The sequence below is a fragment of the Mus caroli genome, unplaced genomic scaffold (assembly GCF_978045245.1).
Source record: "Mus caroli unplaced genomic scaffold, Mus_caroli_1 scaffold_1, whole genome shotgun sequence".
Taxonomy (NCBI): domain Eukaryota; kingdom Metazoa; phylum Chordata; class Mammalia; order Rodentia; family Muridae; genus Mus; species Mus caroli.
In genome coordinates, this window is record NW_028227256.1 from 106,554,266 (window position 1) to 106,626,354 (window position 72,089).

The 72,089-nt window shown below is 36.4% G+C and overlaps 1 pseudogene; it reads left to right on the plus strand.

Annotated features, from left to right (window-relative positions):
• The first annotated feature begins 24,913 nt into the window (after positions 1-24,913).
• LOC110295858 (heat shock cognate 71 kDa protein pseudogene) lies at positions 24,914-35,431 on the plus strand (annotated as a pseudogene).
• Positions 35,432-72,089: the final 36,658 nt, after the last annotated feature.

Here is a 72,089-nt window from a genome sequence, read left to right on the forward strand (position 1 = left end):
ACTGTTTTGTCCTATTGACAATGTCTTTTGCATTAAAGAAGCTTTGCAATTTATGAAGTCCCATTTGTTTATTCTTGATCTTAGAGCATAAGCCACTGGTGTTCTGTTCAGGAAAAATTTCCCTTCTGCCCATGTAAACAAGGCTCTTCCCCAATTTCTCCTCTATATGTTTCAGTGTATCTGGCTTTATGTGGAGGTCCTTGATCCACTTGTACTTGAGCTTTGTAAAAAGAGATAAGAATTGATCAATTTCCATTTTTCTACATGCTGACCTGCAGTTGAACCAGCACTATTTGTTGAAATTACTGCCTTTTTTTCAACAAGATGGTTTTTGCTTCTTTGTCAAATATCAAGTGATAGGTATGTGGGTTCATTTCTGGGTCTTCAATTTTATTCTGTTGATCTGCCTGCCTGTCTCTGTACCAATACCATGCAATTTTTATCACTATTGCTCTATAACACAGCTTGAGGTCTGGGATACTGATTCCCCCAGAAGTTCTTTTATTGTTGAAAATAGCTTTCACTAACCTGGCTTTTCTTGTTGTTGTTGTTGTTCCAAATGAATTTTCAAAGTGCTTTTTCTAACTCTATGAAGAATTAATTTGGAATTTTGATGGGGATTAAATTGAAAGTGTAGATTGCTTTTAGCAAGATGGCCATTTTTTAAATATTAATCCCGCCAATCCATGAGCATGGGAGATCTTTCAATCTTCTGAGATTCTCTTCAGTTTCTTCTTTCTCTTGAAGTTCTTGTCATATAGATCTTTCACTTGCTTTTTTATAGTCACATCAAGGTATGTAATATTGTTTGTGACTCTTGTAAAGAATGTCATTTCCCTAATTTCTTTCTTGGCATTTTTATCCTGAAGTTCTAGCTAGAGCAATTAAACAAAGGGATACAAATTGGCAAGGAAGAAGTCAAAATATCACTATTTGCAGATGATATGATAATATACGTAAGTGACCCCAAAAATTACATCAGAGAGCTCCTAAAGCTGATAAACAACTTCTGCAAAGTGGCTTGATTTAAAATTAACTCAAACAAACCAGTAGCCTTCCTCTACTCAAATATTTTTGTTTTATTGCTTTAATATTTTTTCTATGCCATTTTCATACATGAATTTAATTATGTTCATAGTTACTACCTTCCATTCTCTTTCTTATTCCACTAAAAAGCTCCTGATTTGCATGGCTTTTACCTATACCTCGGTCCTTCATTGTTCCTTTAACACTATTGTGTGTCTTTTCCTGGAGAGGCATGAATAAATGTCTCCTTACCTTTGAAAGAGCACTGATAAAGAGGTCAGAGACATAATTTCACTAAAGACTAGTGTTTTTCAATTAGTGAAGACACTGGGTTAGATAGAAGACTATGAGGTTATTAGAGGACTTAGAGAAGCATGGGTAATTTAAAGGCAAATACAGTACCAGAAAACATAGAACAGAGTGGTTAATGACTCACAAAAGTTACATCCTTTGATATATTTAAAGGAGTTTCAGGGAGTTTGGCTAGTGAGAAAGTTTTCTGATTCTAACAGTCATTGTTACTTATATATAGCTTTGTGAAAGTGATCTGGCGGTGACATCTGTCATCCCATTGATCACCAAGTTGAATAGGCTGATCTGGCTGGCTAGGCATGTATCCCTTTCCTCCATCACTGCCCCATGTGCATCCCTTCTGAAGCTACATGCTTCAGAAGTTCCCTGAATAGAGGAGGACTCGTCTTCATTCAAGAGTTTACAAGTACTGGGATTCCCTGCTAGAACCTCCAAACAAGCTTTTCAAAATTCTTAATGTTATAACACTTTAATACAGTTCTTCATGTTATGGTAACCACCAACCATAAAATTATTTCTTTGCCACCTCACAACTATAATGTTGCTATTGTTATGAATTGTAATGTAAGTACATGATGTGTAGTAAATCTCACAGGTGACATTAAAGGGATTTAACACACAAGTTGAAAAACACTGACCTTGGGAAAAAGTCTTTGAGTCTTATAAGACTGAGAAATTTCCTGAGATTGTTGAGTTAAGCCAACCAGTATGATGAAATATTTTATTTCAGGCTTGATTAATACAATAACTCTATGTCAAAGTCATGCAGTTTATCTTTCAGAATTATTCCATTACTCTCTCTCCTACTCCAGTATTAGTATAAATGTTCTAAACCTTGAAAAATAACTCTTAAATGTTCTCATTGATCTAATATGTTTTCTGTCTTCAGATCTCATCAGAAATAAAATTTAAGAAGCAATAACTTACTATTAGAATCTTTTTCAGATTATAAATATATTGTATAATTTCTTTCACATATCATGGTATATATTTAAGCATTTATTACTTGAATGATAATGAGATCCATGAAGATACACATAAATCTGGATTTCTAGTTACTAGACTCTAGTATATAGAAACCATGCATTTAAAACAAACTCATGAAATTTGTAAGTCACAGAATAATTTTATAAACAAACTTGTCTCATAAATGTAGTTGGTCAAAACGATCAAATATAAGAAGAGAAATGTGCCTCAAAATAGTTATATCAGGCTATTTGCAATAAAGATATGTAAAAATTATTTATTGTATAGGTAAATTTTAAGAGAATAAACTATAATGTAATGTAAATATTAATAGATTTGCAATTCTGCATAAAGGTATGGGCTATAAGTATAGTAAACAATATGTCATTCTCACTGTACAATCCTAACATTAAAAAATGTCATCATTTGTGACTTTGCTGAAATTTGTTTTGGAGTCATTTGCTTCAAAGCATGTTCTGTAACAAGCATGATTTTTATATGTTTATGTATTATCCTCAGAGGTGATGGCATTTTCACTTTATATTGTTTAGTTAAGTGTTGGGTTGCATGGGTTGGATAGGTTGAGGGTATGCTACTCATAACCTGTATTCTAAATCACATTGATATGTAGTATGGAACATTAGTCATATAAGAAAGGATAATTAGCCCCTTCATAATAAAATACACTATATACAAAGAACTGAAGGTCTTATTCCAAAATAATTGGGTACTTGAGTTCTATATCATTTGTTATCAAGGAGAGTTTTATGAATATTAAAACAGATTAAGTGTGAAAGTTCAGTGCCAGTCTTGGGGCAAATTATCCTAGCTTAAACCTTAGTTGTGTTTTAAAACCTAAAATTTCTATTATAGTCATTATAAATATCTAATTAGAGAATTAGAGAATACTTTCTGTTCCAATAGCCAAGCAAGCAGTAACTTCTTAATTTAAAATTAAAGAACTAAAGCTAATATATCCAAATAAGTTGAAAAATCAGGAATATCTACAGAATTATTTGCTTAGTATGTCCATTAAGTAATAAAATTGTGATACCAGAATGTAAGACGAGGGAAAGCTAGAAAAAAGAAAGAAAAATGAGACAGAGTGAGACAAAGGGAAGGAAGACAGAATGAAGAATGGAAGGAAAAAAAATACACAACATTAGTGGAATATAGAAAAAGAAAGGTAATAAAATGGAAGAAGAGATGAGGACAGGGTGATGAAAACAAGGAGAGCAAAAATAATTACTATAATTAGGTGAAATGTATGGCTTACAATGAACATATATGAAAATGCAGAGTTCTTTGGAGTACGCAGTTGAAGAATGTAAAACGCTCTCTTTCAAATCCCTGCTGCATTAACCTCCTTTCTTCCTGGGGTAAATTAATTATCAAGGAGAGTATGTGAGGGTCTTTCAGGTGAAACCATAAAACCAAGATTCTGTCTGTTTTGTATAGGTATTAAGCATCCCTTGGCACACTTTTATAGAGACAGAGTTAATCCTGGCATGATCTTGATCAAATATATTTTTCTCTTCTCTGTCTGAAGATCCACCAGGCTCCCATGGCAGATGATTTAACCTCGTATCTGCTGTCATTTCTTCACAAGTTTAATAATCTTTTAAAATTAAAAATATTAATCAGAATCAGAAACAGTCCTACATTATACCAAATTCTTAGACAATATTTTAAATAATGCTCTCTCTCTCTCTCTCTCTATATATATATATATATATATATATATATATATATATATACATACATATATATATACATACACATGTATGTGTATAATGAATGTACATATGCATGTTTTATATTCATATGTGTATTTATAGCATATTTTCTTCAGTATATGATAATATAGGATATATCTACATGAATAAGCATACACACACACACACACACACACACACACACACACACACACACCTGCCTAGAAATACAAATAATGAGTTAAATAACTATTCACCAACAAATAAGTTAGATTTCCTCTTATATGCAACTTATTGATTCTCTATCTTTGAACTTAGGACTTTTATACAGACTGAATTTCATCTAAATTTAAAGTCAACACATGTTCTAATAGGAATAACATCCACATATTGAAGAATGATAAAAATTTTTTCCCTTTAGTCTAACACCTTTTGTATTAAATGCCCTATAATCAATAAATCTATGATTGAGGAAGTGGCATAATTTAATTTTGCATCATCTTGTAAATCAAATTCTTACTTAATTTAGAACTTTGGGACTGTGAAAGAGTACAAATAGGATCAACTTAATGGAGAAAATATACCTTTGGAAAGGATACCAGTAATCAATGGTCACAGTAAGTAGCAATTTGCAAATACCTAATTAAGAAAAGAGGACTTTTCTGCAGCTACTTTAATTATGGTTAACCTAAAATGCTTATTATATTTTAAATTAGAATTTTTGTTAGAATTATTTAGATATATCTTCTTCTTGTAAGTACACATAATAAATTATGGGTCCCGTGCAGTTTACCTTTTGATATTTCAAATGTAATCATTCATTATTCTTAATTGCCTCACACACTCTGCACTTCAATAGGCACTGTACAAAGGTATTTCAAAGAAGTTTACAGATGACTGCTGAATTTCACTTTACCTTCACTCAGTCTTCTCAAATGATTATGTCATGCAGAGCCAAAATTTATTCCACTATACTTTCTATAATTTATATTAAGGATTAAACTGAAGCTTTTCATGATGAAGGAAATATATAATAAATGACATTTTGTCAAATAAAGCAAATCACTGGCCCAAATATTTATAAGTCAAAGTATTATTTAAGTATAATCTTAGTGTGTGCATGGGAAGAAGAGACGAAGGAAATCAAAGGTTGTTGCCTTCCTGAGCTAGTTCACTTAGAAAGGCAAGATATAGAAATGACATTGTTATTCTGAACCATTTTATTACATGCTTTCTTTACCAATTCCTTTTACACCACACAATGGTATATGCTAACATAAATTTCAGAGTGCAAAAGAATAAAGGAGCAGCTATTAATAGTTATGAACTGGAGATGCTCCTTAGGAAAACAAAGTTATACTTGGAAAATATAATATGTGATAACCCTTTCAGCAGGAAACAGACATCAAGTCAGAGTAGACAAAGCAATATTATCCTCACTCCACTGATCTTACACTTTAACCTTTCAAAGAGAATAAAATCATTTTTCTAAGGTTACTGTCATGATTTTAAAAATGTAGTAGCAAGAATAGTCTCTCAATTCTCATCCAGCATATAGTTAATGCTCATAAAAGAACAGTCATAATGGAAGTATCTTAGATAATGAGAGTTATGAGTAGAACTAATGACTAATAGTCAAAGAAGCTGTGTCGTCTGGTTGGCATGTTTTCCCTCAGCCATCAATATAGCTTATTTCAACCACATTCATGTAAGGACTTTTCTGAAAGCAGATACTCTCATACTTACTCTATATCACTATAATACTTATTTATAATAATCATCAATACTCAATACAGTGAGAAAAGTATGCATTTATATGCTTCCATTTTTAACTTTATTCACTAGAATACGAGATGCACAAGGCAAAGCTTTCTGGCAGAAGCAAAATTATGTTCCCTGTTTGATCTACTACTTTCTTTTTTTATGTTTTTTTTTAATTGGGTATTTATTTCATTTTCATTTCCAATGCTATCCCAAAAGTCCCCCACATGCTCCCCCACCCACTTCCCCACCCAACCACTCCCACTTCTTGGCCTTGTCATTCCCCTGTACTGAGGCATATAAAGTTTGCATGACCAATGGGCCTCTCTTTCCACTGATGGCCTACTAGGCCATATTCTGATTCATATGCAGCTAGAGACACGAGTCCAGGGGGTGGGATGGGTACTGGTTAGTTCATATTGTTGTTCCACCTATAGGATTGCAGATCCCTTTAGCTCCTTGGGTACTTGCTCTAGCTCCTCCATTGGGAGCCCTGTGATCCATCCAATAGCTGACTGTGAGCATCCACTTCTGTGCTTGCTAGGCCCTGGCATAGTCTCACAAGAGACAGCTCTATCTGGGTCCTTTCAACAAAATCTTGCTAGTGTATGCAATGGTGTCAGTGTTTGGAAGCTGATTATGGGATGGATCCCCGGATATGGCAGTCTCTACATGGTCCATTCTTTCGTGTCAGCTCCTTTGTCTCTGTAACTCCTTCCATGGGTGTTTTGTTCCCAATTCTAAGAAGGGGCAAAGTGTCCACACTTTGGTTTTCATTCTTCTTGCTTCTGGCTATTATAAATAAGTCTGCTCTGAACATAGTGGAGCATGTGTCCTTCTTACCGGTTGGAACATCTTCTGGATATATGCCCAGGAGAGGTATTGTGGGATCCTCCGGTAGTACTATGTCCAATTTTCTGAGGAACTCCCAGACTGATTTCCAGAGTGGTTGTACAAGCTTGCAATCCCACCAACAATGGAGGAGTGTTCCTCTTTCTCCACATTCTTGCCAGCATCTGCTGTCACCTGAATTTTTGATCTTAGCTTTTTTTTTTTTTCTGACTGGTGTGAGGTGGAATCTCAGGGTTGTTCTGCTTCGCATTTCCCTGATGATTAATGATGCTGAACATTTTTTCAGGGGCTTCTCAGCCATTCGGTATTCCTCAGGTGAGAATTCTTTGTTAAGCTCTGCACCTAATTTTTAATGGGGTTATTTGATTTTTTAGAGTCCACATTCTTGAGTTCTTTATATATATTGGATATTAGTCCCCTATCTGATTTAGGATAGGTAAAGATCCTTTCACAATCTGTTGGTAGCCTTTTTGTCTTATTGATGGTGCCTTTTGCCTTGCAGAAGCTTTGTAATTTTATGAGGTCCCATTTGTCAATTCTTGATCTTACAGCACAAGCCATTGATCTGTTACTTTCAAAAATGCATCTTCCAATTCCAGTAGCCTTTGCCAATTTCTTCTGGTAGTTCTACAAGTTTGAGCATGACCTATCTAATGTACTGTGTTATGTGAGTACATGGTAAAGATTGTTATACCACATTAGAGAACTTTGTATGACCATGTTCCTCTGAAAATTCCTTATTCAGAAGTCATCTTTGTCTGAAACTAAACTAGCTAAACAATCTTTCATTATGTTACCAATATTTATATCTATTCTGGGTTTGTCTGTTGGAGCCCTTACACCAAGTGGGAAGCAGTGCTTTCACAGATACCAGCTCTAGACTTAGTCATGAGGATTCCATGTCTTATTAATGCAAGAAAACAAAAAAGAAGGTACAGGAGTATAAATGAGAAAAGTATTTTAAAAAGAAGAAAAAGAAGAGAAAGGGAAGTAGGGATTAGGAATGAGAGCATAAGAAGAACAAATAATAAATCAATGGGAGAGAAAGGAAGGGGAGAAGAAGAAAAGGAGGAAGAAAAATTGAAAATGAGGAAAGGCTATTTTCAATATCTCATGAAAACGACCATTATAAAATGCAAAGAAAGCTACATGGTCAAGAAGAGGACTTCACCACTATCAATATCTGACAGTATTCTGGTCTTGGACTAATGATCTTGTAGGTTCCTCAGAAAAATAATATCTGATATTTAAGACACTCAATCCACAGTATTTTGTCACAGTAGCCTCATATTACCATGATATTTCATATGTGTAGCGGTAGTTTTAAGAATGAATCAGGCTAAATTTGGTTAGACACAGGCATCGGCCATCTCATACATCCCATGGCCAGACCAAGCAGCTGTTTTGCCCTGGTGTCCATGACCAGACTGCTGCCAAGTCACTCCAGTCAAAAACCCTCTTCCAAGCTGTTCTCTCAGTTTCTGCTTGATAAGCTGATTGAACCAGTCTTTCCTGAAATGGCTGTAGCCACAGATCACAATTCCCAGACCATCTGCCACCTGAGGCTGGCTTACAGAAAGCCAACGACTGCTCACACAGGTCCCTTTAGCCCTGTGAAATAAAACTCTAGAGACTTATAATATACCAGCCAGATTTATAAAGGTGAATCTCCAACCCCAAAATGCCCACGAAAGAACACAAAACTCAATTGATATAAATGCAAGCAGAACATCTAGATTGGGCAAATGTCTATCTTTCTTCTCCTTCTTTCCCCTCCCTAAAACTTTCAACTCTGCCTTTTTCTTCTACTATCCAATCACAGGATCAAGCCTTATCCAACCAATTAAGATTTCACCTGACCTCATCTGAGTATGTGATCTACTCCTCCTTGGAGCCCCACTTTTGAGGTAGTAGAAAATACAAATGGCAATCCACAGCATATATATCTCTATTTTATAATAAATTGAGTTTTTGGAAAGTTTGTAATTCAATACCCTTTCTTAAATTTCAAGTACTGCATTATTTTTCTTTTCTATACATAGATTCAAAACATTTCGGGGGGATGTTGATTTCTAATTTAATAAATGATCTTTTTCATGGCCATTGTTCTGTTTATTATTTTAGTCAATTTTGTTGCTTTTGAACTTTGATTCATATGTTAATTTTGTTATTACTATGGCCAAGATAGAAGCAGCCTAAGGGAAGAATGTTATAACCTGCTCATTGTTTCAGGGGACTTACCCATGCCTCTTTGGCCTAATGAGTTTAAACTAAATATCCCCAATTTGAGAATATGTAGAGAAGGAGGTTATTCACATGATGTTAGACGGAGAGTGTGAAGAAGCCGAAATGATACAGAATTCAAGAGTATTGTACAATAGATCTCCTTCCTGTTCTTAGGCATTCCTGCCTCATGAAGTTTCTAAAACACAAAATATAACATGAACTACTAAAGGCCATGTTTCAACCTATTAGTCTTTAGTAATGTCACACATTCAAACAATAAAATTCTGCCCTTGGTCCATGAAGATTCAAACCATCTAATGTTACAAAATGTACTCAAGCCATCTCCAAAAGGATTTTTAGCCATGGTTTGAGTATTGTTTAATAGTCTTCAAGTTTGCTTTGAAAGTGAAAGCAAACTCTAAGCTGTAATTTCTCAAAAGGTTACAGACTTTGGTAACATATTTTTACAGATTTAGTATTCCTCTCTAAAATGCAATAAAGGGAGATGACCAAAGAAAAATCAAACCAAAGCAAGTTTAAAACTTGATAGGAGTTTCATTATATTCTGTAGCTCCCTGCCCAACATCTAGGGGATACAATAGTTTGATGTGAATTTCATGACTGTGGACAATAGCAATGCTGTATCCATGCTCTTTGAAGCAACTCACTTATGCTACATCCATTTGTTCCCAGCAAGTGTTCTCAGCAGATGTTTCACATTTCTGGCATCTCTAATATCCCAGAGTCTCAGGCTCACTTTAGCTTCATACTCAATGCATCAAATATTGCCTTCTCAGGCATTTCCTGCTGAGAACTGACTATGTCATGTATTGAACTCCTAGGCTTTCCTGTAAATCTGGATAGAAGTCTCTATGATTCCCATGTTTGGCCTTCCACATTTCTGAGAAGGAAAAAAAAAAAAAGCAACTCAGATTTAAAATGCAAAGGACTGCTATAAGCTTAAACAATAATTGGATTCATTTCAAAAGTAGCTGAAGCAAGCTGGGAATTCCTGGATAATGTACCCAAGTGCAGTAGGTCCTGGGTAAGCAAATTTACTATGTGGGTTCTTCTGTGGCAGATAACCTGAAGTAGTTCTCTCCTCTTATGGAAAGACTTTCAAATGAGTTCATTATTCTATAACCTTGAGACTGCATCGCTAATGTCTGGACATTTCTTGAGATGATATGAAGGTATTCTATTTATTGTCTTAGTGAAAAATGTCTTCCTTTATATGGAACAAAAGGCTTCAGAAATCATTCCTTTTTTTTCTATAACATCACAAAAGCATTTCTAGACAAACTATATATGTTAAGTCTTTCGTTTTAAATTTTGCTACTAATTGTCACTTTAAGCAAAAGAAAAACACATAAAAATAAAAATAGGAAAGTATATAGTAATATCCATGCCACAAATTAAATGCTACTCTGCCTTGAAATTTTCTCTCTTCACACCATTTCTCCATCATCCATCACCTTCACTATTGTGTCTGAAAAAGGACTCTTCATTTTGAGATTTAATAAAATATAAACAAAACAAAACAAAACAAAACAAACAAAAAAAAACAGTTTCCCCAGATATAATGTGGAATGGACTCTAGCAAAGTTTTCCTATCCTTATTCTGCTGTGTAAGTTCTGAAATGTAACAACTTCTCTCTAAATTATATCTGGATTTTTATTTCCTCAGCCTGTACAAAATACCATATTCTATATTCATATTATGTCAAGTAAACCAAACCCTTAGTAGGTTATTATCTAATGTGTTGCATAATTTAAAGGAAAAATAGAATGAGATATTGATAAACTATATTAGTAAAACCTTCACAAAATACTATGAATGCATGAAGATTTGCTGAAACAGTAATTCTATTTAATTAAGAAAATCATATTTCACTTTTTAAAAATGCTAGTTTGATGTTTTTCTCTCTACAATGAGTAAACCAAAGCTGTGATTTATGCTTTGCTCATAGAGTGTTGATGTTAAGAGATTAGAAGCCCAAAAATTCTCCATTCACTCAAATCATTTTGCAATGTATAACTTTTTTAAATATCTGGAAGTTCACAATCTCAAATGTTACCATGGTGGAATACGATGCTTTCACTGTTTAGAGCAAGACTATAAGCAGCAATGAGCAACATCTGCAAAGCACTCCTTTCTTTGTTAATTTTGCATGCTCGAGGATGTTGCTTGTCTTGTTTCTGCCATTGATATTTTACATAATTTCATAACCCTTAAAGTGATGAAGTAAATCTATCCAAGTTCCTCCCTTATCATGAATCTGCCAGGTAGAAATAAAGAAATGCAAAAAAAAAATAAAATAAAATATTTATAAAGTCAAAAGAGAAACAAAATAAAGCAACAACAGCAGCAGCAACAACAACTACAACAAAACACTTCGCCCATACAAATTCACACTGTAATTACTCCTACCCTTTTCTTATTTACAATTCTGAAACAGTTGGAATAATTTTGGGGAGAAGGGGCAGAAATTTTGAAACAATCACACTACCTTTCAAGACAAAAAAAATCTCTTTATATTCACTTTTTTATTAGATATTTAATTTATTTATTTACATTTCAAATGTTATCCCCCTTTCCTGGTTTTCTCTGCAGAAACCCACTATCCCATGCTCCCTCCCCCTGTTTCTATGACAATGCTCACCCACCTGCCCACCCACTCCCAACTCCTCTTCGCCCTGGCATTCGCATACACTGGGGCATCAAGCCTTCCCAGGACCAAGGACCTCTCTTCCCATTGTTGTCCAAAATGGTCACACTCTGCTACATATGTGGCTGAAGCCATGGAACCCTCCATGTGTACTCTTTGGTTTGTGGTTTAGTTCCTGGGAGCTCTGGGGCATCTGGTTGATTTTGTTGTTCTTCCTATGGGTTGCAAACCCCTTCAGCTCCTTCAGTACTTTCTCTAGATTCATTTTTGAAAACTGTTTTTTTGTTTTTATATTAAATTATTTATTGATTTACATTCCCTATGTTGGCCCCCTTCCTGGTTACTCCCACTGCCCCTCGCCTTTGCCTCTGAGAGCGTGTTCTCTCATCTACTCACTCATCCTTCCACCTCACCCCACTCCAGCACCACTTTCCCTGGGGCATCAAATCTTTACAGGATTAAGTCTAGCCTCTTTCACTGAGGCCAGACAAGGCAGTCCTCTCCTAATGTGTGCCAGGGGCCATGAACCAGCCCATATATGTTCTTTGGTTGTTGACTTAGTCTCTGGGAGCTCTTATGGGTTCAGGTTAGTTGATGCTGCTGTTCTTCCAATGGGGTTACCATTCCCTTTAGCTCCTTCAATTCTTCCCCCAACTCTTCCATAAGAGTACCCAATCTGAGTCTAATGGTTGGCTGTAAGTAACTGCCTTTGTCTCAATCAGCTGCTGGAAAAGCCTCTGAGAGGACATCCATGGTAGGCTCCTGTCTGCAAACACAACATGCCATCAGTAATAGTGACAGGGTTTGGTGCCTACCTTTTGAATGGATCCCAAGTTGGGCCAGTCACTATATGACCTTTCCTTCAGTATCTGCTCCATTTTTATCCCTGCATTTATTTTAGACAGGAACAATTCTGGGTCAAAAATTCTGAAGGTAGGTGGATGACACCATCCCTCCACTCAGATCCAGGTTTATCTGCTGGAGGTGTTCTCTTCAGGTTCCAACTCTCAACTGAAAAGCATTTCATCTAAGGTCATCCCCATTGAGTCCTGGGAGTCTTTCACATTCCAGGTCTCTGGGATTTTCTAGAGGTACCCCTTGCTCTGCACCTTCCACAACTGCATATTTTCATTCATTCTCCTGACACTCCAACTTTCTCTTCTGTCTGCCCCCATACCCAAGCCTGCTCCATTTCCCCTTCTCTCACATCCAGGTCTCTCCCTCCTTCTGCCTCCCCTGATTACATAGTTCCCCCTTCTAAGTAGGATTGAAGCATTCTCACTTGGGCCTTCCTTCTTGTTAAACTTCATATGGTCTGTGAAGTATATCATGGGTATTCTATACTTTTTGGCTAATATTCACTGATCAGTAAGTACTTACCATGGGTCTAGGTCATGTCCCTTAGGAAAATATTTTCTAGTTCCATCCATTTGCCTGAAAAATTCATGATGTCCATGCTTTTAATAGCTGAATAGTAATCCATTGTGTAAATGAACCACATGCTCTGTATCCATTCTTCAGTGGAAGGATACTTGAGATATTTCTATCTTCTGGGTATTTCAAGTAAGGCTAAACATGATGGAACACATGTCCTTGTGGTATAGTAGAACATATTTTGGGTATCTGTTCAGGAGTGGTATAACTAGGTCTTCAGGAAGAATTATTTGCAACTTTCTGAGGAACCACCAGATTGATTTCTAGAAATGTTGTACCAGTTTGCAATCCCATGAGTGATGGAGGACTATTCCTTTCTCCACATTCTGGCCAGCATGTGCTGTCACTTGAGTTTTTGACCTTATCCATTCTTATTGGTATAAGGTAGAATCTCAGGGTCTTTTTTATTTGCATTTTCCTAATAACTAAGAATGTTGAACATTTATTTAAGTGCTTCTTTACCATTTGGGATTCCTCTATTGAAAATGTTCTCTTTAGCTCTGTATCCCAAGTCTTTAGATTCTTAAGAGAAAGATGAGACTATGCAAATGCATCTCATTGTCTTCACGTTTTTTTTAATGTTTGTAGGCATCTTTCCTATGTTTCTCAAGAGACCCAAGGTAGATGCAAACATCCAGATAGTCTGTGAGTGCTGTTATATATATAAGTTCCCAACGTGCCCAGAAAGGAACTTGACATTTTGATAAACATTTTGATAAATAGTGATTTATTTATTTTGATAAAATGATAAATAGTGATTTGTCATTTTGATAAAACATGCTGTTTTTGAACTCATTATTTGTTATAAACTATATCCAAGAGGGAAATGATTCTGTCTTGACAGTCCCATCTCCTCTGACAAATTGTGAAAGAGGAGGAGAAACCCTTAGTGATGTGGAATAGGATTTTGAGTGTGAGTGCCCTGCTCAAGACTGGATTCCCCTTGGATGCTAGACAAAAAGCAATTTACTACTGAAGTTTGGGATTATTGTTGATACTAAAATATTAATCAGTTAACTCAATTTTAAATGTCATTCTTTCCAAAATAGGGTTGGATCTCAGTCGAAGAGCACTTGTGCAAATGTATGACGCCCTCTGACTGATCCTTTACACAGCAACTAATCACATATCTCAGGATGGTAGTGATGCTATGTCCTGGTCAATGCACAAATCACTATCAAATAGCCTTCTATTTGGAAAAGGTCAGGGTACTAATATTTATCAAGTTAAAGTATCGGAAAATTCTCCCAAATGATCTTTGAAGTGTTTTATTTCTTCTGTGATGGAGCAGAACTAAAAGTGATTAAAACGTTATAATAATACAATATATGCAATATTTATTTAGTTTTCTGTATAGATTGGTAGGAATGTTTGTCATTTGAAAATTGTTTGCCTTTATTCAACAAAGCTTCCTGGATAGATCAAACACTTGGAAGAGAACCCACTCAGTAGGTGTGCCTAAAAATCACACTACAACCACAATCAGGGATTTAGGTGATGCTGTTAGAATCCTATAGTTTAACAGAACATAAACACCAAAAAAGTCATGACCATATACATTAGTTTTCTATACCTTGAGCATGCCTGCTTAAAAAAGGAAAAGCTTATTTAAACTTATGGTTCTAGGAGCGTATTGTGTAATAGTTATGAAATCGTGGCAACAGGAAGGAACAACAGAAAGCTGAGAGAACATAGTTTTCACTATAAATAGGAAGTAAGGTGTGGCTATATATCCTCAAAGTCCTCTAAGAGTATTTTTTGGGAGAAGGCCCTAGGTTTCACCTTCAGAAGGATCAATAAGTAACCTTTCTCAACAGCTGTACAACAGAGGGACCAAGTGTTTGGATACTGATCCTATAAGGGACATTTCTCATTTACACTATACTTCCATCCTTTCAATCAAATATTTGTTTTAATAAAAGCATTGGAATTTTAAGGTAAGGAATTTATGGTATTGAATCACTTGATGGAGAATGAAATACACCCATGTAGGAATGTCTAAAAAGAATAGTTTCCTCTATTCTTCACTTAGGTTTTTAATACAGCTGTGTGGGATGCATGAATTTTTAGTGGCCTATCCCTTTTTAATATCTGAGGACAAAGTAAGTTCTATATGCACAAATTATACAATGTGTGGGACTATATGAAGACATTGTCAGAATGACAAGAACTAAATCATTCAGAGTCTAGTTACTTTTCTTTAGTCTCCTTATAAAGTTCTTTTGGAATGTGATTGATAGATATTGCATTAAGACAAGGGGGAAGGTTGAAGTTAGAAACTTATATGCATATGCTTATCTTCTTCAATACACAAAACATAGAAAGAGCAGCAAATACTGCCCAAAGATTAAAAGGAGTAAGCATACCAAAGACAGAATATTGGTGTCCTTGAGAGCACAGCTTTAAAAATATGACTTTTGTCTGGGCTTTGGTTTAAATCAGTTTTGAAATTTAAAAGAGGAAATCATGTTATAGGATTAATAGTTTTCAAAGTCTTTTGGATTGTAGCCATAATTTAAATTTGCTTATTTTAGATCTGATTACGATCTCTTATTTTAGAAACAACTGTATTTTTCATATCTATTGCCATTTTGCACACATTTTAATCAAATTCTCTTTATGTATTATTTAGAGATCTTTACCTTATTCTTTACATAGTATTTATTATACAAAAATCACATATATTATATATTTAATAAACATTAACTTTCCTGGGCGTGGTGGTGCACGCCTTTAATCCCACCACTTGGGAGGCAGGGGTAGGCTGATTTCTGAGTTCGAGGCCAGCCTGGTCTACAGAGTGAGTTCCAGGACAGCCAGGGCTATACAGAGAAACCCTGTCTCAAAAACAACAACAACAACAACAAAAACAACAACAACAAAACCCCAAACAAACAAAAATAAATAAACACCAACTTCATCTTATTTTAATCTGGAATAAAAGTGATTTTTGCTTTTAATCTTAAAAACTCTAAAGAAAAAAGAAAAAAAAAACATTTGTTATGTTCTTTGTGAGGAAACAACTTACTATGTCATGTACAATTGCCATGTACTGAAATAGAATATATTAGAAAGAAAAGCCTAAAATAATCATAATTATTTGTTTTGCTTAATGCTATTGCTATTTATTTATTTATTTATTTATTTATTCACTTATTTATATAAATGGTTTTCAAGATGAAGCTGAGAGTCTTGCACTGCCAGCCGCTGGCTGTTCCACTCATGTCTATCTGTAGTTCATGCTTTTGCCACTTTTCAAATTGAAACTGCTTGTCAATCCTTACTATTTGGTATTAATCAAGTTTGTTATTTCTATGATACAAAAGGCCTTAATTTATGCCAACTATAAGGAACTTTGTCCATATTCATGTGTGTTTTCAAATCTGACAAGGCATAACTTAGTGCATTTACTTAGTATTAGGAGGGGAGCATCCCAGCAAAAGTTTTTTTTCTGTACAGACAGGAGAGTAAAAGAGGTAGCAGGTGCCTCCACACCTAGTCCCACACTTCCTTTCTCCTCTTTTTTGTCCTTGATTCTAATGAGCCTCAAAAATATCAGGGTTCTTACCCATGAAGGATGATAATGGTACCTTGCCTGAAATCTTCTATGTGCCTAATCCAACCACATGTTATTGTTCAGAAATGAAAGAGATTACTTGGCCTCTCCAAGAGTATTGAGCTCACCTCAATGGTCGAGAGTCTCAATTTTCCATAAACTCAAAAATATACTTCTCTGTGTTGGATCTTTCTCCTTGGTTCCCTTATAGCTCTTTCCCACCTCCATGGCCAGGTATTCTGTACTGCAAATGTGTAGGAACAAGACATAAACATTCATAAGTCAGATCAATATTCTAAAGAATACAGGGTAATGAGTTTAACAACAAGATACACAATATCATAAGTACATGTATATAATTATCAAGGTGAGCAATTGATTGTTTTTAGATATTATCTATTTTATTTTATATGTATAAATGTTTTGTCTGCATTTCTTTCTGTGCAATGTGTACATTCCATGCCCATGAAAGCCAGAAAATGATGTTAGACCTCAGGACTTGGAATTTAAAACAGCTGTTAGCAGATATGTGGAAGTTGGTCCCTGAGCCCAGCTCTGCTTTAAGAACACTAAGCAATCTCTCTAGTCCTGTTTTTTGTTTGGTTGCTTGCTTGGTTAATGTTCTATTCCATATCATTTCCTACCAAATAACTAGTATTTCAATAAATATGAAATATATGGATGATCCATAAACTGGAAAGGGGCAAAGATACTGCTACTAGGCTAGTATATAAAGTCTACATTTGGCAATATACATTCTATTTTGAGACTATCAGGCTGCTCTTTGTGGTAAAATGGCATACATATATGCTGTCTATATGTAAATCTTAGTGTTTGGTGATGGTAGGAGAAGAGTAATGTTAAATAGTTGTAAGTTAATTTAAAAGGAATATTTGTGAGGATTAAATATTCTGGCAAAAACAAGAATTAGATATACTAAGCTGATAATATCCAAATTTGAATTAAAATATGGAGCTAGAGAAAGTACCCAAGGATCTGGGGGTATCTGCAACCCTATAGGTTGAACAACAATATGAACTAACCAGTACCCCTCCTGGAGCTTGTGTCTCTAGCTGCATATGTATCAGAAGATGGCCTAGTCGACCATCAGTGGAAAGAGAGGCCCATTGGTTGTGCAAACTTTATATGCCTCAGTAAAGAGAAATGCCAGGGCCAAGAAGTGGGAGTGGGTGGGTGAAGGTGTGGGGGACTTTTGGGATAGCATTGGAAATGTAAATGAAATGCATACCTTCAAAAAAGATTTTAAAAAACACAAAAATAAAATAAAATAAAGTAAAATAAAATAAAATATGGAGATGGTTTTTATCAAATAATTCTGTGACTATCACTCATGCAGACACAGCCCCAAGCACCTGGCATTCTAGGTAGACTAGACCCCTCACAGTTACCTGACAATAGCCAGGTATACTCCTTCCCACAGTTACCTGGCAACAGCAAGGTAGCCCAACTCACTATAAAAGGAGATACTTGGCCCCTCCTTGCTCTCTTAAGCTCTCACCTTTCATACTCATATCTCTAGCCCTCCTTCTTCCCCTCCCTTCTCCCCTTTCTCTCCACATGGCAATGGCCGGCCTCTCTCTTTCTTTTACCTTCTCTTTTTCTTTCTGCCTTTCTACAATAAAGCTATAAACCCATAGACCATCTCTGCTTATCAAGGCCCACCATACTTGAATGATAGGATAGACTTTCCCCTAAAGAGCCCAGAGCTCATGTCTCTAGCTGCATATGTAGCAGAAGATGGCCTAGTTGGCCATCGTTGGGAAGAGAGGCCCCTTGGTATTGCAAACTTTATATGCCCCAGTACAGCGGAACGCCAGGGCCAAGAAGTGGGAGTGGGTGGGTAGGGGAGCAGGGCAGGGGGAATGTATAGGGAACTTTCAGGATAGCATTTGAAATGTAAATAAAGAAAAAAAAAAACGGAGTCTAACCTGCTGGAAGGCCTTCCTGCACTCCAGCCACAGACCAGACCAAAGACTCTTGCCCTTGAGGGAATGCCCCCTCTCTCCCTGCCCTCTCATCTCTTAGGTCCCAGGGATGACAGAGTCAAACCCAGGCCTCTCTTTTGTTCTCAGCTCTTCCATAGTGTCCAGTGGTGTTTGGGATGCCTGAGACTGAGAACCTGTTATCTCTGGCCTCCTTGAGGTGCAGAGACTTCGGTTTGCCCCTTGCCAAACCCCTGGGGACTGGGGTCCATGACTTCCCACAGCCAGACAACTACCTGGGGCCGCGTGGAAAGCATGGGGCAGTCCTCCGTGTCTGTGCACCCAGAGCACCAAAACTCTGGCAGGACATGAATTTCCTCCCACTCCCTTTAAAAGGGGAGAATTGAATGTTATATTTCCAATCTGTGTCACAATGGATAGAGGGCTCCCAGGGAACCAAACTGCTGCTGTTATATTCCTAAATCGCCATGTCTTTAAATTGTTTGATATTAGAGACAAATATGGTGTACTGGCTGATTTTGTGTGTCAACTTGACACAAGCTGGAGTTATCACACAGAAAAGAACCTTCCTTGGGGAAATACCTCTGTGATATCCAGCTGTAAGAAATTTTTTTTTTTCAAATAGTGATCAAGGGTTGGAGGGCCTATTGTGGGTGATGCAATTCCTTGACTGGTAGTCCTAGGTTCTATAAGAAAGCAAGCTGAGCAAGCCAGGGGAAATAAGCCAGTAAGCAAGCATTCTTCCATGGCTTCTGCATCCACTTCTGCCTCTAGCTTCCTACCCTGTGTGTGTTCCTGTCCTGATTTCCTTTGGTAAGGAACCTCAATGTTGAATTGTAACCTGAACAAACTTGTTCCTCCCAAATTGCTTCTTGGCCATAGAGTTTTGTGCAAGAATAGAAACCCTGGATAAGAGAGCTGGTATTGCTTTCAGCTTTTCTCAGAGAACCTCCTTTATGAAGTCAGCAGTAGTAGGTATAGAGCTGCAAAACCAGTGAATGTGCTGACAAATTGACCCTAGGTATTTAGCTCAAAATAAAACATTTTTGACAAGTTCCCCACTCGCAACTTTCATAAAGTTCAGTAAACGTCACAGAAGCATATGCAGAAAGAATTTGATGGAGAATGCATAAAGAATTCTGGGAAATTCTGTTTTCCATTCATGGATGTGGCTGTCACAACAATGAACTTATAGCAATTGTCTCTAGTAAATCAACACAGGAATCAAGTTAATCTAAATTCCTCTATTGACGGAGGAGGTAATCTCGAGTCCACTACTCACTAAAGTCATTAGCAGTTAATAGGTACGGAGAGAGGGAGACTTTAAAATTAATGGGTCACCAAAATGATGAGAAAAGTTATCATCAGGAAGTGTTAGGGGAGTGGCATATTTGGTGAGCTGAAGGAGGGATCAGGATAGAATGATACATATGATCATTATACTCCACTGTGTACATGTTTGAAATTCTCAACTCTCAAAATCAACACCAACGCCAACAACAACTGGTAGTCCTAGGTTCTATAAGAAAGCAAGCTGAGCAAGCCAGGGGAAATAAGCCAGTAAGCAAGCATTCCTCCATGGCTTCTGAGAACTGCTGCCCAAATGAGAAGAATTTGCATATTAAAGGAGATATGCCCTCTGTGTCACCAGTAGACCAGGCTCAGGTGTTCATCACGTTTTGGTTTTATTTTATACAATGGCATTTTGCTATAAACTTGAAGGATTCTGTTCGCTTCTTTCTCATGCACTACTACAGTGTGAGAAACAAAACGGGTAGAATGATGGCTCAGAGATTAAAAGTGGATTTTGCTTTTGCAGAGTACACAAGTTTAATTCTTAACACCTTTGTCAATCACCTTCAAATTGCCTGACATTCCAGCTCCAAGAGAGATCCAATATATCTGTTGTAGTTGTCCACCTACACCCATATCCAGGTGCCCACAAACTCCTAAACAAATACAGTTGAAAAGTAATAAAAAAATTTTTAAAAGAAAATAATCGTTTATAAAAACTGAAGTAAGTATTTAGATAACAGAAGATATAAACTAATCACGACAGCTCAAAAAGTAGAAAATATCAAATTACATGTCTATGAATATCACCTGACTAAAGCTTCAGTATGATCTAAATTAGATGCTAATGTAACCATGCTTTGCTGCTGCTATTGCTTGGATAGAAAGCCAGGGACTATAGCTATGGCTAGTTCCTCAAATGTCCATGAGCACAACTATGAGCCTCAAGATGATCAAACCTGAACATCATATAAGTAGGTTCCTGACCCTTTCTCTCCCAAAAGTTGAAGTTTGGCAGCACTCCAAAAGGTACCTTGGCACACTTTACAATCAGCTCACTGCCCCTCTTGTTCTTTGTTACTGGAGTGCTTTCCTTACTAAACTTTAACATGTGAGACGGTCATTACATTTCACATTTTTTCTGCCAGATTAGTTCATAAACTAACCAAACATTAAGATGCCTGGAGGGAAATAAAATATTCTAGAGAGTGAAATATGTGTTCTTCTACATGGTTATTAGACTGTTGTTAAAAAGGGTTACCTAAAGAATTAAAATCCACTTATGATTCCTGTGTTCAGAAGTCATGATATTCTAAAGCACAACTAGATTCATTTCCTCACAGCAAAAATTTCATACAATACTGACACCTATCTATCTGTCTGTCTGTCTGTCTGTCTATCTATCTATCTATCCTCTCAAGTTTTCAATTTTTTTTTTTGGAAATATTTTTACCTTCCTCCAAAAACAATAAAATAAATCAATAAAAATAAAACAATGGCAGAGAGAAAATAGTGTTCTGTTGCACTAGCTTGGGTAAACAACAGAAATGCAACTTTATCACTCAGTTTCCCAACTTCTTTAAAGATGCAGTAGAAATGTGTCTAGATGCTATTAACAACAGCATTATTTATAATGGCATGACTGTGATTCTTAGGTACCAAAGGAAAGGAGTGTGTATTTAGAAATGTTACCTTTATCTCATGTCGTGACTTTTTTTAACTATAGAGGGTGAGGAAATTGTACTGTAGCACTTTTGTAGCAAAAGATTTCCAATTACATTTAACATTCTGATATACATTGTGTAGGGCCTTAATATTTCATATCTCCCCATCTTAAGTTGTTTCTAATAAGATGATTGTTACCATTATTAATTAATGTAGAAGTTATTAAGTATTTGCCTAATGTCACCAAGAGTATGTCTAGATTCTTGTGATACTGATCTTCATCATATAGACAAGGGTCTATGAAAAAGATAAATTAAAAACAAAGTTAAAAAAAATTAAATGTAATTCAACAGATGATATAAGAGGCAAATAGTGACCAAACAGCCAGAGTTTGGATCTCAGCCCAAGGACATTTAAGTAGGGTTTGTTTGGTTGGTTGTTGTTGTTGTTGGGTTTTTGTTTGTTTTTTGTTTTTTGGGGGGTTTGTTTGTTTTTGTGCCTCAAGTCTCCAGATCCCCTTTTCATGAGATTACATTAGAAAATGTGTCTAGTTCCTTTTACACATATATATTTTGTAAACTCCTGTTGAAGTTTAGAAGTTTTACCTTCTAAGACAGTCTTCTATGATAATAACCTAGAAGCCATTACTGATTATAAATATCAAACCTATTTTGCCTCCAGGATTTGGGGGCTAATAAAAACCTTAGATCCTTGCACCAGATTATAAAACTACAGGATATCTTAAAGATAATCCTTAAATTTGCTTCTGACAAAGACAGTTAGTAAACAATTCTGGCCAGTAATAACTCTTTTATTTTGTTTACAGAACTCTATAAACTTTTGTTATATTAGGAGTTAAAGTTCTGTTGTCTCTTTCTAATTTCCTTTTTGTTTATTATTGAGATTACCTTTTAATTAAAATACTTCTCCATTCTGTTCCCTTCATTCGAATTTTCCCATAAACTTCTTCTCCATGGAACTACTTTTCCTAATACTTTCTAATACAAGCTTTACTCAGTTGCTTGCTATTCTTAATGTGGGCTTGCAGCAGAAAAAAAAAACAAAAAACAAAAAAAAAAAAAGGCCAAAATTCCCTGGGAGAAGCCCATGAGACCTAAATTTACTCTTATGACACTATGCATCCTTTTGGCCCAATCAACTTTGTCTGGAACAAATGTTTGGGTTTGGTGAGATTAAATTGCTTTGGATGAGTTGCTCAAGAAAATTCTTCCTTAATAGGATGACATTTCAGTAGACATGGTGATAATATTAAGAACTAATCCATTATGGATTATCAGAAAGCAAGTATTCCCTAAAGATTGTTCTTGGTGGATTTTACAAACATCATAAATTAAGCACAGAAAACAAAACAAAACAAACAAACAAACACAAACAAACCACCAAGGTTTAAAGTATTGAGTCTAAATTAAGACACTCATATCTTGGTAGAGAGATTTTTGAAGAACCTCCTTTTCCATATAAAAAGGCACATTTTACTCTGAATAAATGGAAAGAAGCGGGGTGCAGGGGAGAATTTCACAAAGAGTGTTGTCCTCTGACCTGTTTATAAAAGCCTGAAAGAATATAAGGTTGGCATACAGCCTGTTCATTGAGCTAAAAAATCACAAGGAGTCCTACATAGAATATGTGGTTGCAACATAGGTATATGTAGTCTAATTATCTTGTGTCAGGCCATTAAAATCTTTCCTCTAGAAGATATGTTTAAAACTTTCTAGCCTTCCTCCTAATGTCCCAAGAGCAAACTGACATGGAATCCCATCAATATTCACACAGAAGGAACGAGAGAGTTTTGTATAATTACATATAGAGCTATTGCTGAATATTTACTGGCAAAATACATAGTTTACTCTAATTAGATACACTAGATCTTGACCCAGCAAATACAAAATTTTCCCTGTGTGACTGTATAAATGGAGCAAAGTTTTCTCATTTCTCCCTACCTATACCACCTAGTCCTGTCTTCTAAATAATCTGCAAATAGGGCAGAATTGTATTCAGCTAGTGTGGAAATCTGGCCAGATAGAGAAGGGGGTCCTATGACTGCCACACACACTAGTTTTTAATAAAGGAATGTAAATAGTCATCAGATTAAACTGATAATTTTTCTTCAGCAGGTCTAGCAGAACTTGTGAAGATGAGGGTAGATTGATTGGGAGAAAAGTCACATATCAAATAGGCAAATATGACATATTTATTAAGAAATGATAAAAGGTGAGATAAATCAACTTTAATATTGCTCCCTCCAGAAAGCTGATTCATTGTGTGGGGTTGGGGGTGGGGACTGAAGCCTTGATGCATAGCTTGAGATAAAAGCTATGATTACCACAAAAATTTGTTTGGACAAGATAGGGCCAAGAGGCCTATTTGACATGTAAGTGGAGGTTTCTGTAGGAAAGTCTATGTGAAACAGGAGAGGTCATCGATTTCTTAGCAGAAAGGTTATCAACATCTGGAAGAACACTTGGATATAGGAGTTAGTAAGGTGTGTTCTACTACAGATTATAGACAATATGGTGTAGTCATTCAATGACTTTATCCAGGCATTGTACAAATTAGGATGTATATGTATATAGAAAAAGAAAACTCTAACTTCCCTTTTAAAAGAAAACTTTCAAACAGAAAAAAGTACATATTCCATAAAGAAAATGAAGTTGTCATTAACTAGAAAAATACACAAGCTCTTATTAAATGTCTGCCATTGTGTAACATAGTTTTATAAATGATAATATATGTGTTTCTAAAATGAATTGCATGGTAAATTTTTATGTTATATTTACTTATTTTTCCACATTATTGTGAATGAAACACAGACATACTTGAGCAATAATAATTTCTTAAGACATCTCAATTACCCTGAACATGTGATCCTTTCCTATGAATTAAAGAAAGGTACTGTTTCTCTTTCTTCCTTTCATATTTTGTCTCAGATTATTTTTAATATTTATTTTTTATGTATTACTCATGTATATGTTTGTATGTGTGCATGTGTGTGTGTTTATGCATGTATATGTGTATATTTGGGTGTTTGTATGTGTGTATATGTTTGTCCATGTATATGTGTATATATTTGTGTATATGTATGTATCTATATATGTGTATGTGCTTGTGTATGCACAGCATGGCTCTCCAATATACAGAAGACAACTCTCTCTCTCTCTCTCTCTCTCTCTCTCTCTCTCTCTCTCTCTCTCTCTCTCTCTCTCTCTCTCTCTCTGTGTGTGTGTGTGTGTGTGTGTATACAACATGGCCCTTAAATACACAAGAGAACTTTCTGGAGTTGATTCTGCCTTCTTCATGTTTCCTGGATATTAAACTCAAATAGGCATGTGTTGAACCATTTCAAGGACCCTTACTTTCCAGTTATTTGTCACACTTTTGAATATAAAAAGAGAGGGAGAGGGAGATGGAACTGGCAGAGGAGCTTGACCTATAATAAAGAAGCTATTGGGCCAAATGGCTCAACTTCAAGATTATGATGAGGTACAAAATTGCAAATTACCAGAGTCAAAATATCTAAAACTATATTTAGATGCCCTGAAAGACATGTATTGCTCACATCTGAGTCAGATTCATATATTGGTCAAGCTCAAAACATTGCAATGTATTCTTAGCAGTCCTCTTGCTTTCACTAATCCAAAAGCTGAAAATGTAATTAGATGTCATGAAAACCTATAAGAGATTTCTCTATTTTGTTATAACAGGTCGACTCATGCTCCCAACAATATATCGGATTACCACTTTGACTTCTGACTTGCTTTTCTATGGTATTAATGAAATATAACTACTTCAATGCTAGAACATGAAATTTAAGAAATTCTGATCTGGGTTTATGGACTATGCTCACACATAGCTCAAACCGAAAATCTTAATTCCCTTTATGATAAAAAAAACTGTGCCTTTGTTTGGATGCATTTAAAATTTGTATGTTATTTCTTTCTGTAAAACAAAGTACTTCATTTTGAACTGATCATATATTTTTTCCACAGTAAAAATTGTTTTTCCTTCTAGTATGTTATCATGTATTAGTTGTATTTAAAGCAGCAGTTTTCAACCTGTGATCATGACCCCTTTGTCAGACTTCTATCTCAAAAATATTTATACTACTATTCATAACAGTAGCAAAATTATATATATGAAGTAGTGACAACAATAATTTTTATGGTTGGAGGTCATCCCAACAAGACTGTATTAAAGGGCCACAGAATAAGGAAAATTGAAAACCAGTGTTTTAAAGGATTGTAGTTCAAAGAATTCAAAAGATAATGCATAAATTCTTTTTAACATGTTCAGATTCATTAAGATCCAATTTCAAGTAATTTATCATATTATATTGATTGATAGTTATTTGTATTTTATCCACCAACAGAGTACTATGAAAAAAATATAAATTATGTGAAATCTCAGACCTTTTGATATGTACTATTTCAGGATTAGAGCAGCTGAGCTGGCCAGGCTATTGTAGTAAGTCAGCATTTACCTGTGCTCTAACAAAGCCTCTCACACTAGTTTCCTGTCTTGGAATACATCATAGCCATCTCAAGCTCTGCACTATTAGTCTTCTGTTAATATTGCCTCACAGAAGCCTTCAACAATTATGACAGTTGATGGGAATAATTAACCTTGCATTGATCCAGTAATTAAGTGACTCAGCTTGTTTGGAGAGTTAGGTGCTGCAAGCTTGCCTACCTATGCTCAATGATCCTTCAGATTCTTTGTCCTAATCTGACATTGCTGAAACTCATTATTTCTTATGAGGGCTAAAAATTTAAGACATTATATAAAAGGATTTTATATTCCATATACATAGTTTAATTCTCAAGAATTAAAGGTGTGTGTGTGTGTGTGTGTGTTAACATCAAATTAAGAAGAAAGTATTAGGAAGGGAGGAAAAAAAGAGGGAGGGCAGGATGAACTGAGGGATTGAGGGAGAGGGAGAGAGGATGCTGAGAGAACAAATAAATGTGCAACTGTAAGAAGAGAATTCATGGAGCTTCACATTCAAAGCCAACTGGAGCTACTGAAAACAGGAAGGTCTCTGGGCTTATCATGCCGTACTACTCACAGATGTGTTTCATAGATATCATTGCTTAGTATTAATACTGATGACCTTCCTTCTTGGAAGCTTGCTATCTGGTACCACAAACCACTAATTTATTAAACATTATCCCAAACAAGTTAAAAACCTGTGTCCTTATACACACAGATAAGTATAATCTTCAAACCTCATCAAGCAAACTTCTGTTTGTAAAAAGTGAGAACCACTACATAAAACCATAATCAATCAACATGGTGGAAAGAAGAATCCCAGTAGATACATATTTAAAATATTCCCAAATCTTAGGCTTAGGGAACATTGCTGAAGAGGGACAGAAAGATTGTGCCAGAGCACAAAGGAGTTTAGTTGGAAACATGTCTCCGAGTAGCATCAGGAGCAAGACCCATTAAAATCTCACCAGCATGACTGACTAAATGTGATATGAATAAAGATGGCACCAATATATGTGAAAAGACCACAAGGACTTCAATAACAACAACAACAACAACAAAAACAAAAACCCATAGGCAATTGTAGAAACTTGGCAACAGGAAAGGAGTTCTTCCCATAAAAGAACATAGCAACAGGTAATCCAATGCCAAATGGTATACCAGGAAGCCAGATATAATAATGACATTGTGCAGACTAAGTTGGTTATATTTAGAAATATATGTGTATATAAACTCCCTTCATTCCTCATAGAATCCAAAGTTGTTCTGCCGGTTACCAGAGAGAAAAGTAATCAAATGTCTTATTAGTCTATGAAGCCTATTATTGCAACAATGAATGTCAGAAATGACGAAAATAGGCTCACAGGTACAATAGTGGCACATATGTTATGGGGTTAACTAACCATTACTTTCTGCTTATGTGTAAGACTATTAAATAGGAAGAAGGGCATGTGTAGTGCTTAAAGTCCAACAAAGAACTTATGCTTGCATAGCTCATGGGCTCCAAAGATAAACCTATACAATGGTTTTGCCCAATGGGTGCAGCATCAAATTGTTACTAAATTCTTATCTCTATATCAATGACTAATATGTCTTGCAGAACTTGTCAGGGATATTCTTTGAGCATTAATGTTGGTTAACACAGACATTCACAATTGAAGAAAATCCAGGGAATACGCAATTGTGGAATGCTTTTAACGTACATTTAAGTGCCATCAGTTCATTTTAAGCATTGATCATCTAATTTTCATATCTATTTTATTTGTGTAGTCAGTCTAATGAAGAAATAAGCAAGACTCAAAGCTAATATAAGTGAGAATACATTGCCAGTTCAAAATCATAAGGATTCCTATTTTATAATGTATTCCTCAAAGGGCTTTCATGCAAATTTCTCTAGTAGATAGTATTAGTCATAAAAATCAGGATTTAATTAGAGAAAGAAAAATTAGACATCAATTATAATTTTCTTATGTATTTTGTAAAAGGAATGTTCCACAGGAAGCAATGTTGTATTACTTATCAACTAACTCATTTCTTTCAAAAATATACAAGAACAAAATTTTCACTACTTCATTTTCCAGTATTTATAGGCCAAAATATCACCTAAAAATTTGAGACTATAGCACGTCTATTATAATACTGTCACATTTGACAAAGAATGTGCCATTAATTTGGAATTCTTGGAAACACATATTTGTTTTCTGAGTCACATTCTCAAGAATACTTGATTACCTCAAACTTACTCTGTGTCTGAGGATGACTGTGGATTTCTCATTCGGCTCCTACCATGCAGTTACTGGAGTCAACGATTTATAAAAATACATTCAGTTTTATTTGTTGTTGTGAGCTAAGCAAGAACACCAGACCTACTTTTCCAGATCCAGGACTCATGGGTTTTTGTTACATCTCTGAGACTATTTCATGTAGTATTTGAGGCATCTTTTATAATATGTCTTTATGTATGTCCTCTTTTTAAAAAATGGTTAATAATATGAAAGTTAAGCTTCACTAGTTTAAATTTTCTTACAATTTTACCCAAAGAACTAAATAAGATAATACAAGTATGAAAATAATAAACTAACAGTGATTTTAAATGACAAACAGATTAAGCATACAATAATGGAGGTGAAAATACTTCCAGGAAAATATCTTATAATCTGTTCTCTTTGAAACTCAGTATCATACGTAAACTGTGTACAATGTCCTATAAATGGACATGTATTCTTATAAAAATCTAATTTTGTCTTAGTTACAGATTTGCTGCTGTGAACAGACACAATGACCAAGGCAAGTCTTGCAAAGAACAACTTTTAATTGGGGCTTGCTTACAGAGTCAGAGGATCAGGTGAGGAGCATGGCAACAACTAGGCAGGCATAGTGCAGGCAGATCTGAGAATTTTACATCTTCATCTGAACGCTGCTAGTGGAAGATGACTTCCAGACAGCTATAACTAGGATATTAAAGCCCACACCCACACTCACACACCTATTTCAACAAGGCCATACCTCCTAGTAGTTCCATTCCCAGGCCCAAGCATATATATACCATCACAAGGTGTTTTGGGCTTTTTGTCATTTTTTTAATTGTAATTTTGTTTTTGTTTTTGTTTTTGTTTCACAACTGGAAGTAAAACTCTAAGATATTATAAAATATGGGTTTAACAGTATATTCATGATTAGGAGTGGTAAATCAATAATAAAAGAAAATATTTCAATAGATTTTATACTCCTTATGACAAAAAAGAAACAATTAGCATTTTCTGGGGGAGGCATGAATAAGTATAGGCTTCATAGGCTCCTCTATTTGCATTCTTGGTCACTAGTTGATGGACTACTTAGGAAGCATTAAGAAATATGGCCTTGTTGAAGAGATCATTGAGGGTGGACTTTCAGGTTCCAAAATCCCACTTGGGCCCAATATTCATCTTTCTCTGACTCCTACTTGGGGTTTGACATGAAATATCTCAGTGAATGTACCAGAGCCATGCCTGATGCAACAATCCCTGCTGTGATAACCATGGAATAACCCTAAGAAAATGGAAGCAAGTGCCCAATTAAATGCTTTCATTTAAAATCTGCATTGATCACAGTTTTTCTCCATAGCAAAAAAAATACAGTAATAGACCTCTGTTTAACAAGACATAGCAATAGTTTTAATAAGTAACATTTTGAAATATATTTATAACAGTTTCATATATGTTAATATGAAATTCTTTGACACATTTTTTGAATTCTTATCAGACTCTCCTGTGTGCTATGGTCATATGAGCAGGTCTTTTCTGTAACATCTTTTACAGGTTCCAAAGAATCAGTTTATTGGCAAATCAGATACTACATTTCCATTTAGCTAAATAACTTCTATGAATGAAATACTTATTTATTTTTAGGTTTTAGAAGGTTTTGTCTATGACCATTTGCTAATACTGCTGTAAGTCTGTGATGGTTCATATATCATGGGATAACAGATAGGATCAATCTGGTAACCCAGAAGCCAGAGATGAGGAGGCTAGCATCTTAAGATCTCGTTCAAGAACATGCTCTCAATGACCTAGCCACTTTTGACTTGTTTGTATTTCCTAAAAAATTCATGACCATAAGTAGTGGGGTGGACTGTACACCAAATTTGATACAGAAATTTTGTGTGGTATTTCAAGTTCAAATAATATCAAAGAAATTTACTAATTATACTAACGGATTTAATAACCTATATTACATCTTAAGGATGACTTTCCTAAGACCTAAGTCAGCACACAGACTTATATGCTGCCAATTGCTTGTTCCACAGTTGTTTGGTTATCACTAAATTTGACAATGAAAAAAAAAGTGAAATTTCTTCTTTAAGAATTTCTTCAATAGAGAAATGAGTCTTTATGTCTTCCACAAAGCTCTTAACTTTAAAACAATTAGTATATATAAAGTAAACTTACCATCATACAGAGCCATATAGTCTATCATGTCAAGAATATAAGAGAGGTAATAACAATTGTGTACACATGCATTTATAAAAAAATTAACTGATTGATTCTTACTCGTAAAGAATAGTTTTGGGGTAAATGTCTATGCAAATGGAACTAAATCCACTGGCATCAGTGATCTTATAGACCAATGGAAGCATGAAGAAACAACTGTGTACAGAATTATAACACAAAGATGCATTTCCTGGATCCTATACAAATGGATATTGTAAGAAAAAACTCAACTGTAAAGTTATCATTCAAACTGTATAGATCATTCAAGAAAGTTATCTTAGTATGCCAAAACATCTTTCTAGCAATTACCATTCTTGAAAGTGAGGATATTTAAAACAGCATTAAAATGGAATTGTAAATTGTTATGACTGTAATTTCAGTGCATTAAGCAGATTAACTGTTAGGCCACACAATGTAAATTAATTTTGAGATCTGGATTGCAACTGATATTTTCTGATTAACTACAGAAGTAGTCCATGGTAGTCACCAAAACAGCAACTCTGTGGGTCTATTAAGTTCAGAGATGACTCAAGTGAATTCACAAGAACAAGCTACTACTTTTTTTTTAATTAGATATTTTATTTCTTTACACTACAAATGTTATTCCATATCCTGGTTTTCCCTTTGCACACCCTCTATTCCACCCCCACTTACTGGGCTTCTATGAGGGTGTTCTCCCTCATACCCACCTACTCCAAGCCTCACCACCCTAGCATTCCTCTATACTGGGGCATCAAGCCTTCATAGGACCAAGGGCCTCTCCTCCCTTTTGATCCCAGATAAGCCCTTTTCAGCCCCTTCAGTACTTCCCCTTACTTCTCCATTAGGGTCTCTGTGCTCAGTCAGATGGTTGGCTGCAAGCATCCTCATCTGTACTAGTCAGGGTCTGGCAGAGCCTATCAAGAGACAGCTGTATCAGGCTCCTGTCAGCAAGCACTTCTTGGCATCTGAAATAGTGTCTGGGTTTGGTGTCAGCATGTGGGATGAATCCAAAGGAGGAGCCATCTCTGGATGGCATTTCCTTCAATCTCTGCTCCACTTTTCTTCAACATACTTGTTCTAACTCCTGTTGTGTTTATCAAGTGAGAATGAACCTTCACTAAGCCTCTTTTACACAAAACACATCATACTTCTATGCTACTTGCTCAGATTTCTTCCCCTCAAAAAACGCAGAATACTCATTTCCCTAAAGAGGTATAAATTACTCTCCTGGGTGAGCCCTCTGCTTCCTAGGTTAAAGTACATACATGATCTTGCATTTGCTTCTGCATATGTAAGGGTCTCTCTCACCCACTTCGGATCCTTATATGCATTTGCTCATTCATTTTTTTCCCCACAAATCTTTGATGACAGTACATTTCCGTGATAAACACTGTCATGACTGGTTGTGAATAAGGTAGTAAATGACACGAGGAGGTGCCTATAGCCATAGAGCTCACAGTTACCTCAGAAATGGAGTTTCACATATTCCAAGAAAAACTTTAAATTTAGATATAGATATAGGTATAGGTGTAGATATAGGTATAGGTATAGATAGATATAGATATAGATTAGATATAGAGATGAGAGAGAGAGAGAGGTGTGTGTGTGTGTGTGTGTGTGTAGTCAGTTAAATTTTTATTCATCTTTTGGACTATCAGCTCATTGAGGCCAATGGATTTATTTCCACTTGCATAGTCATTTCACTGAACAATATTCTTCACAAATAGGAGTCGATAATTTCTTTTAAAATAAACTCATGTGTATACAATTGTTATTCTCTCTTATGATCTTGACATGATACATATATTTATATAATATTGTACAATATTGTAAAGATACATATATATATATAACATATACATATGTATCTATCTAAAACACATAATTATGCATAGGAATATATCTATAATATATATATTATATACCGCTAAAACCAATGTTTTGATGTTTTTGTTTTGTTCATTGACATATTTTTTAAAAGAGAAATGTTACCTTCCTCAGCATAGTACAAGTCTGTTATTATGCAAGTACTTCTGCTTCTTCTATAGTCTTATTGAGTACTCAGCCATTGCAAAGATTACAAGCAAACAAATGACAACCAGAATAAGTTACTACTATGTGGTCTACCAGATGCTATAATTCAGGTAAGTTGTATGTAACTCCTGCTAATAATGTTTTGATGTACACAAATAGCCATCTTTTTATTATTTCATATTTATTTTGTCCTTTGAGATAAGATTTGATGGTGTAGTATATGCTGGCTCAGAATCTTCTTACCTTACATAGTGTCTTCACTACTTAGGTTCAGGTGTGTGCCAGCAGTCTGAGCTTATATTATTTCATAAAATACACCTTATATGAAGATACATTTATACATACAAACCAAAATATACAAAACAATAAACTTTAACAGTGAAAGGAAGCATATGACAGAAACAAAGATCAACTCAAAACCAGAAGAAAAACATAAAAGGATACTGTTGTTTGTTTCTAAACTCCCAGAACTTAATCTTCTCTCTCTCCCTATAATTAATCCATACACAAAAATATTGCTTTGCTTTTAAACATTAGTAATGTATTATTGTCTTTGAACATTATTTTCTTATGAATTAATTCAGCCAAACAAACTGCATGTGTTTCTGCCTTTATTTATTGAACATTGTTTAGATAAATATACAAGTGTATAGAGCATTTGTTTCTTTCTTTTTCATTTACTTTAGAATTTACTTGTAATATCCATTCTTTGTGCTCATGAATACATCTCATATTGCTCAAAATCTTTTCTCCTACCCATCCACTTTTTCATTATTCCATATTTCAGGTTGAAAGATACATACTATTATGTGTTTTGGGTCAATAACTTGGATTCAGTTTGTGTGAATAAGTTACAAACTTCATTTTTAATTTTTGTGATATTTGGAGGACAAATAAATATAGGAGATAGCTTGGCAATGTTAATAAGGTTACCTTTTTTCTATTTTTGATTAAAATAGCTCATTGAATGCAGAGGCAGCTGTAGGACATTCGTGTAGTCTCATCATCAGCGCAGCTGGGTCTACACGCAAGCAACCATCTCTAAGGTACCTGCAGTTGGCATTGATCTTGGCACCACCTATTCCTGTGTGGGTGTCTTCCAGCATGGAAAGGTGGAAATTATTGCCAATGACCAGGGTAACCGCACCACGCTGAACTACATTGCTTTCACGGACACAGAGCGATTAATTGTGGATGTGGCCAAGAATCAGGTTGCAATGAACCCCACCAACACATTTTTTGATGCCAAACGTCTGATAGGGCGTAGGTTTGATGATGCTGTTGTTCAGTCTGATATGAAGCACTGGACCTTCATCGTGGTGAATGATGCAGGCAGGCCCAAAGTCCAAGTGGAATACAAAGGGGACACAAAAAGTTTCTACCCAGAGGAAGTGTCCTCCATGGTTCTGACAAAGATGAAGGAAATTGCAGAAGCATACCTCAGAAAGACTGTTACCAATGCTGTGGTCATAGTGCCAGCTTACTTCAATGACTCTCGGCAACAGGCAACAAAAGATACTGGAACAATTGCTGGCCTCAATGTACTTCGAATCATCAATGAACCAACTACTGCTGCTATTGCTTATGGCTTAGATAAGAAGGTCAGAGCTTAAAGGAATATGCTCATTTTTTACTTGGGAGGTGGCACTTTTGATGTGTCAATCCTCACTATTGAGGATGGAATTTTTGAAGTCAAATCAACAGCTAGAGATATCCACTTAGGTGGAGAAGATTTTGACAACCGAATGGTCAATCATTTCATTACTGAGTTTAAGTGAAAACAGAAGAAAGACATCAGCGACAACAAGAGAGCTGTCTGTCTCCTCATCGCCTGTGAGCGAGCCAAGCACACCCTCTCCTCACCCAGGCCAGGGAATTGACTTCTATACTTCCATTACCCGGCTCAATTTAAGGAATTCAATGTTGACTTGTTCCATGGCACACTGGACTCTGTAGAGAAGGCCCTTTGAGATGCCAAACTGGACAAGTCACAGACCCATGATATTGTCTTAGTGGGTGGATCTACCAGAATCCCCAAGATTCAGAAACTTCTGCAAGACGTTTTCAATGGAAAAGAACTGAACAAGAGCATTAACCCCGATGAAGCTGTTGTCTATGGTGCAGCTGTCCAGGCAGCCATTCTATCTGGAGACAAGTCTGAGAATGTTCAGGATTTGCTGCTCTTGGATGTTATTCCTCTTTCCCTTGGTATTGAAACTGCTGGTGGAGTCATGACTGTCCTCATCAAGCACAATACCACCATCCCCACCAAGCAGACACAGACTTTCACCACCTCCTCTGACAACCAGCCTGGTGTACTCATTCAGGTGTATGAAGGTGAAAGGGCCATGAGCAAGTACAACAACCTGCTTGGAAAGTTTGAGCTCACGGGCATCCCTCTAGCACCCCATGGGGTTCCTCAGATTGAGGTTACTTTTGACATTGATGCCAATGGCATCCTCAAAGTTTCTGCTGTAGATAAGAGAACAGAAAAGGAGAACAAGATCACCATCACCAATGACAAGGGCCGCTTGAGTAAGGAAGATATTGAGCGCATGGTACAAGAAGCTGAGAAGTACAAAGCTGAGGATGAGAAGCAGAGAGATAAGGTTTCCTCCAAGAATTCACTGGAGTCCTATGCCTTCAACATGAAAGCAACTGTTGAAGATGAGAAACGTCAAGACAAGATCAATGATGAAGACAAACAAGATTCTTGACAAGTGCAATGAAATCATCCGCTGGCTGGATAAGAACCAGACTGCAGAGAAGAATTTGAGCATCAGGAGAAAGAACTGGAGAAAGTCGGCAACCCTATCATTACCAAGCTGTACCAGAGTGCTGGTGGCATGCCTGGGGGAATGCCTGGTGGCTTCCCAGGTGGAGGAGCTCCCCATCTGGTGGTGCTTCTTCAGGCCCCACCATTGAAGAGGTGGATTCATTCAGTCCAAGAAGAGGGCATAGCATTGTTCCACAGGGACCCAAAACAAGTAACATGGAATAATAAATCTATTTAAATTGGCACTAAAAAAATTAAACTAAAAGCTTCAACTTATAGCTTCCTCTCAACAAAAGTGCTCTTTAATTTTGTGTCTGTCCCATGAGGTTTACATAGAAGTTAGTGATTAGAAACCAATGATTTACTAAATCCTTATGTATGTAAATCCCAATAAGTACAATGTATCTATGTGTATATAAAATGTTCATTCCTTAAAAATTAATCCCTGTTTTACTTTGAGCATATACAACAATAATACAACTCAGTTTCCATGCCCTGAGCCATGTAGAAGGAGATATTTACATGTTGTATAAGTAAAATAAGAGAAAAACTGTTCTCCTGATGAGGTACTAAAGAAAAATGGCAACACTAACTCTTTACTCTTCACTTTTAACTTGTTGGACAAGTCACGTATTTTATTTCTTTCAGATTTTTTTTTATTATTAACTTCTTCCAGACATAAATTTATTCTCAAATAATTACAGTAAGAGTGTTTTTAAAAACTGAAACAGTGACAGTTCTGAGCCCTTAAGGTGCATCTGTGTTTGTATCACTAAGATAGACAATCATAAAATATATGTAACTGTGTCACAGGTTGTCGTTATAAAAATGTATATTTCTTTATATGTATCATTATAATCAATCTATTTTTTATTCCATGGTAGAAGTCATTTGTTTTATTAGCATGTGTAGTAGCCTAATAAAACTGGCCGTTGGTAAAATGCTACATTCTAAATCATATCTGACAAATTATTTTGTGTGTTCAATAGTATAGAAACCCATTGTTTTAAAAACAATATATAATTCTCTGACATGAGACAGTTATGATGTAGCAACCTCATTTACTTCATGAAATCATTACAATCAATCTTATATGTTAAATCCCTTTAGGCATTATAAACTATTATAAATCAAGAAGAAATCAATTTTCTACAATTGGAATCAGAATCTCATTAAGATATTCATTATGTATATGAGATATAATTGTGACCCACAAGAACACCAGACTGAATAACATAGACTATTTGGTGTTTAAAATGTTTGAAAACGGGAAAAAAGTTGGTAAGTGCAAAAGGATCTCAGTAGAAAGCATCTCTTTTATATAACATGCTTCTAAGAACCACACATTTATATCAAAGTATTCTTCAAAATTTCATAGCTCAAGGTTTTTCTCAAAACAAAGTAGATAATGCATGGAATATTAAATGTGTGCATTATCTATATATGCATATGTCATTAATATAAAATTTTCTAAAATAATATTCAATATCAAATATATTTATATGTGCAATATAAATTGTGTATAAGGGATAGAACAAAATAGTCATATTCTCTGTAGAAGGGAACATCATTTCTTGAATAATTATGACATCTTTTCTCCTTTTTTAGATCCTAGAAGTTAAATGAAGCTGATAATATTAGTTTGTGTGTTTGAATTAGTACAAGGTCAGAAAAATTTATTCTGTTGGATTTATATTTTGTAAAAAAACACTATGATGGATCTTGGCCACAATATTTTTACAATGTGACAGAAATCTGTCCATCCTTTTTTCATGCAAACAGCTAATACAAACTTATTAAGTTTGCTTAAGAATGTATTTCCCTTTAACACAATTTTTATCTGAAGTACAGCTACATTTATAAGTCATGTTCCAGTAAGAGAAGCAAATGCAATAGAAGAAAAAGATGATGAAAAGGCAGAGTAAGAGAGATGTGAAAGGCAGGCGTGGTGGTACATGCCTTTAATCCCAGCACTCAGGAGGCAGAGGCAGGCAGATTTCTGAGTTTGAGGTCAGCCTGGTCTACAAAGTGAGTTCAAGGATAGCCAGGGCTATACAGAGAAGCCCTGTCTCAAGAGAGAGAGAGAGAGAGAGAGAGAGAGAGAGAGAGAGAGAGAGAGAGGTATGAAAATAAATGTCAAGACCATCTAGACAAGAGAAAACTTTTAGTAGAAGCTTGACTATGATTCTGAAGAGACTGGCAACCTTGATGGCTGACCTAATTGTTACCTAGAGGCCATACTTAATATCAGTCGTACCTAGAGACACCCCACAACCAAGTAACTCTGGTTTCTTTGAATGTAATTATCAAGAAGAGACAGAATTAATTAATAAATTTATAATATATATATATATATATATATATATATGATTAAAAAGAATCTCAGAGGGAAAAATGATCCAAAGTCTCACATTTAGGAAAAGTTATGTAGATTAGGGAGACATATGTTCCAAGAAGCATAGCATTAGCAACAGTTGTGTTTGTTATATATGTGTCTCTTTTTCTTAATATGTTACTCCCCCTCATATATAAATTGCAAAGTAGGTTCCTTATTTAAGGAAGATAAAAGATTTACAGGTATGTTAGGTAGTTTTTCTTTCAGAACACATGTAGTAAAGGATTGAAAGTAAGAAGGCAGCAATATATAGTACTTAATGGGTCAATTTTTGATGGAATAATAATCCTGAAAGACAGGATAGGCTTATAAATACAGGATTCTTTATTCTTCTATCACATCTCTGTTTTCATCTCTCAATCCAAAACTAAGAGCTGCAAAGCAAGGGATAGCGAGCTTTTGAGCTGAAGTCTTCTATTTTCCATATTCATAAGTGCTGGCAGAGCAGATGGTGATTTTTTTCCTTAAGAAAGGACCAAAATGCATAAAATTTTAGTCAGTGCAGCTAATTTTTCATGTATATGGGCCTTGGTTGACAGCATTCATTGTTATTACCATTCACCCAGGTCTCTGATACCCCATTATAGAGAGCAATGAGGATTCAGCCTTAAACATTACTTTGGTCTTGGTTTGATAAAGTGCATTACACAAAGAGATTCCAGGAAATAGATATGCTAATTCTTAAATAAGATATTTTTTTGTCCAGGTTATATTCCTTTTAAATTCTGTTTTGCTTTTAAAAGCTGTGTTAAACTTTACTATCAGACAAAAATACTATATATATATATATATATATATATATATATATATATATATAATCAATGATAAAATGTAAAACTGAGCATCTTTTCAAAATATCTGGTCAAATTTAATTTAATTTTGATACTAAAAAAAGCTCAAAGTCAATAAAAAGCATTATTCTCCTTTGAAAACATAAACTTTCTATGCTGGTCCTGAATTCTATGATTAATTCATTAACTCTACTTTGTTCACTACCCACTCTAACCTCTAAGTCCACCTAATGGGGATTTTATTTCCATATTATTAAATATACTATAATTGATTGTTGTACTGGTTACTTTTCTATCTGTGTAATAGAATACCATGACCAAGGCAATTTATAAAAGACAGGGTTTACTTGAGATCAATGTTCCAGCAGGATAAGAATCTGTCAGTATTATGGAAAGTAGCAGGCATGGAAGCTGGAGAAGCAAGTGGGAAGCTAACATCTTGAATAGGCCTATAGAACTTCTACTCTGAACTTTATTCATGTAATTTATTTTTTCAAGTTGACACTCATGTTGTAGCAGTCTAACACATTCTCTCTGTATCATCTATCTATCTATCTATCTATCTATCTATCTATCTATCTATCTATCTGGTTGTTTTACTTCTATTCATACCAGTGTTCCACAGGCAGCCTGGAACTTATGGAGACCAGCAGGGTATATTGGATCCCCTGGAACTGGAGTTACCGATGATTGTGTGAGCTGCCTGCCACATGGGTGACTGAAATAGAATCAGGAAAAACAACAGAAAGCAGACAGATACCTGGAAACTGAAAAACTCTAATCAATGATAACTTGGTCAGGGAAGAAATAAAGAAAGAAATTAAAGACTTCCTGGAATTTAATGAAAAGTTTGACACATCATACCAAAACTTATAGGACACAATGAAAGCAGTACTAAGAGAAAAATTTATAGCACTAAGTGCCCTATTAAAGAAACCGGAGAGATCCTATACTAACAACTTAACAGTATACCTGAGATCTCTAGAACAAAAAGAAACAAACTCACCCAAGAGAAGAAAACCTTAGGAAATAGTCTAACCCAGGGTTGAAATCAACCAAATAGAAACAAAGAGAACAACACAAAGGATCAACAAAATCAAAAGCTGGTTCTTTGACAAAATCAACAAGATAGATAAACACCTAGCCAAACTAAATAAAGGGCAGAGAGGCAGTATTGAAATTAACAAAATCAGAAATGAAAAGGGAAACATAAGAACAGAAACAAAAGAAATTCAAAAAAATCATCAGAAACCACTATAAAAGCACATACTCAAATAAAAACTGCAAAATCTAAATGAAATGGATGGTTTTCTAGACAGATACCACAAACCAAAGTTAAATCAAGTGCAGGTAAACTATCTAAACAGGCCCATATGGCACAAAGAAATAGAAGTCTTTAAGAACCTCCCAACCAAAATAAGCCCAGGGCCAGATGGATTTAGTGCAGCATTCTACCAGACCTTCAAAGATACCAATATTTCTCAAATTGTTCTATAAAATAGAAACAGAAGGATCATGATCTAACTTGTACTATGCAGCCACAATTGCTCTGACACCTAAACCACACAGTGACCCAATAAAAACAAACAAAAACAAACAAACAAAAAAACCTTCAGACCAATCTTGCTTGTAAATATTGATAAAAAAATCCTCAATAAAACTCTTGCAAACCAAATCCAAGAACATATCAAATCCATAATTTGCAATGATCAAGTGGTCTTCATCCAAGGAATGCAAGGGTAGTTTAGTATACAAACATCTATTCATTTAATCCACTATATAAACAAACTCAAAGGGAAAAAATTAAGCAGATGAACATGTCCTTTGATGCAGAAAGCATTTGACAAAATACAACACCACTTCAGGTTAAAAGTATTGGAGAGATCAGGAATTCAAAACCAATAATTAAAAATAATAAAAGCAATTTACTGAAAACCTACAGCCAATATCAAATTGAATGGAGACATACTTGAAGCAGTCCCAAGAAATCTGGAACCATAGATGCAAGCATCAGCAACAGAATACAAGAGATGGAAGAGAGAATCTCAGGTGCGGAAGATTCCATAGAGAACATCAGCACAACAATCAAAGAAAATGCAAAATTCAAAAAGATCTTAACTCAGAACATTCAGGAAACCCAGGACGCAATGACAAGACCAAACCTACAGATAATAGGAATAGATGAGAATGAAGATTTTCAACTTAAAGGACCAGCAAATATCTTAAACAAAATTATAGAAGAAAACTTCCCAAACCTAAAGAAAGAGATGCCCATGAACATACAAGAAGCCTACAGAACTCCAAATAGACTGGACCAGAAAAGAAATTCATCCCTACACATAATAAGCAGAACAACAAATGCACTAAATAAAGATAGAATATTAAAAGCAGTAAAGGAAAAAGGTAAAGTAACATATAAAGGCAGGCCTAACAGAATTATACCAGATTTTTCACCAGAGACTATGAAAGCCAGAAGATCCAGGACAGATGTTATACAGACACTAAGAGAACACAAATGCCAGCCCAGACTACTATACCCAGCCAAACTTTCAATTACCATAGATGGAGAAACCAAAGTATTCCATGACAAAACCAAATTCACACCTTATCTTTCCACAAATCCAGCTCTTCAAAGGATAATAGCATTAAAAAACAAAAAACCAAAAAAACAAAACAAACAAAAAAAAAAAAAAAACAAGGACTGAAACCAAGTCCTAGAAAAAGCAAGAAATTAATCCATCAACAAACCTAAAAGAAGACAGTCACAAGAACAGAATGCCAACTTTAACAACAAAAATAATAGGAAGCAACAATTACTTTTCCTTAATATCTCTTAATATCAATGGACTCAATTCCCCAATAAAAAGACATAGACTAACAGACTGGCAACACAAACAGGACCCAACATTTTGCTGCTTACAGGAAACCAATCTCAGGGAAAAAGATAGACACTACCTCAGAATGAAAGGCTGGAAAACAATTTTCCAAGCAAATGTTCTGAAGAAACAAGCTGGAGTAGCCATTCTAATAGCTAATTAAATCAATTTCCAACCCAAAGTCATCAAAAAAGACAAGGAGGGGCACTTCATACTCATCAAAGTTAAATTCTTCCAAGAGGAACTCCCAATTCTAAATATCTATGCTTCAAGTACAAGGGCAGCCACATTCATTAAAGAAACATTAGTAAAGCTCAAAGCACACATTGCACCTCACACAATAATAGTGGGAGACTTCAACACACCACTTTCATCAAAGGACATATCGTGGAAACAGAAAGTAACAGGGACACAGGGAAATTAACAGAAGTTATGAAAAAATTGGATCTAACAAGTATCCAAAGAACATTTCATCCTAAAACAAAAGGATATACCTTCTTCTCAGCACCTCATGGTACCTTCTCCAAAATTGACTACATAATTGGTCACAAAACAAGCCTCAACATATACAAAAATATTGAAATTGTCCCATGCATCCTATCAAATCACCATGGACTAAGGCTGATCTTCAATAACATAATAAATAATAGAAAGTCAACATTCATGTGGAAACTGAACAACACTCTTCTCAATGATAACTTGGTAAAGGAAGGAATAAAAAAAAGAAATTAAGGACTTTTTAGAGTTTAATGAAAATGAAGCCACAACATACCCAAACTTATTGAACACAATGAAAGCATTTCTACAAGGAAAACTCATAGCTCTGAATGTCTCAAAAAAAAAAAAAAAAAAACCAAAAAACTAGAGAGAGCACACACTACCAGCTTGACAACACACCTAAAATCTCTAGAACAAAAAGGAGCAAATTCATCCAAGAGGAGTACACTGCAGGAAATAATTAAACTCAGGGGCAAAATCAACCAAGTGGAAATAAGAACTATTCAAAGAATCAACCAAAAGAGGAGCTGGTTCTTTGAGAAAATCAACAAGATAGATAAACCCTATCTATCTGTACCCTCTAGCCAGACTCACTAGAGGGCACAAGGACAGCATCCTAATTAACAAAATCAGAAATGAAAAGGGAGACATAACAACAGATCCTGAAGAAATCTAAAACACCATCAGATCCTTCTACAAAAGGCTATACTCAACAAAGCTAGAGAACCTGGATGAAATGGAAAACTTTCTATAGAGATATCAGGTACCAAAGTTAAATCAGGATCAGCTTAATGATCTAAACAGTCCTATATCCCCTAAAGTAATAGAAGCAGTCATTAATAGTTTCCCAACCAAAAAAAAAAAAAAAAAAAAAAAAAAACCCAGGCCCAGATGGGTTTAGTGCAGAGGAGTTCTATCAGACCTTCAAAGAAGATCTAATTCAAGTTCTTCACAAACTATTCCACCAAAAATTTCCACCAGAGAACTCCTAAACCTGATAAACAGCTTCAGTGAAGTAGCTGGATATAAAATTAAATTTAAACAAGTCAATGGCTTTTCAGTACACAAAGGATAAACAAGCTGAGAAAGAAATTAGGGAAACAACATCCTTCTCAATAGTCACAAATAATATAAAATATCTTGGCATGACTCTAACTATGGAAGTGAAAGATCTGCATGATAAGAACTTCAAGTCTCTGAAGAAAGAAATTAAAGATCTCAGAAGATGGAAAGATCTCCCATGCTCATGGATTGGCAGGATGAATATAGTAAAAATAGCTATCTTGCTAAAAGCAATCTACAGATCCAATGCAAACCCCATCAAATTTCCAACTCAATTTTTCAAAGAATTAGAAAGGGCAATCTGCAAATTCATCTGGAATAACAAAAACCTAGGATAATAAAAACTTTTCTCAAGGATAAAAACAGGTGTACTACAGAGCAATTTGTCAAAAAATGCATGGTACTGGTATAGTGACAGACAAGTAGAACAATGGAATAGAATTGAAGACACAGAAATGAACCCACACACCTATGGTCACTTGATCTTTGACAAGGGAGCTAAAACCATCCAGTGGAAAAATTCAGCATTTTCAACAAATGGTTCTGGCACAACTGGTCATTGTCATGTAGAAGAATGTGAATTGATCCATTCCTATATCCTTGCACTAAGGTCATATCTAAGTGGATTAAGGAACTCCACATAAAACCAGAGATACTGAAACTTATAGAGGAGAAAGTAGGGAAAAGCCTCGAAGATATGGGCATAGGGGAAAAGTTCCTGAAAAACAGCAATGGCTTGTGCTGTAGGATCAAGAATTGACAAATGGGACCTCATAAAATTGCAAAGCTTCTGTAAGGCAAAAGACACCGTCAATAAGACAAAAAGGCTAACAACAGATTGGGGAAGCATCTTTACTTATCCTAAGTCAGATAGGGGTCTAATATCCAATATATATAAAGAACTCAAGAAGGTAGACTCCAGAAAATCAAGTAACCCCATTAAAAATGGGGCTCAGAGCTGAACAAAGAATTCTCACCTGAGGAATACCGAATGGCTGAGAAGAACCTGAAGAAATGTTCAAAACCCTTAATCATCAGGGAAATGTAAATAAAAACAAAAACAAAAACAAAAACAAAACAACAAAAAACAAAAACAAAAACAAAACAACAAAAAACAAAAACAAAAACAACAACAACAACAAAAAAAAACCTGAGGTTCCTTTTCACACCAGTCAGAATGGCTAAGATCAAAAATTCAGGTGACAGCTGATGCTGGCAAGGATGTAGAGAAAGAGGAACACTCCTCCATTGTTGGTGGGATTGCAAGCTTGTACAACCACTCTGGAAATCAATCTGGCCTTTCCTCAGAAAAATTGGACATAGTACTACCAGAGGATCCTGCATTACCTCTTCTGGGGATATATCCAGAAGATGTCCCAACCGGTAAGAAGGACACATGCTCCACTATGTTCATAGCAGCCTTATTTATAATAGCCAGAAGCTGGAAAGAACCCAGATGCCCCTCAACAGAGGAATGGATACAGAAAATGTGGTACATTTACACAATGGAGTAATACTCAGCTATTTAAAAGAGTGAATTTATGAAATTCCTAGGCAAATGAATGGACCTGGAGGGCATCATCCTGAGTGAGGTAACCCAATCACAAAAGAACTCACATGATATGTACTCACTGACAAGTAGATATTAGCCCTGAAACTTAGAATACACAAGATATAAGATACAATTTGTGAAACTCAAGAAGAATGAAGACCAAAGTGTGGAGACTTTGCCCCTTCTTAGAATTGGGAACAAAATACCCATGGAAGAAGTTACAGAGACAAAGTTTGGAGCTGAACCGAAAGGATGGACCATGTAGAGACTGCCATATCTGGGGTTCCATCCTTAAATCAGCTTCCAAATGCTGACACCATTGCATACACTAGCATGACTTTGCTGAAAGGACCCAGATATAGCTCTCTTGTGAGACTGTGCCAGGGCCTAGCAAACACAGAAGTGGATGCTCACAGTCACTATTGGATGGATCACAGGGCCCCCAATGGTGGAACTAGAGAAAGTACCCACTTTCTAGAGAAAGTACCCAGAGAAAGGAGCTGGAAGGATCTGCAACCCTATGGGTGGAACAACAATGTGAACTAACCAGTACCCCCTGGAGCTCCTGTCTCTAGCTGCATATGGATCAGAAGATGGCCTATTCGGCCATCAGTGGAAAGAGAGGTCCATTGGTCATTCAAACTTTATATATCTCAGTACAGGGTAATGCCAGGGCCAAGAAGTGAGAGTGGGTGTGGGAGCATGTGGGGGACTTTTGGGATAGCACTGGAAATGTATATGAAATAAATACCTAATTAAAAAAATGTTGAAAAATGAAAAATGTGTTCAACAACAACAACAAAAAAGTTAAATCAAATAAATCCATAGCCTTCCTTTATACAAATGATAAACAGTCCAAGAAAGAAATTGGGAAACTACTCCCTCCACAATAACCACAATTAATATTAAATGCCTTGGGGTAACTCTAACCAAACAAGTGAAAGACTTGAATTACAATAACCTCAAGTCTCTCAAGAAATAAATTGTAGAAGACATCAGAAAATGGAAAGATCTTCCATGCTCATGGATTGTTAGAATTAACATAGTAGAAATGGCTATCCTACCAAAGCCAATCTACAGATTAAGTGAAATCCCCATCAATATCACAACACAATTCTTCAAAGATATGAAAAGAAAATTTCTCAATTTCACCTGGAAAGGAAAAAGACAGAATAGCAAATAGAATCCTTAACAATAGAACAGCTAGAGGAATCACCATCCTTGACCTCAAGCTTTAATACAGAGCAATGTTCATAAAAAGTGCATAAAAAGGCAAAAATACAGAATAGCAAAAAGAATCCTTAACAATAGAACAGCTAGAGGAATCACCATCCTTGACCTCAAGCTTTAAAACAGAGCAATATTCATAAAAACTGCATTGTATTGGTAAAGAGACAGACATGATAATCAATGGAATAGAATCAAAGACAAAGAAATAAGGGCACACATGTATGGACACCTCATATTTGACAAAGATGCCAAAAAATATCCAATGAAAAAAAGCAAGCATCTTCAATAAATGGTGGTAGTCTAACTGATTGTCTGTACATAGGAAAATGAAAATAGACCCAAATTTGTCACTGTTTACAAATCTCAAGTCCAAGTGGATCAAGGACCTCAACATAAAATCAGATACATTGAATCTAATAGAAGAGAAAGTGGGAAAGAGCCTTGAACTCATTGACATGGGGGAATTTCATAAGCAGAACTCCAATGGTTCATGTTCTAAGATCAAGAATTGATAAATGGGACCTCATGAAACTAGAAAGTTTCTGTGAGGCAAAAGACATAGTCAATAAGACAAATCAGCAACATATAGTTTGGGAAAAAATCTGCACTAACCCCACATCTGATAGAGGGTTAAAATCCAAAATATATAAAGAACTCAAGAAGCTAATCACCAAAAAACAAAACAACCCAATCAAAAAATGGGGTATAGAAATAAACTGAGAATTTACAACAGAGGAGTCTCTAATGGCTAAGAAGCACCTGAAGAAATGCTTAAATTCCTTAGTGATCAGAGAAAGTCAATTCAAAACAACCCTGAAATTCCACCTTATACCAACTAGGATGACTAAGATCAAAAAACAGGTGACAGCACATGTTTGAGAGGATGTGGATAAAGAGGAACATTCATCCATTGCTGGTTGGATTGCAAACTGATACAGTCACTCAAGAAATCAATCTGGAGATTCCTCAGAAAATTGGAAATAGATCTACCTAAAGATCCAGCTATACCACTCTTGGGAAGATACCCAAAAGATGCCACATCATACCACAGGGGCACATGTTCCACTATATTCATAGTGGCCTTATTTGTGATGGCCAGAAGCTGGGAACAACCCAGATGTCCCACAAGAGAAGAATGGATATAAAAATATGGTTCATTTACACAATGGAATACTAATCAGCTATTATGAATGGGGACATTCTGAGTTTTGCATGCAAATGGATGGAACTAGAGAATATAATCTTGAGTGAGGTAAATCGAACTCAAAAGACATTCATGCTACATACTCACTAATAATTAGATATTACCCCCAAATAAATAAATAAATAAATAAATAAATAAATAAATAAATAAATAAAAACAAATACAGAATATCCAATATAAAGTCCACAGAACTCCAAAAGGTCAACAAGATGAAGTGTCCAAGTGTGGTCACCTCAGAATCACTTAGGAGAGAGAAGAAAGCATTCACTAGTGGGGGCAGGGAGGCATGAGGGAGGTATCTGGGAGGAAAAGTGGACAAGGGGGTGGAGAGTGAAAGGGGAACTAGATCTAGAATTTGGTGCTGGAAAAGGAATGAAGCCCTGAAGGGCCAGCAAAAATAATGGAAACACACAACCTCAGGAGGTAGGAGCTTGAGGGCACCTTCCAGAATACACCAGAGACCTAGGAAGTGAAAGACTCTCAGAACTCAAAGGAAGGTAACTTATATGAAATGCCCAAAAGTAGTGAAAGGGAACTTATAGAGTTCACCTCCAACAGGAAGACAGGACATTTTATTTATGAGGTGATTACCATCCTACAGTCAAAACTCTGACCCATAATTGAGTGAAGGAACTATAGGGTTAGAAATGGAGAGGAACCTGAGGAAAAGAAGGTCCAGAGACAGGCTGAAAGTGGGATCTATCTCAAAGGAAGGTCCCAGTGCATGACCCTATTACTGGGGCTATGAAGGGTTCACAAAAAGGGACCTAGCATGACTGTACTCCAGAAGACCCAACAAGCATCTGAAAGACTCAGATGCGGATATTTGAACCTAATCAATGGACAGAAGCTGCTGACACCTGGTTAAATTAGGATAAGTCAGAATGAAGCTGAGGAGGACTACCCTGTAAGAGAATCAGCACTATCAATTGATCTGGACCCCTGAGATCTATCAAACACTGGACTACTAATCAGGCAGTATATACCAGCTGATATGAGGCCCACAACACATATACAGCAGAGGACTGTGGGGTCTGGGTTCAATGATGCACCTAACCCTCAAGAGACTGGAGGCTCCAGGGAGTTTAGAGGTCAATTGGGATGGGGGCAGGGACATCCTCCTGAAGACAGGGATGAAGAAGAGGTATGGGATGTGAAACATTCAGTGGTGAACAGGAAGGGAGATAAAATCAGAAGTATAAATAAATAAATAAATAAATAAAATTTTAAAAATGAGGAAATGGATGAATCTCTTATATAAATACAAGAAAGTAGATCCAAAGAGATGACATCTTTGAAGAGGTAGTAAATAAATCACTTAAATATATACAGGGAAATAGAATAAAAGATGTGAATGAGATAAATAAATTTGGGCAAGAAAGACCTGAAACTGGAAATATAAGCAGTAAAGAAAACACAAAACTGAGGGAATCTTAGATAAGGAAAACCTAGGGAAGAAATCAGGAATAACAGATGCAAGCATCACCAACACAATATAGGAGATGAAACAGAGAATCTAAGTCATAGTAGATATAGTAGAAGAAATTGAATCATCAGCTAAAGAAAATGTTAAATCTAAAAAAAAATTCCTGACACAAATCATATAGGAAATTTGGAATACCATAAAAGACACCTAATCTAAAAATAAAATAATTAGAAGAGTCCTACTTCTAAGGCCCAGAAAATGTCTTCAACACAATCATAGAAGAAAATTTTCCCAACCTAAAGAATGAGACTTCTATAAACATACATGAAACATATAAAAGCCCAATTATACTGGACCAGAAAAGAAGATCATCCTGCCACCTAGTAAACTAAAATAGAATATTAAAAACAGCAAGAGATAATGGCCAGTTAACATACAAGGCAGACCTATTAGAATTGCAAGCAATTTTTCAACAAAGAATTTAAAACTAAGAAGGTCCTAGACAAATATATTGCAAAGTCTAAAACAACCACAAATGCCAACATAGACTACTGTAGCCAACAAAATTCTCAATCATCAAAAATGGAGAAAAAAAAAGATATTTCAAGACAAATCCAAATTCAAACAATAGTTATTCACAAATCCAACCCCAGAGAAAATATTAAAAGGAAAACTCCAAACCAAGGAAGATAACTACATCCAAGAAAACAGAGGATAACTAGTTCCATATCAGCAAAAGGAAGGAAAACATGCACAAACACACACATACATACACATACAAATAGACACACACACTAACATCATCAATGTCAAAATAACAGCACACTTGAAAGCTCTAGAATAAAAATAAGCAAATACACCCAAGAGGAATAGGTGGCAGGAAATAATCAATCTCAGGGCTAAAATCACCCAAGTAGAAACAAAAAGAACTATCAAAGTATCAAACAAAAAACAAACAACAAAAAACAAACCAAATCAAAACAAACAAACAAACAAAACAGGAGCTGGTTCTTTGAGAAAATCAACAAGATAGGTAAACCTTTAGCCAGACTAAACAGAGGGCACACAGACAGTATCCAAATTAACAAAATCAGAATTTATTTAAAAGGGAGATATAACAACAGAACCTGAGGAAATTTTAAAAAATCATCAGCTACTACTACAGCTGCCTATACTCAAAATAACAAAATCAATCACTGGTCATTAATATTGTCACTGTACTCAATTCCTCCAACAAAAAACAGGCTAACAGAATGGATGTGAAAACAGTATCCAGCATTCTGCTGCATACAAGTAACATACCTCAGCAATAGATAAACATTACTTCAGAGTAAAGGACAAGAAAAAAAAAATCCAAGATGATATCTCAATTCTGAGCATCTATGCCCCAAACACAAGTGCACCCACATTTATAAAAGAAACAGTGCTAAATTTGAAATTATATGTCAGACCCCACACATTAGTAGTGGGAGGCTTCAACACCCCATTCTAAATTAGCAGGTTATCCAGACAAGAGCTAATCAGAGAAATAATTAAACCAACAGATAATATGAATTAAATGGACCTAAGAATTCTATAGAGTACTTCACATAAACACAAAGGAATATACATTCTCAGTAACTATTGGATCATTCTCCAAAACTGATGATGTAGTTGTTTACAAAGCAATCCTCAACAGATACAAGAAAATTTAAATAATGCTTTGTATCTTATTAGACCAATTAGCAATGAAAAATACAAGATATCTTGCTGCAACTCAAACCAAGCAAGTGAAAGATCTTTATGACAAAATCTTCAAGTCCCTGAAGAAAGAAATTGAAGATATCAGAAGATAGAAATATCTTCCATGCTCTTTGATAGGTAGGATTAATATAGAAAAAATGACTATCTCACCAGAAGCAATCTACAGATTCAAAGCAATCTCCATCAAAATTCCAACACAATTTTAATTGATCTAGGAAGGGCAATTTTCAACTTCATATGGAAAAGCAAAGAACCCAGGATAGCGAAAACATTCCTGAGCAAAAAGAAAAATACATATGGGCTGGTGAGATGTCTCAGTGGGTAAGAGCACCGGACAGCTCTTCCGAAGGTCTGGAGTTCAAATCCCAGCAACCACATGGTGGCTCATAACCATCTGTAACGAGATCTGGCTCCCTCTTCTGGAGTGTCTGAAGACAGCTACAGTGTACTTACATATAATCAATAAATAAATCTTAAAAAAAAAAAAAGAAAAATACATAAGAGTGAATCATTATCCCTGATCTCAAGGTATATTACAGAACAATAGTGATAAAAGCAGGCATTGATACAGAAACAGACACTATGATCAATGAAATTGAATCCAAGATCCACAAATGAAGCCAGACACTTGTGAACACTTGATTTTTGATAAAGAGGCCAAAACCATACAGTTGGGAAAAGAAAACATTTTTAACAAATGGTACTCTACTGACTAGATTGTAGAAGAATGCAGTCAAATCCATATTTATCACAAGTACAAGTGGATCAGGACCTCAACATAAAGTAAGATACTCTAAATTTCATTGAAGAGAAAGTGATAAATATTATTGAAGTCATCGGTACCAGAGAAAATGTGCTGGATGGAACACCATTGTCTCTGGCTCTAAGATCAAGAATTGATAATGCCAGGGCCTAGCAAACACAGAAGTTGATGCTTACAGTCAGCTATTGGATGGATCACAGGGCCCCCAATGGAGGAGCTAGAGAAAGTACCCAAGGAGCTAAAGGAATCTGCAACCCTATAGGTGGAACAACATTATGAACTAACCAGTACCCTGGAGCTCTTGACTCTAGCTGCATATGTATCAAAAGATGGCCTAGCCAGCCATCACTGGAAAGAGAGGCCCATTGGATTTCCAAACTTTATATGCCCCAGTACAGGGGAATGCCAGGGCCAAAAAGTGGGAGTGGGTGGGTAGGGGAGTGGGGGGGATGGTATGGTGGACTTTTTGGATAGCATTGGAAATGTAAATGAGGAAAATACCTAATAAAAATATTGAAAAAATTGATAAATGAGACCTCATGAAACTGCAAAGTTCTGTAAGTCAAAGGACACTGGGAATAGTGCAAAACAACAGTATACAGACTGGGAAAGTTTCTTCTTCATGCTACATTTGAAAGATGGCTAATATCCAAAACTTATTTAAAAAAAATTCATGAAGATAGACACCACAAAAACCAAATAGCACAACTGAAAACAAGGATACAGAGCTAAACAGAGAATTCCCAACAAAGGAATCTAAAATGCCTGAGAAGCACTTAAAGAAATGTTCAAAGTCCTTAGTCATCATGGAAATGTAAGTTAAAAAACAATTCCATGATTCCATCTTACACCTGTCAGAATGGCTAAGACCAAAATCCGAAGTGATACAACAGGCTGCCTAGGATGTGACGCAATGGCAAAACTCCTTCATTACTGGTGGGAGTGCAAACCTGTGTAACCACTTTGGAAATCAATTTGTTGGTTTCTCAGAAAACTGGGAACAGTCCTAGTGCAAGGCCAAGATATATCTCTCCTGGCAATATTCCCAAATGATGCTAAACCATCTCACAAAGACACTTTCACAACTATGTTCATACTTGCTTTATTTATAATAGTCAGAGACTAGAAACCACCTAGACATCCCTCAACTGAAGAACAGATAAAGGAAATGTGATATATCTACACAAAGGAATATTATTCATCTCTTAAATCTGAAGACACTATGAATTTTGTAGGCAGATAGATAGATCTTGAGAATATTATCCTGAGTGAAGTAACTGAGTGCTAAAAGAACATACATGGTATGTACTCACTTATAAATGAATATTAGTCATAAAATATAGGATACCCATGCTACACTCCACAGAACCAAAGAAACTAAACAAGAATTAAGGCACAAGTGGGCATGCTTGAATCCCAATGAGAATGGGGAACAAAGTACTCATAAGGGGCAATTTCATGGAGGAAACTGAAAGGAAGAGGGGATAGGGAGAGCAGAATGATGAAGGGTTCGGGATCAGTACAAGAGAGACTGCCCAGTGTTTATGAAAATAAATGGAAATCTGCAACTAATGAGAGTAAGAAGATGGGGGAAGGCATATCTCCAGGATGTGACAAAGATCTGAAATAAGGGATGTTCTCAAGAATTACTGGAAGTGACCTTAACTGTGGCTCCCAGCATTGGTGATATGGAATCTATGGTGAACACCACCATCAGGAACCCCAGTAGGGACATGGACTTACCCACAAATCTGTCTACACCTAATTTATCCTGTCTCCAAGAAATAAAGGGACTGGGGATGGAGTATAGACTTAGGGAATGGCCAAGCAGTAACCATCCCACATTGAGACCTACCATGACACTATTAATGATACTCTGATATGCTTGCAGATAGGAGTCTAGCATGGCTGTCCTCTGAGGGTCTCCAATAAGCAGCTGACTCATAGATACAGAAACCCACAACCAAACAATGGATCAAACTTTGTATTCTTATGGAAGAATAGGGTGAAGGACTGTGGGCAGTGAAAAGGATAGGAACTCCACAGGAAAACCAACAGAGTCAACTAACCTAGACCCTTGGGGATTGAACCAAAATCCAGAGGACATACATGGGATAGACTTGGGCCACAACACTCATATGAAGCAGATATTCAGCTTGTTCTGTTTAGGTTCAGTAATTGCTTAAGGAAGACCCCAGACTCAAATAGTATGCAAGAATAACGAGTGTGTACTCTGCAGAAACAACCAGCATGTAGGGGTTAACACCACATTACATTGGCAACAACCCAGCAAGGTTGCTGATGCCTTTTTATAGGGAAATGGGAGAATTTTTCATAAGTATTAGGTAATCTCTAATGTGATTAGTATTGGCTAAAACCCTGACATTAGTACACTTTTGATGGGCTAATATGTTAGAGTTAAATAATCTATGTTGGGGGTTGATTCTAATGCTTTCAATGCCTCTGGCTCTCATAAATGGGAATCTGCATGTCTAAAATTGTAGGTCCTTGTTCCCAATTGTTTTGTTTATCAATCAATAAAGATCCAATGGCCAATGGCTGGACAGGTAGACTGAGGCAGGACTTGGTGGTTTGCACAGGTGAGGGACAGGGGGAGAATAAAAGATGGCAATCGCCATGACAGGGAAGAATAAAGACCAAACCTAAAAGCCTACCAACATGTGAGAATCAGAGAAAGTGGCCACATGGGCCACTTCCCCAGTTGTGTTTGGGGAAGCAGAGATGAAATATAGATTTTAAAAATGTTAACTCAGGAGTACTGGAATGAAGTGTTTGTTAACAGCAGGAAGGGTTAGAAATGCTCAGCCAGTAAGCTAGTCAATGCATATTAAAATTAACTGGTGTGTGTGTGTGTGTGTGTGTGTGTGTGTGCATGTGTGTGTGTATGGTGTGTGTGTGTGTGTGTGTGTGTGTGTGTGTGTGAATCAAGAGGACACTGGCAGGTGTCTGGATGCTGGAAGCACAACCAGCCAGGAGCATAAAGAGGTTTAGCCAAACTACTGCAAGAGATGGTGTGCAACATGGTAAAAGAGAATTAAGATCAAGATAATTTAGAGATTCTCTAATGGAATATACACACACCACCAGATAAGTTTAGAAGGAAGGGATCACTGGATTCTCAGCTAGTGGAGCCCTGCAAAGACCTCAGTTGTGGGTGCCAAGATGTCCCAGATGGTCTCTATTCCTGTGTCATGAATGATTAACCACAGCATGGGCTGCCCAGTACAGATGGCTTATCCTGACATAAGATATCTCCCATTCATGTGGCTATTTTCAGACTGTTCCTTGGTTGGGGAATTTTATTTTCTTGTTCCTAGGACATTGGGTAGCTGCTTGAGCAGATTGCTTATGGCCGTGCTCTGCTCCTGGCATAGGTGAACTCTAGTCTAGTTTCTGACTGGAGACAAACTGAAATTAATAGAACCCTTTAGGACTTTGCTGATCCCACCATGGCCCTGGTAGAGACAGAATGACAAAGTTCCTGCCCCTGGGACAAGGCTCCTGTGTGAACCTCCAGAAGTGTCAATGGCTGCTCTGGGCACAAAGCTTGTTTGTGTGATAATGTACATAGTTTCTGGACCCACTAGCATTGGAGGACACTTTACTTCTTAGGAATGTCCTCACCATTAACATTAATGACTCTATGATAATCTAAGACAGCATAAGTCTAGGAGTTGAAGATGTGGCTAATGTATCAGCAAAAATGGTAAACACTGGGGCCTTCAGGACACCCTTAAGGCTATCAAAAAGAGCTCCACATACATGAGTTCAAAAATATATAATTTCTCAACTACATAAAAAATAAAGACTCAATATGAATTATATAAGAGGCTTCAGGAATCTAAAGAAATGAAGGCAGCTGCATTAATGAGCCAACTTGACAGAAAGATACAAAGACTGGTAGGTACAAAGATAGGCAGATTCCTATTTCAATATCGGCCTGGGACAGAGCAAGGTTAGGGCCAACTGTGATAGAAATGGTAATTTTAGGATGGGTCAGACAGTGCTAGCTTATCATCTGTGTGTAACAGAGGCATGCAGATCTCTGAATTCTTTTGCAATGTTAAAAGGAATGTATGCTTGCTGTTTCCTAAGAGTAAAAGGCCTGGCTTCGAGGTATGCTGATTCCTAAAGGGGAACCTGGAATGAATAACTGAATTGATGTGTGTTATGGATTGAATATGCTTGGCCCAGGAAGTGGCACTATTATACTGTGAAGTGCTGTTGGAGTAGGCGGGGCCTTGTTGGGGTAATTGTGTCACTGTGGGTGTGGGCTTTAAGACATCCTAGCAACCTGGAAGCCAGTATTCTGCTAGCAGGCTTCAGATGAGCATGTAGACCTCTCAGCTCCTCCTATGCTAGGCGTGTGTGGATGCTGCCATGTACCTGCTTTGATGATAATGGATTGAACCTCTGAACCTGTAAGCCAGCCCCAATTAAATATTGTCTTTATAAGACTTGCCTTTGTTATGGTGTCTGTTCACAGCAATAAAACCCTAACTAAAACAGAGGTTGATACCAGGGACTTGGATATTGCTGTGTTAGCATAACCATGCTTTTGTTTGTAAGAAAGTGGATTTTGGAAATTTCAATTTGGAAAGCAATGGAATGCTTTAAATGGGACTTAATGGACCATCTTATCAGAACATGAAAGACTTTGTTGCTGGGAGTAAATTGAACTGTGCTAACCTGGCCCAAGAAGTTTTAGAGGAGAAAACTTTCAAAATGTGGTGCAAAGACTGTTTTGTGTTATTTTGATAAAGAATGTGGATACTTTTGCCCTTGTCTGAAAAGTCTAACTGAGGCTAAGGTGAAGAGACTCAAATTAATTTTATTGACAAAGGAAGTCTCAGAAATGCCCATCATAGACATTGTTCCCTGGTTAAGTCTCATGAAGAGCATTTTAAATAAATTTAGCAAGCTGAGAAAGGAAAAATATAAAATACATGGTTTGAATATTAAAGGAAGACCAGGAAGTGAAATGGAGCCGAATCTTGTGTTCTAGGACACCACATATTAAGGGAGTGGGACACTGTGGCAAGATCTTACCCAGGTAAATTTAGATCCAGGCATGGTGGTACACATCAGTAATTCCAGGAAACAGTCATGGAGATCTCTGAGTTCAAGGTCAATCTACAGAGAAAGACAAGAAGGACAGTCAAGGTTAGGAAGTAAAGAAGTTGGAAAACAGAAAGCTAGTGATAATGTAATAGAACAAGAGGACCATTTTCTAGCTCCTGCAAGCAGTAGAACTTAGCACTTCAGGAGTGTGGCTCTAGTTTTTGAGTGAAAAATAGAGGGACAACTGGTAAAACTGTTGCTGTTTAGCTGGAACTAAGAAATTAGTGGTGATTACGATGATACCAGCATCACCAAGATGAAATCTTCTGAGAAGGGCTTTATGAAAGGAAAATGAAGATGTGTTCCAGAGATAGCCAAGATTGGAACTCTTGCTGTACATGGAGATCTGTAAGACTCACCTAGCTGGTACTGGTTTGAAGACATGAAGGAATCATGAAGAGTAGCTGAAGCTTGGTACTCTGTGAGGCCATGGAAGGCCATTGGTGAAAGTGAAGCCTCAGTTGTAGCTTAAGGCTCAGGACTAAAGGGGTCATGCAAAGGCTTGACTCCTTCAAGGGGGTCATTTGAGGCTTGGCACCATGAAGAGAGCTGGTGAGAGGGTAATGATTAAGATTAGTTGTAACAGAAGACCCAGGTGTATTAGATATGCTAGTACCATTGGATGATCATCAAGAACAGATACAGCCGTGGAATGGATCAACCTGAGCATAGAGGACCCCAGAAGATCATCTGTGGATCCTGGTCATTGAACCAAGAAGCTTTAACACTGAAGTTGCCTTGGAGACCCCAAATATTCAGATGCCAGAGCCTTGAGATATCTGCTGAGGAAAGATGCCAACAGGGAGTGGAACTAGCTAAGAAGAAAGAAGTTTCTTACATCAACAAAGATGAAAAAGGAGGTGGATATCTGAAGACTGCTTCTACATGGAAATGTAGAGTTTGGAGTTTGCCCAACTTGTTTCCTGTCTTGCTTTGGGGGTTACCATTAAATGATTGGATGACTCTCAGAAGAGATTTTGAATATCAAACTATTAACATTGATGAGACTGTCACAGACTATGGGGTTTCAGATGTTGGACTAAATGTACTTTTTTATTATGCTATGAATAGGTTTGAGCCCCCATAGACTCTTGTGCTTGAGAAAGCCTATAGGGAATGGAATGTGATGGGTTATGTATGCTCAGCTCAGCGAATGGCACTTTAGAAGTTGTGGCCCTGTTGAAGTGGGTGTGGCCTTCTTTGAGTAGTTGTGTCACTGTTGGTGTGGGCTTTAAGACCCTCATTCTAACAGTCTAGAAGCCAGTTTTCTGCTAGCAGCCTTCAAATGAAGATGTAAACTCTTAGATTCTCCTGCACTAAACATGCGTTATTCATGGTGTCTGTTCACAGCAGTAAAATCCTAACTATGATAATATGTTTAAAAAAAAAACCTGGGCTTTTGGACTTCATAAAATGAACAAGCAGAGGGCACTAGCAGTTCTTTAAAATTCTCTTTAGGGAGAGCTGAGATATCTGGATATCTCTGGAAAGCAAAAACCACTCCAAGCATTTTTTCAAAACAGGATTTCTAATTTGTTGAAACATCCAATAATTTTTATAGCAGCTTTTCTGACTTTGGTCAGAAAACCCATGAGTTACCTCCATAGCTTTTAGAACTTTTATTAGAAGAGAGAGCTGTTTGAACCAGAGAATTTTTTAGAAAAGCAAGGAAAAAAGCTGTCTAGAGCATAGCAGAGGCGAGCAGAACACAACCCCCCCCCCACACACACACACACACAGAGAGAGAGAGAGAGAGAGAGAGAGAGAGAGAGAGAGAGAGAATATCAGGAAAGCCATCTCTGCAGAACCTAAGACTCCAGCTTGGACTCACTATCTATTTGACTGTAAGATGACTGTTTTTGCTGTACCTGAAAACCCTTTCTTTCAGAAACTTTCTCCATACCAAGGCTGGTCCTTGACAGGTCTTCATGTAGGTCCCAATCAACTCCAGTAGGAGCTATCTCAAAGTACTGCCTATCTATAGCATATATTATTATAGCTGCCCTGCTTTATCTGGCCTCAGTGAGAGATAATAAGCCTTGCCCTACAAAGAATTGATGTGGCAGGGTGGGGAGATACCCAAGGGGTGGCACCACATGCTCAGTGGCAAAGGGAATGGGGGAAGTGGGGAAGGATTGTGGGAGGGTGTGACAGGAAGAAAGGCAGTGAGTGGGGTGAGCAAGAAACAAACAAACAAAACAAAAACAAGTAAAACTAGATTAAAACTAGATTAATAACTAAAATCTCAACATGCTTAAGTTTAAAATTAATTTCATTTTTTTCTTCTCATCTTGTCAATGATTGACTCTAATATATTAGGTCAAATATCATTATTAGTGAGAGTGATTTCTAAAATGTTTGCTTACCAATAATAATACTGCTGATATTTCTCTCTTACTTTCATTTATTTATTTATTTATTTATTTATTTACTTTTGCTGGACACTTGAGTATACGGAAACTGCAAAGGAAATGTTTTAGAAAAGCTAGACTATAGAATAGAAAAACAGATGGATTTTTTTTTCTTGGGTATTTTATTTACATTTCAAATGCTTTCTTCTTTCCAGGTCTTCCCTTTGAAAACCACCATCCTCTCCCCTTCCCCCTACCTCTATGAGGTTGCTCCACTACCCACCCACTCCCATCCTCCAGCCCTGGCATTCCCCTTCACTGGGGCATTGAACACTGTCTGGCCCAAGGGCCTCTCCTCCCACTGATATCCAACAAGGCCATCTTCTTCCACATAGGTGGCCAGATACTTAGGTCACTCCATATTTACTCTTTAGTTAGTCATCAAGTCCCCAGGAGCTCCAGAGTTCCTGGCTTATTAACACTGTTGCTCCCTCCATGGGGCTGCAAACCCCTTCAGCTCCTTCAGTCCCTTCTTCATCTCCTTCCTTGGGAACTCCCAAGCTCAGTCCAATGGTTGGCTGGGAGTTTCTTCTGTATTTGTCTGGCTCTGGGAGAGACTCTCAGAAGACAGCCATGTCAGGCTTCTATCAGCAAGCACTTCCTGAAATCCACAATAATGTTAAGATTTGGTGGCTGAATATTGAAAGGATCACCAGGTGGGGCAGTATCTGCATGGCCTTTCCTTCATTCTCTGCTCCATATTTTGTTTCCATATTTCCTCCTAGAAGTATTTTGTTGACCCTTCTAAAAAAATCCCTGAAGCATCCACATTTTGGTCTTCTTAGGCTTCATATGTTCTGCAAATTGAATCTTGGGTATTCCAAACTTTGGGGCTAGTATCCAGTTATCAGTGAGTACATACTGTGTTTGCTCCTTTGTGATTGAGTTACCACACTCATGATGATATTCTGAAGTTCCATCCATTTGCCTGCAAATTACATTGTTTTTAATAGCTGAGTAGTACTCCATTGTGTAAATGTACCACATTTTCTGTATTCATTTCTCTGTTTAGGGACATCTAGGCTGCTTCCTGCTTCTGGATATTATAAATATGCCTGCTATGAGTATAGTGCAGCATCTATCCTTGTTACATACTTATACTCCTGGGTATATGCCTAGAAGTGGTATAGGTGAATCATCAGGTAGTATGATGCCCAATTATCTGAGGAACTGCCAGACTGAATTCCAGAGTGCTTGTACCAGCTTGCAAAAACACTAGCAATGGAGGAGTGTTACTCTTTCTCCACATACTCAACAGTATCTACTGTCACCTGAGTTTTTCATCTTAGTCATTCTGATTGGTGTGAGGTAGAATCTCAGGGTTCTTTTGAGTTGCATTTTCCTGATGACTAAGAGTGTTGAACATTTCTTTAATTGCTTCTCAGATATTACTCAGTTGAGAATTCTCTGTGTATTTCTGTTCCCCATTTTTAAACAAATTTTATTAGATATTTTCTTCATTTACATTTCAAATGCTATTCTGAAAGTGCCATATACCCTCCACTATCCTGCTTCCTAACCCACCCACCCCTGTATCCTGGCCCTGGCATTCCCCTGTACCGGGCCATATACTCTTTGTAAGACCAAGGGCCTCTCCTCCCAATGATGGGCGACTAGGCCATCTTCTCTTACATATGTAATTAAAGACATGAGCTCCAGAGGTACTGGTTAGTTCATATTGCTGTTCCTCCTATAGGGTTACAGACCCCTTCAGCTCCTTGGGTATTTCTCTAGCTCCTTCATTGGGGACCCTGTGCTCCATCCAATAGATAAGGGTAGCATCCACTTCTGTATTTGCCAGGCACTGGCATGGCCTCACAAGAGACAGCTATATCAGGGTCATGTCAGCAAAATCCTGTTCCCCATTTTTAATAGGGTTATTTAGTCTCTGGAGTCTAACATTTTGAGTTCTTTGTATATATTGAATATTAGACCTCTATCAGATGTAGGATTGGTAAAGATCTTTCACCAATCTGTTGGATGATGTTTTGTCCAAAAGACAGTGTCCTTTCCTTACAAAAGCTTTGAAGTTATATGAGGTACATTGGTCAATTCTTGATCTTAGAGCATAAGCCATTGGTGTTCTGTTCAGGACCTTTCTCCCTGTACCCATGTGTTTAAGATTTTCCCCCACTTTTTTTTTTCTATTAGATTCAGTGTATCTGACTTTATATGAAGGTCCTTGATCCACTTGGGAGAGAAGAATGGATCAATTTGCATTCTTTTACATGTTGACCAAAACCCAAAAGTTGAGCCAGCACCATCTGTTGAAATGCTGACTTTTTCCCCTTGGATGGTTTTAGCTCCTTTGTCAAAGATCAAGTGACCATAGGTTTGTGAGTTCATTTCTGGGTCTTCAATTCTGTTCCATTGATCTACCTTTCTGTCACTGTACCAGTACCATGTAGGTGATAAAAGTAAATTTTATTACCATTGCTCTGTAGTACAGCTTGTGGTCTCATATGCTGATTCCTCCAGAAGTCCTTCTATTGTTGAGAATAGTTTTCACTATCCTGGGTTTTTGTTATTCCAGATGAGTTTGAGATTTGCTCTTTCTAACTCTATAAAGAATTGGGTTGGGATTTTTATATGGATTACATTGAATCTGGAAATTGCTTTCTGCAAGATTACCATTTTTACTATATTAACCCTGCCAATCCAATAGCACAAGAGATATTTCCATCTTCAAAGGTCTTTTTGATTTCTTTCTTCAGAAACTTGAAGTTCTTGTGATACACATCAGATTATATAATCAGTTTTGTAGAAGGTACCCTGAGATGCTGAGAAGAAGGTATATTCTTTTGATTTAGGTTGAAATGTTCTATAGATATTTGTTAAATCCATTTGGGCCATAACTTCTGTTAGTTTCATTATATCTCTGTTTAATTTTTGTTTTCCTGAACTGTCCATTGATGAGAGGAGGGATTTTAAATCCCCTAATACTATTGTGTGCTTTGTGTGTACAATGTGTGCTTTGAACTTAAGTAAAGTTTCTTTTATGAATGTGAGTGGGTGCCCTTGCATTTGCAGCATAAATGATCAAAATTGAGAGTTTGTCTTGGTAGATTTTCCTTTGATGAGTATGAAGTATCCTTCCATAACATTTTGAAGATTTTTTTTTGAAAATTGATTTTATTCAATATTAGAACAGCTACTCCAGCTTGATTATTGGGAACATTTTATTGGAAAATTATTTTCCAGCACTTTACTCTAAGCTAGTGTTTGTCTTTGACACTGAGGTGATGTCCTGTTTATGTATCCAATCTGTTAGTCTAGGTCTTTTTATTAGGGAATTGAGTCCACTGATATTAAGAGATATTAAGTAATAATGAATGTTGCCTCCTGTTATTTTTATGGTTTTTTTTTTTGTTTGTGTGTTTGTCTTCCTTTGGATTTCTTGAAAAAAGATTATTTGCTTGCTTTTTCTAGGATATTTTCCACTTATTATTCTTTGTAGGGCAGGATTTGAGCAAAGATAATGTCAAAATTTCTTTTGTCATGGAATATCTTGGTTTCTCCACCTACAAAAATTGAGAGTTTTGCATGGTATGGTAGTCCGGGCTGGCATTTTTATTCTCTTAGGGTCTGTATGAGATCTACACAGGATCTTGTAGCTTTCATAGTCTCTGGTGAGAGATCTGGTGTAATTCTGATAGGTCTGCCTTTATATGTTACTTGACATTTTTCCCTTATTTTTTTTTTAATATTCTTTATTTGTTTTGTGCATTTGGTGTTTTGCCTATTATGAGATAGGATAAATTTCTTTTCTGGCCCAATCTATTTGGAGTTCTGTAGACTTCTTGTATGTTCATGGGTATCTCTTTCTTTAGGGAAGTTTTCTTCCATAATTATGTTGAACATATTTACTGGCCATTTAAGTTGGGATTCTTCACTCTCTTCTATACATATTATCCTTAGGTTTGGTTTTCTTATTGTGTTCTGGATTTCCTGAATATTTTGGTTTAGGAGCTTTTTGCATTTTGCATTTTCTTTGACTGTTTTGTAAATGTTTTCAATGGTATCTTCTGCTCCTAAGATTCTCTCCTCTATCTCTTGTATTCTGTTGGTGATGCTTGCATCTATGACTCCTCATCTCTTTCCTAGGTTTTCTATCTCCAGGGTTGTCTCCCTTTGAGATTTCTTCATTGTTTCTATTTCCATTTTTAAATCATGGATGGTTTTGTTCAGTTCCTTCACCTGTTTCATTGTGTTTTTCTTTAATTCTTTAAGGAATTTTTGTGTTTCCTCTTTAAGGACTTCTGTTTACCTGTGTTCTCTTGTACTATTTAAGGGAGTCATTTATGTCCTTCTTAAAGTCCTCTATCATCATCATGAGATGTGATTTTTAAATCAGAGTCTTACTTTTCTGGGGTGTTGTGGTAACCAAGGTTTGCTGTGGTGTGATAACTGGTTTCTGATAATGCCAAGTGGTCTGATTTCTGTTGCTTATGTCTTGCTCTTGCCTTTCACCATCTGGTTATCTCAGGTATTAGCTGAAGTTGCTCTGTTGACTGTGGCTTGACCCTCTTGCAAGTCTCTGTGTCAGTACTCCTGGGAGACCAGTCTCTCCAGGGGGAATTTAGGCATGGAGAACTGTGGTACAGGATCAGCTCTGAGGTGCAGACAGAAACCAGAAGGATCCTGTCCCCAGGCAGGTTTCTTTGAACAGCAGTGGTGGCCTTACCTGTGCTCACAGGGTTGTGTGCACTCCTGGAAGGCTAGCTCTCTTCTGGCCCTATCAATACATGGACTTTCAAATAAAAACATTGAATTCTTTTAAAAAATATACTTAATGACAAGGAGGTGCATCAGATCATCGAGTATATGCTGTGTAAACATTGTCGACCTGAGTTTGATTCAAAGAACTCAAAAACAACAACAACAACAAAAACAACAAGCGTGGGCATGGTGGTATAGAATTATTACTCTAGACTTACAAATGTGATGAAAGACTTACCTTGAGAGTCTTCCTAACAATACAGCCTTGTCTACTGAGTTCCAGACCCATGGACTGTCATGTTTCAAAACCATAAAGCAGATAGATTCTGAGCAAAGACATGTGACATTGACCTCAGGCTTCCAAACACTATGGCACACACTTGTTTATTTACCACCCATATATGTACAAATGTGTACATGAACCTATATGTATGTGAGCATATACTTACAATCTGCTTCATGTAATTAAAAAACAAGCAAGAATTTATAAAATCTGGGGTAAAAAGTTAGGAAAAGGGACTGGAGAGGAATGTTACATGAGTGAATGTTTTCCAGTATGAAATTCTTTATTCTGTATAAGTGAAGAGCAGACAGAAGTTAAACAGAATACCTGAAAACCATATTGGAGAGGGGGGTCCATACAATATGGCAGGTCCATCAAAGGAGGGAATGTGTCATGACTCCTGGTATGATAGAAGTGACATTTTAAAGGTATCTACTTTAAGACTGTCCCTGACAAAATCTTGTTGAAGAAACTAAATCTGTTTCCATGCACCTGTGCTTCTAGCATAATGATGAAGTGACTAAAAGCATTTGTGTTTTCAGTCACCCTTTAATAGACAGATCTTAAATTATTTAAGAAGTTTTAAGTATAAAACACACAGCATAGTAGTAAATTTGTAGGAGTATAAGGTCATAAGATCAAAGGAAAGCAGAGAGAACAACAATCAAAGAATAAAATAGTATAAGGCTCCATATGGTGGGAATGGTGTTGGAAGGTCAGTTTTTCAATTAATTATTGCTAATAGACCTAAGAACATGAAAGGAAGGATTAAGAATGTCAGATAAGAGGAAATCACAATGAGATAAACACATACAGAAATAGAGCTAGAGAGTAGTAAGTAAAAAACAAGCAATCAACCAAAAAAGCAAAACAAATACAATAACAAAAATAAACAAGACACTGCTGTGTTGTAACACTATATAAGAAAGATTTAAGTCAATAGATGTGGTATTGAATGTTAAAGGGAGGTGAGAGCATTTTTATAATAAAACACTGAATTTAAAACTTGAGCTAATTGAAGATCATGATGGAAGCTGGTTGATCTACATAGCTAGACAAATTCAAGCTCTTCGAGAAACAATAATCATGTGTCACTGGAGATGTATTATTTTGTGTTATTTCCCTGGGAAAGACAAAAGGGTATAAATGGTAACTGTAAGTAATATTGTCAGCAGAGATTCCTGTAATAACAGAAATAAAATGGAGTCCAGAATTTGGTGGGAGAACTCCAAAAATGAGAAGGAGAGTTCACTCTTAGAAAGGGACAATGTTACTAGTATCCAGACTTTCAGTGCTTGAAAAGGGATGAATTCAAATATAGAGACTTGTTAATCTGTACTGTAAACACAGTCTGTTCTTGTTATGTTAAAATAGTGATTATGTTAACACAATTCTTGACATGTCAGGAGACACTGGTGCCATTCTACAGCATATAAAATATACTATTCTCGGTTTACTGAATGAAATTTTACCTATCATCATAAGAAGATACTTTAAAGACAAGGAACATCATAAAGACATCTTCTATGTACACTCATCTCTGAAGAAATACAGTACTTAAAATATTATAGATTATAAGGAGACATTGCGGATAAGGAGGAGGATAAATTACATGAGACTAGTATTTGAATTCTGTGTCTAGCTTTATCATACTTTCAGATGCATTTTTCAGAATATATGGAATAGAAGGTCTGACAGAAGAGTTCACATGGCTATAGAATGGCAAGATAACTGAGGCTATATATATGGAGATGTTTATAAATCTTAAACACTTGTTGTTGTAAATATTTAAACTCAATTTGGGGGTTCTTCTCAGCCTTAGATCATTCAGTTCCCAGATAAAAGACATAAGACCTTTATAATAAGCATTAGTTAGACTTCACTAGAGCTTGGCAGATAACAACCCTCTATGGCTATTATGTCTACCTCCTGGTTGATAACACCAAGATATGACTGGCCATGTTCTGCCTGGGCTGCTCTTACTCCAGTTGCCAAACTCTCAGGGCCAGTCCTCATGATTCCTTACCCCGTGCTATTTTCACTTCTCCGTACTTTCTCTCTCTTCTTCTTCATCTTGGTCCTGCCTCAGAAGCCAAGATTGGATCTGCCTACATTTCTTTTGCCCAGCTATAGAATGCAGGAATCATTACTCAAACAATAGTCTTAAATTAAGGAACACGGTTATATAGGATCACCTAGAGTCTAGTATTTATCGTTAAAATACATATCAACAGCTCAAACCTCACAGGCACTAGATTGAAAAGAAAAAATGACAAATTAAGGAAGCAAAGATAATTTATAAAACAAAAATGTCCTGAAATTTTAGGTTTCCCTGGAGTCTAAATCTTATTAGCATTACAAGTAGAATATACCTTCTGGTTTGTGATGCAATAATAACTGTTTAAAAATAAACAGTAAGAATCTTTCCAATAAACTCTACAAAGATACAGTTTTGATAATGGAAAGATCTAAGTTATGGCCTGTGGTTAAAAAAGTTCTATACAGCTGGGCAATGGTGTTGTACGCCATTAATCCCAGCACTTGGGAGGCACAGGCAGGCTGATTTCTGAGTTTGAGGCCAGCCTGGTCTACAGAGTGAGTTCCAGGACAGCCAGGGCTACACAGAGAAACTGTCCCGAAAAAAAAATAACAACAACAACAACAAAGTTCAAAACAGTATGTGGGAAGAATGAGCCCTTAGACACTTCAGGGTCCCCAGAATACAGGAGATAGTATATCTATGTATTTTACATTGCCCCCACTACAGAAGCATTTTTTTTTAATAATGTCATGCATTTCAATGAACCAGGTCACTGAAAGTCATTTTCAGGGAAAGATACTGCAAATTTTATTGTTTTATAGGTCAAATTCAGGATATTATATTTAGATCACCCTAAACATTTACATAAAGCATAAACAATAGAGATGAGACAGAAGAGATCATGATTTACCAACTCTGATGGCTAGTCTATGTGTGAGCTCAACAGCCTGTATTATGTCCTATTAACTGAGCATATGTATCGAAAGATGGCCTAGTCGGCCATCAATGGAAAGAGAGGCCCATTGGACTTGCAAACTTTATATGCCCCAATATAGGGGAATGCCAGGGCCAAAAGAATGGGAATGGGTGGGTAGGGAAGTGGGGGGCGCTATGGGGGACTTTTGGGATAGTATTGGAAATGTAATTGAGGAAAATATGTAATAAAAATATTAAAAAAAAAAAAGAAAATTATTTGTGAATGTGTCTGTAAGTTTCAAGAACAGACTAGCATTTGCATTTTGAGCTGAGGGACTGGAGAGATGGTAAATTGGTTAAAGGCAAGGCTCAAAACCAAAAGTGACTTTTGAGCTGAGTAAAGGTATTACTACAACAGTGATAAAATTCCTTGAAGGCATACAAACGTAGAATTCACTATTATTGGTTGACTAATGTCTTCATGATCACATGAGACATTACATCATAATAAATATCTCTTATTATATGACATTGAATGTTAATTATATAACACAGAATATTTATATTATTACAGTCAATTCTTAGTCTCTGGAAAATTAGAATGAGTTTATATTTCTAATAAAAACATACACAAAAACAGCAATTGGATGTCACACATCCAAGGTTATAAGTACTGCACAATCTGTATTTTATGGGTATTTTTAACAGATACAAATGTGACCAGGTATAAAAGCATGGGTATATCTGAGAGGAATTTAAGAGATAAATATGATCAAAGTGCAATGCACAAAATGCTCAATAAACTAGTAAACTATACATATCTCTAATCCCAGGGAAACTGATGCCCTCCTTTGACATCTGTGACACCAAGAATGCGTGAGATGCACTTATATATGTGAGGGTAGAACACTCATACATACCAGCTAAGAAAATGTAGTCTAAAATATGCAAAAAAAAAAAACCTCCACAAAACCAATAATACAAAACTAGCTAGGTTTGAAAAATATCAATTGTTTGCAAAGTTCTAATACTACACATATACAGTAAGTCTGTAATATAAGTATTCTTAGTATTTATTTTTGATACAAGGTCTCTTTAGCCCAAGGTGTCTTCAATATCACTGTGTAGCTATGAACTTCCGATTCCCTTTTTTTCATTCTTCTAAGTAAATACTATTTTTACCATCATTTACTGCTGAGAACCTGATGCACAGTGGGTTCAAATGGTCATTCAAGGTTAAAGAGCTGGTAAGTGGAAAAACATGTTATAACTCAGGAATGATGACTGCTAAGACTTTGCCCTGCACACTGTGACCAATATAAAAATGCATATTAAGAGGCTTTGTTCATATTATTATTCTCATGGACAGTTTTTCTACCTCAATTTTCTTTGGTTTTTCAAATCCATTACATCCCTCTTAATAGTGTCCTTTATTTGCCTGTCCCTAAATGAAATCATTTAATAGGATACATTATCAATTATGAGGATGATGAATGGCTCCATTGCTTTTCAAAGGGCTGCTTCAGCAAGCTGTCAGGTATAAAATTTCTTCAGAATGCACTAAGGTCATGGGTTGTCTTGTCACAGCCCTAAAAGGGACACTTCCCTTGCTGGTAATGCAATTAATTGCCAGGTCTCATTGTATGTTGTTTCCTCAGAATTAATTTGATGTAGATATAGAGTGTCATGGAAGATAATTTTACTCACAATTTTACCAGTTGTCTTTTGAGGCTTAGTAATTGAAGTGTCAATTGATCGTGGGCAAAATTAGGTACAGAGTAGATATTCTTCAGTTCACTTATGACACTGTCCTGAAGAATACTCTCTATTGAATATAGAAGTATTCAAAAAACTAGCTTGAATAAAATCAAATGAGAAAGAAAAGAGAAAGAATATTGAGAGGCAAGCATAACACTGAAATATTACTGTAGTTAATGCACTTGTTTTCTGCTGGGCACAGATTTCTTTCTGTGCTTTTTATCCTTATAATCTACTTTTAATCATTGCACACTTCTAGATTGTCAAGAACAAAGTCGAGTTCTCACTGTTCTTTATTTGAGTAACATTGTCTTTCTTCATTATAGTCAGTCCATGTAAACCTATTTACTCTATTATGACCTTAAATTTGTTTATTTTTAGTATATTTTTTTCTGTTCAGTCTACATGGTAAAAGGAATAAGTCAAATTATAAGTGCTGGATTTTGTGCATAACACAGAGCTAATGGTTTCTAATGTTTGAAAAAATAGTTAATGCATATGTTTAAGAAGAAACTTAACTTTTTAAAATGATATTTCAGTTTGTAGGTGTGTGTGGTTTTTATGGGCTAAGCATGTGCACACCAGTATGCTGTAGCACACATGAAGAACTCAGAGAACAACTTTTGGGAGTTGTTTCTTTCCTTTTATCGTATGTGTCCTGGAATTTTAATTCAGGAGGTCAGTCATGATATCAGATATTTCTACCTACTAAACTATTTCAGCAGCTCTAAATAATCTTTAAAATCAACTATTTAATATTTTTGAAAATATTATTTCTAATACAAATATATTGTTTTAAAAGTAAACATGAGTTTATTTTGGCTTCTGTCTATATTACTTATGAAATCTGTTTGGAATTATCTCACAAAAGTTAGTGTAAGACTGGATTACAGGTACATGTAATATATATATATATATATATATATATATATATATATATATATATATATTACAGAGCACACATATAAATTATTCTTATTATATTTATTATATTCTTTGTGTCTTAATATGTCATTTAAAATGTAAAATAATAAACAAATGTAAATAACCCACATCCTAAGCACCAAATTATATAACAACTACAATGACTCTTCAGACATGGGAAAAGTTACTATAAATGCAGATAACATTAGAATGTGTAGATGTATTTTCATCTTCCACTGGGCAAATCTTACTAGAGTCATTTTTAATATTTTTATTTTTTACTTTTTTAATTGATTAATTAAATTATTCATTTTACACTTAATATTTTATCCCCCACCTCTGTCCACCCTCCTAATGTTCTACATCCCATACCTCCTCCCCACCCCTGTCTCCACTTAGATGTCCTCATCTGCCACCTGACTTCTAAACTCACTGGGGTCTCCAACCTCTTGGGGTGCATCATCTCTAAATGAACACAGACCAGAAAGTCCTCTATTGTATGTGTTTTGATGGCCTCATATCAGCTGGTGTGTGCTGCCTGTGTGGTGGTCCGGGGTTTGAGAGATCTAGGGGGTCCAGACTAATTGAGACTGCTAGTCCTCCTACAGCTTCTTTCAATCTTTCCCTAAATCAACAACAGGGTCAGCTGTTTTTATTCATTGTTTGGGTGCAACTATCAGCCTCTGACTTTTTTAGCTGCTTGTTGGGTCTTCCAGATGTAAATGCATAAAATGCATGTAAATCAAATAATATATTAGTTAATGACACACACCTTGTAGAACACATAAGGTATGGAAGACACTCAGACCTGGGCTTCAAAATATTAAATATTTTGAGTATAAATTAAATATATCAGAATCTGCATACCAACTAGACAGAGAAGGAATGGAATGGGTTATGTATTTGAGAGATAGATCATGACTGATTTTCCAAGAAGAAAGCCTACTGTGTTGTCAAACATTCCCAGTCTCTGAAAATGAAGGCTTTTGAGCAAAAAATAAAATAAAATAAAATAAAAGAGTGTGTAGTTGTTCAACTTGATAAGAATGGTATCAACTGATTATCAACAAATTGCAACAAATGTCACAACAATCATCAGGGCATTCATAAAAGGGTTTTATGTCTTTTGTTTGGGTATAAGTATATGTGTGTTTCTCTGTATGCTTATTATGCTCTTTAATTTTTTTTAACTTTTGCTTGTATTTTCTAAAGAGAGCAAGAAAGAAGTTATAGGGATGGATAGGTGAGGAATTATGTAAGATATGGAACGAGTTGTGGAGGGGAACCATGACCATAATTTATTATATAAAAATGTCATTTTCGGAGAGCACCATCTTGGTTCCAAGACTACACCGAACTTTGGAACTTAGTCTGCACAGGTGAGAGTGTGCACCACAGAGGCAGACAGCTTCTGGGACAGGCGGGAGCCACAGAGCCGCTGAGGCAGCACCCTTTTGGGGCCACAGACATCCAGCACCCTCCCAACCAGAGGACAGTGGTCCGCCCTGCATGGGAGCCCTCTGCCTCAGGAGCAGGGAGCGCCATCTTGGATCCAGGACTCCACCAAACTTAGGAAATTAGTCTGCACAGGTGAGAGTGTGCACCACAGAAGCTGACAGCTTCTGTGACCTGCCAAAGCAACACAGCATCTAGGAAAGGTCCTGTTTTCGGCCTTCTTCTTCAGCCACGAGGAGGTCCAAACGCCAGATATCTGTACACCTTCTCTTTAAGAGGAAAGCTTGTCAGCAGACAGTGCTCTAACCACTGAAACTCAGAGGAGAGAGCCTGTCTCCCAGGTCTGCTGACAGATGATACTCAGAATCACCAGAAGAACAACCTCTGAAGAGACAACTATAACAACTCCAGAGATTATCAGATGGCGAGAGGTAAATGTAAGAATCTTACTAACAGAAACCAAGACCACTCACCATCATCAGGACCCAGCACTCCCACTTCGCCCAGTCCAGGGCACCCCAACACACCTGAAAAGCTAGACCTGGATTTAAAAGCATATCTCATGATGATGGTAGAGGACATCAAGAAGGACTTTAAAGAACTACAGGGGAACATGGCTAAAGAGTTACAAGTCCTTAAAGAAAAACAGGAAAACACAACCAAACTGGTAGAAGTCCTTAAAGAAAAACAGGAAAACACATCCAAACAGATGATGGAAATGAACAAAACCATACTAGACCTAAAAAGGGAAGTAGACACAATAAAGAAAACCCAAAATGAGGCAACACTGGAGATAGAAACCCTAGGAAAGAAATCTGGAACCATAGATGCAAGCATCAGCAACAGAATACAAGAGATTGAAGAGAGAATCTCAGGTGCAGAAGATTCCATAGAGAACATTGGCACAACAATCAAGGAAAATGGAAAATGCAAAAAGATCCTAACTCAAAACATCAAGGAAATCCAGGACACAATGAGAAGACCAAACCTATGGATAATAGGAGTGGATCAGAATGAAGATTTTCAACTCAAAGGACCAGCAAACATCTCCAACAAAATAATAGAAGAAAAATTCCCAAATCTAAAGAGATGCCCATGAACATACAAGAAGCCTACAGAACTCCAAATAGACTGGACCAGAAAAGAAATAGCTCCCAACACATAATAATCAGAACAACAAATGCACAAAATAAAGATAGGATACTAAAAGCAGTAAGAGAAAAAGGCCAAGTAACATATAAAGGCAAGCCTATCAGAATTACACCAGATTTTTCACGAGAGACTATGAAAGCAGAAGATCCTGGACAGATGTTATACAGACACTAAAAGAACACAAATTCCAGCCCAGGCTACTATACCCAGCCAAACTCTCAATTAACATAGATGGAGAAACCAAAGTATTCCACGAAAAAACCAAATTCACACATTATCTCTCCATGAATCCAGCCCTTCAAAGGATTATAACAGAAAAAAACCAATACAAGGACGGGAACAAAGCCCTAGAAAAAACCAGAAGGTAATCCCTCAACAAACCTAAAAGAAGACAGCCACAAGAACAGAATACCAACTTTAACAACAAAAATAACAGGAAGCAACAATTACTTTTCCTTAATATCTCTTAATATCAATGGACTCAACTCCCCAATAAAAAGACATAGACTAACAAACTGGCTACACAAACAAGACCCAACATTT